Source organism: Acinonyx jubatus, chromosome C1 (assembly GCF_027475565.1).
Source record: "Acinonyx jubatus isolate Ajub_Pintada_27869175 chromosome C1, VMU_Ajub_asm_v1.0, whole genome shotgun sequence".
NCBI lineage: Eukaryota > Metazoa > Chordata > Mammalia > Carnivora > Felidae > Acinonyx > Acinonyx jubatus.
In genome coordinates, this window is record NC_069381.1 from 18,326,287 (window position 1) to 18,395,952 (window position 69,666).

A 69,666-nucleotide genomic window follows, 5' to 3' on the forward strand; every position below is an offset into this window, starting at 1 on the left:
CCTGTCTCTGCCCCTAGCAGGGCTTGGCTATCAGGAAGGGCTAGTAATCCAGAGTGGGGCTACAAAGTGCTGGGCGCTGGGAACCCAAGGGTGCCTCCCCCCGCGGGCCTGGGGGCCGGTCTGTAACCACAGAGGACAGGAGTGAGCAAGGTCCAAAGGTGATGGGTCTGTAGCTGCTTCCTGAGAAGGGGTGGAGAGCCCCCCTGGGTGTAGGGAGTCAGCAGGACAGCCCCCGCAGCCATCGTCAAGAGATGGAGACTGCTTTTTCCAGTGAGGACAGGACGAAAGAAACTGCAGCAGGGGAGGTCTGAGTAAGGTTACCAGAAGGACTTCCTAACTTGCCGGAGTGTGTATCCGGTGTGCATCATCTGGCTGCTGTTACAGGTCGGGGGCGGTACGGCAGGCCGAGAGCTATTACAGAGACGACAGCTAAGGAGGGGAGATTGTCACATCCACAGAGGATGTGGCTGAAACTGACGAGAAACCACATGCTGTCTAGCCCTTAAGGGTTTTCTTGTCCTTTTCCATTTACGCCTTTTTAGAATTAAACTCAGACATGAGACTCTATGCAGCCTGAACCCCGAGGCTTCCCCATTTGCAAGCTAAAGGGGCAATACTTCACCTCTGAGCCCAGGGGGTGCTGGGCTGAGGCTGCTGGGCCCTTTATGGCTCTTCTGTTCCGCCATCACGCGGCCACGGCTCTCCACCCCTACAAATGTCTACGAGCCACGGACGTGAATTCCAGCATCACCTGGGTTTTCCTCTGGTCCCCACCAACGTGGGCCTTTGGTGGAAGTCGGTGGGACGCTTGCTGGAGGAGCATGGCCTCTGGGGGAGGTGTGGAGGGCTTAACAGTTCCACACTCTCAGAAGGCAGAGGGGATGTTGTTCGCTACGATAGGGCTTTACCTGTGACAGACAGTGTGTCTGAAAACATTCGAGGCTTCTTTTTCTAAAATCAGCTTTCGAAGCTGGTTTTTGTTCCAGACCGCTTTTGGAGCACAGACTAGTTAAAGACGGAGAGCTGTCAGAGGCTCTGGCCGGGCCTGCCCACAAGGTTGGGGGTTGGGGGCGCACAGCTTGGCTGGACCTACGTGGGACAGGACGCTGAAATCCGGCCCCACGACCTCTCACCCGATGTCTTCTGCTAGGACCTTTCTGGTCCCTGCGCTCTCTCCAAAAATGGCAATTTCGAGACCAGCCTAGAGGGAAGGGAGGATCCCTGGCCCTCCACCAAGAGAACAGAGGGTGAATGCCTTGGGCTGGTAAAGTGCATGGAGGACCTGCCTGCAGGTGTCTTTCCTGGTTTTAGGGACCTGCTGCCATTGGCTAGTCTACTCTGGGGCCTGGGACCCACAGACAGCTGGGGCGGCGGGGGGTGGCTTTGGGCTGCTGGGAACTGTAGGGAAGCAGAGCTGGGTGGGGAGCTGGCTCGGGGGTCTTATCATCTCATCTCTGCCAGCGATTTCCTGGGCCGCTCGGTGGGTCCCTTCCCCGTCTATACAACGAGGAGAAACCCTCTGAGGGGTGGGGAGGCCTTCCAATTCTGACTCAGTTTGTATGAACGTGGAGGGAGGGCTGGGCCCGTGGGGTGGGGGTGGGGGTCTCTGAGGAAGGTGGGGTGGGGCGGGGAGGTCTTTCCAGGGCCCCGTGCGTAAGAGGCCAAGCCATGCGGGCAAACGTCACCTCTGTCTGGAACAGAGATGGTCTCCGCCCCAGGGGACCTGGGCCCTGTGACAGCACCGGGCGTAGCTGGGGACAGCTAGGTCATTCCGGGGGAGGCGGCAGGAGACTTTCCCCACGTGGGGTGAGATGATGAGGATCTGGGCCGGGGGCGGTGACCTGAGGGAGGTCCCCGCCTGTCTGTACAACGACGTGGCTGGACTACATGCTCTCGGAGCCACCTGCCGGCTCTGGAGCCCAGGATTCGCGGACCCCGGGCCCGTGACCGGCCCGGAGCGTTAAGTCTCATTCCCGTCCGGGGCCTCAGAGCTGCGCCGGCCACTTGTCGGGAAGGTTCGTGGGGCCCCCGCCTCCGTTGGGAGCAGTGGGCCCTGACCCCGGGCCGGTCAGTAGGGCCGCCACACGGCCTCGTCCACGCGGCCCGGTGTGCTCAGGGCGGTGGGGGAGTTGCTGTGGCTGCCGTCCGCCTCCACGCTGTCGCTCTGGCCGCCCAGGCTGGGGTTCATGAGGTTGCCGGCGGCGACGGAGGCGCCGCTGGGGCAGGAGGCCAGCATGCGGGTGGGGGAGCGGTCGCCCCCGCTGCCGGCCACCATGGAGAACTGGTAGGAGCCCGAGGACGCGCCGTAGTAGAGGTGGTAGGGGGACGGGTTGGCCTGGAAAGGCCCGCTCTGGTTCTGCGGGGCCCCCGGGTAGGGCGGCGGGAGGTAGGTGTGGTGGAAGCGGCTGGTGGCCGGCACGCTGGCCACGCTGAGGCTGCCCGAGGGTGTGGCGCTGTAGGGGAAGGCGGCCGACATGGCCCCCGGGTAATGCATCCTGGGGTCGGGGAAGCGGCTCTCGGTGAAGGTCTGCAGCGCTGGGAAGGAGCGGTCGAACTGGCGGGGGTCGGAGAAAGGGTTCAGGTCCGAGGTGCCTGGGGGACAGCAAGGGGGACAGTCAGTCGCAGCCTGACACCACCCCGGAGGCTTCCGGCGCACGGGCCCTTCGCGGAGCCCCTGCTTCTAGATCTGCCTCTGCTCTCACTGCCCTGGGCTGCTCGTGGGCCGGCCCCAGCAGGGAGGCGGGCGCGAGCAGGTGCCCGGGCCACAGGCGGCCCCGGGGGCCCCCCTGGGCGGGCGGAGAGCGGGGAGGGCTTTTCTTTCTCCTCACGGAGTTCTCTTCACAGCCCAGCTGCAGAAGCCTGCCGAGCGGGTGAAGGTGGCCCCCACCTGGGGAAGCGGCTTCTGCCTTCCTCCCTCCCTGTCAATAGCTGGTAAGACCGTGGGTGTGCAGACAGTCTCCAGTGTCGCTCTGAGCTTGGGAGCTGGGGCTTGCTTTTACAGATAAGGAAACTGAGACAGAGAGAGAGAGAGAGAGAGAGAGAGATTGATTTTCCTGACGTGGCGCAGAAAGGACTAGAACTCATCGCGAGGCCGCTGCTTCCCGCTCTCTGCTGCTGGGTGTGCGCACCTCTCCTGCCCAGGTGGGGCTGGTTAGCTTACCTGAGCTCCCACTGGTGTGTGTGTGGGGGGGGGGGGGGGAGAGGGGCGGGGCTGGGTCCCCAGCAGCTGTCTGTCCCCCACCCTCACATCCCTCACCCCGGGCCTGTGTCCGCGGGGCTGTCCTGTAGGCCGGAGCGGACTGAAGGCCAGACAATGATGAGATGCCACCCTCCCTGCCTCAGCAGCAAAGCGAAATGGCAGCCAGAGGGGCTTAGCGGCCTGGACCCTGTCTTAACCTGGAGAGACCCAGAGTCCAGCCCAGGCGCTGCGCTAGCTCCCCCGAGGATGGCTCCCCGCTAGACTCCGAGACAAGGGCATCTCAGCCTCTGCCCCCTACTCTTATAGTCACAGACCCGCCAAACCTCAGCATTCAAAGGGGCTTCAGGACGGAGTCTAATCCCTTCAGTAGGAAAACTCAGGCTCAGAGAGGGTGAGGCACTTGCCCAAGGGTCACACAGCACATCAGACCTGGCACGGAATCCTAGAGTTCGGGTTCTGAGCCCTGACAGGTGTCTGACAGGCAGGCAGCTGTCCCATCTCTGAGGCAGCACAGCACCTGTCCTGGGTCTGACACTTAGTAGCTGTGTGTCCTTGGGCAGGACACTTAACTTCCCTGTGCATCAGTCTTCCTACATGAAAAATAGAGACAATAATAGGTCCTGGAGTTAATGCATGTAAAGTGCACAGACCGGACGCAGAACAGAGGCCCGAGGAGGGTTGCTGCAGTAGCTGTGACCCTCTGTGGCTCTGAGTACCCAGGAGAACTGGCCACTCCAGGGGCTGCAGAGATAAGGCCCTCCCCCTGGTCCTTCCTTGTACCCTGGCCAAGGGGGTAACTCTGGACAGCAGCAGAGAGGTGGGTGAGCCCCTGGCAGTGGTCCTGAGGGCAAGCCTGTCTGGTCCCCACCCCTCTATGCCACCCACCAACTAGGACTCAGGAGGAGACCAGTCGCTGTCACCCGGCCAGCTCTAGGCAGGCACTGCCTGCTCTGAGGACGGAGAGCTGCGGGTACCCTCGCGCCTCTTGATTCCCCAGATCTGCCCGACATGCCGTGTGATGTCAGGTGAGGCCCATAACTTCTCAGGGCTTTGGGGTCTTCCTGACTCCACTGGGGAGAGCTGCCTTAGCAGCGGGCTCTAGTTCTGGTCCTGGCTGTGAATCAGAAGGGAACAATGCTCCCAGGCTCGAGGTGGGTGGATGTGGGGACAAGGGTCCGGATGACTGCAGCCTTCTGGAACATTCTAACAGGTCCCTTGGCTGGTCAGTGCTGCCTTGAAATGTAAGGGGCCAGAGGTGCCTGGGTCCCCACCCTCGTCCCAGAATGCCAGTGCAGAAGGCCCTGTCGGCAGTGCCTGGCACCCTGAGCAGAGCCAAGTGTGGGGTTGACAACTCGACTCTGAGCCCAGGAAGTGAGTGGTGCCCACCGGATGGGAGCCGCATTCTCCAAACAAAGGAAACCCGAGCAGGGGCCCCAGGATGTGACAGTAGGGCTGCAGCCCAGGACACACAAGGCTGTGCAAGGTGGCCCCGGGTCCGGTGCGTGTGGCCTGTGGAGACCACGTGGCCCTCGGAGTTGCCTGGCCTGCCACTGTCCTCTCCTGCGTCCCTCCCGGAGCAGTGGGGGAAGCGTCTGCCCTCAGCACCCCTGTGGCTGCTGCCCCCCACCCCACCCCCAGCCCAGTAGCCCCAGGAAACCAGAGCTGGCCAGCTGTGGAACAGCCAATCCCAACACTGGAAGGAAATGTTTATTTTCTTCTCCAAATTGCCCCAGCTGCTGCATGGTGGCTGAATGAGCCCTTTGAGCTGTGAGAAGCCCCCACTGTGGGCCCACAGCTGAGGGGGCCGGGGGCTGGGGTATGGAGGGCTGGGGGCCTTGGCACTGCTTGCTAGTGACCAAAGCCAGGGGGGTCAAAGGGCACAAGGGGCATCAAGAGAAGCGGTTGGGGGGGGGGGGTCCTGAAAATGATCCCAGGATAGATTCTGAAGGCAGAGGCTCATCCCACCAGAGGGGGAACACCAATGAAGGGGCCCCAAATCTAGCCCTGCTGACACCCCTCTGCGGCCAGTACTTTCTTCCTCCCACATTACAGATGAGAATACCCGAGGTTCAGAGAGGTGAAGGACTTTGCCTAAGATCACGACCAAAGCCTGGCACAGCCCCTAGCCAGGTCCACCTGACTGCAAAGTTCATGCTCCTTTCCTGGTCCCGGTCATCAAGGGCCCTTCCTTCCAATCCAGAGAGGACAAGCCCGTGGATGGGAAGAGCTGGCTGGGGCAGACGGCCACAAAAGGCTGCTGTGGATGATTAGGGAGGGGCTGGGGGCCCTGCTTCAGGATGCAGTAGAAGGGGAAGGACCGGGTCAGCCCTGCCCCCAGAGTGCAGGTAGGGGTTCTGGCCTGGCCCTCAGGCTCCTGTAGCCACATCCACACAACTGTGGCAGCGCGGAGGGAGGCTTTCCTTCCACAGGAGCTGCTGGACAGGAAGCCACTGTTTACTCTCACCTTCTAGATTCTGGGGCTCCCTGGGCCCAGCTCTGCCTGTAGCAGGGAAAGGCCTAGAGTGTTAGGCTACTGTACCTTGACAAGTGCTGGCCTATGGGAAATGGAAGCATGCACAGCTTTGGGCAGGGGTGGGCCATGAGCCCAGAGAGCAGAGTACCTCCCACTGGTTCCTGAGGTCAGACCCTTGTGCAGGAGCCCCCTGGGCTCAAGAACTACTGAGTGTCTCAAACTCACCAGCCCATGGGTCTTTCCCCACCCTGGGGGCTCAGTAGGGCCAAGAGTGGAAGCTTCCCACACCAGAATAGAAGGGATCATCTCTTCACCCCGAGGGACTATCGTAAGCCCCTGCCACTGCATCATGCCTGGCGGCAAGGTCTCTCTTAGTGGAGAGCCCCAGGAAGCCCTCATATCAGCCTGGAGCATGGAGAAGGCAGTCAGTTGGTGCCCCTACCCGGGCTCTTCCTGCTTGGGGCCCCCTTGTCTGTGCCCTCAGAAGTGCAGGAAGCTCCTGGGGGTAGGTGCAGTGGGGCCCTTGGACCTGGTCAAAGGTCCAAAGTTTTGGGCTCTGTGACCCAAGAGTGGCCCTTAATCTCTTAAGCCTCAACTCGCTCATCTGCCAGATGGGTTCTAAGCAGGCCGAGAAAGAACAGTCACATCAAGCAGCAGCAGCTGGCCCTCCCGCCTCTGTCCAGCACTGCTGACCAGGGCTCTCGGCCTCTGCCTGGCCAGGGGCCAGCCTCGCACGGTCCTCTGTGCCCCGACCCGCTGGCTGAGAGGGCCCGGAGTGCAGAGTAAATACTCACCACCCAGCCACTTAGTGGGCACCTGCCATGTGCCAGGCATCCTGTCTGCTCTGCAAGGCCCCATCGTGCCTGCTGCGTCCACCCAGGCAATGGGGACAGACACACGGTCTGGGGCTTTGGCCTAGATGCCTCCCTCCTCTTCCGTTTGGAGAAACTCCCTGGGGCGGGGAGGGGGTTGGGGGAAGGGAGGGCTTTCCCCAGGGGGTGCTGTGTGTTTCGGGGGCTGCCACATCACTTTGCTGTTTACGAAGGTTGTCTGAGTGCAGCCCTGGCATTTGAACATCTGACGCCCCGGGGCTGAGGCAGCCACCACTGCCCCTCTTTCAGACGACACAACAGAGGCTCTGGCGGGGGCCACTGGGACTGGTCTGTCACAGGCTCCTTAGACAAGTCGTGCCCCAATTTTAATGGGTACACACACGGTGGGATTAATGCCCATCTCCCTCAAGGGACAGGGAGTTCCTGGAGGGCAGGGACCGTGTCTATTCATGCTGACCCTCCAGGCACGGCACATGACCCGTGGTGGGTGTCAGTAAGCGTCTGCTGAGTGAATGAACGAAGGGCCCAGCCCAGGTCGGGGCACATCCCTAGGAAACACCTGTAGGAGCAAATGAGCACCAGCAACCTCCTCCAAAAAACAAGGCGGTGCAGCGAATGACCTTCAAATGAGCCTTCGGTCCGGAGGCGCAGGACCACGCCCCGGCCCCCCGTCCGCCTCCCCACTGCCCTTCCCGCCCGTGTCGCACCTTGGATGGGGGTCTGGGCCTGGCTGCTGAAGTGGCTGGCGGTGCTGATGGAACCGCGGGGACTGGGCGCGCTGGGCGTCACGCGCATGCGCAGTCGTTCCAGGTCCCCGAAGCGATCGGGGAACGCCTTGGTCTGGTCCTCCAGCTTCTGCCGGTGCCCTGCAGAGAATTGGGGCGGGGGGGGGGGGAGCCCGTCAGCAGCTGGTTCCTGAGAATCTCAGGGGGACGGAAATGCCTCACTCTGCTTGGGGGGGGGGGGGGAGGTTCTCCCTGACACCTCTGCAGGGACAATCCTCAGGTTACTACCGACCTCTTTTCTGAGGTTCCCCAGAGACCTCGTGCACAGAGAACGGTCATTATGGGCTGCCCTGATGGCCCGCCTCACCCCTACCTGCTGGAGCAGGCATATGTGCTCTTCTACCTGGCCTGCCTCACCCCTACCTGCTGGAGTAGGCATACGTGTTCTTCTACTTGAACCTCAACAGCCCACTGCGCAGCACAAGCGTAAACTGAAGTAGCAGCCGTGTGAAATGGCTCAGGTGGGCTCCCGTGGGCGTGAGGGAGAGAGCCCCGGGGGCAAGGGGTGCTGCCACCCTTTACCTCCCCCCCCCCCCCCGCAAGAATAATTGGCCCTGGCCTGGGACAGCTGGCTGCTCTAGCCCTCAGCCGTCCCGAGACCCCCCAGCACAGCCCTTGTCCTCGCCGGGCCCCAGACAGAAGGGAAAATTCACCGGGATGTGTGGAGGAGGCATGGGGAGGGCCCAAACTCCCACCTCTGAATGGGAGCTGGGGACAGGGGACCGGGGCACCTGGCTTGGGGCATTACACGCGGAGAGACTGCTAGCATCTGCCACCACTTCTCTGCCACAGCCCACCCGGGGAAGGGCCCCAGAGGTGCGGGCAGGGCTGGGGTGGCCATGTGCCTGCCTCTGTGCAGCTGGCTGAGGGCTCCCCGCATGGCTTTTTGAATGACATCGGGTTTGTGGGGACCACCCCTCCCCTGCCACACCACATTTTCAACTATTCATTTTCCATTTCATAAGCAACACATGAATCTCTACAAAAACAAACGCACTGCAGAATTACAGATAAGGCTAATGACTCCTTCGACCCACCCTGAACCCCTCCCCAGAAATCTCCATGTGATCAGTTTGGGGGTCTTTCTTTCCAGCCTCTTTTTGGTTTCACATGCATGGAAAACACAGAGCAAGTTTCTCCCGAAAACCTCTGGAGTGGTCTCAGGCTGGTTTATCATTCTGTAACTCGCTCTTCCAGCCAGGTGGACCACCTGTCTCCTGACCTGCAAAATGGGGGGAGCAACCCAGCCCCACAGAAACAACAGAGCTCCTGCTGAACCTTGGGGGGCCTCCTTGGGGCTCGGTGGGGGCTCAGCAAGTACGAGGAGGGCTGATCACTATGGCAGCAGATGTCCCTTGTTCCCGCTGGTCACAGCCCCTGGTGGCTGCCACTCGCTCAGCCAGTCCTCTAGGATGCTTAGGTCGTTTTGAAATTTTCTCCACTCCCCTTCACATGCAATGTCCCTGTCACAGCCCAGAAACATCCCTATTCACACCTCTTTGTGTCTGGGGATCTCTCCAGCACACAGACACTGGCATGGGCTGATCAGTCAGACACTAGCCGTGAGCCTAACACCCGAGGCTGGCCTATTCCACTCCAATCAACCCTGAGGGAGGAGGCCAGGCCAGGCAGGGAGGCTAGGTTCTCTTTTTTACCAAGAGAATTGCAGCTCAGAGAGGCGAAGAGGCTTGTCTGCAGTCACACAGTGAGGAAGAGGGAACGATGTTTTGGATCCGGGACCCCTTGGAGAAGAAGCATGGGGAGGGGCTGAGGGAGAGGGAAGGCTTGCCTGAGTCCTCGGGTCTGCAGGGGCATGCCGAGTTTTCTAGATTGACAAGGAGAGAAGAAGAGGGAAGTAGGTAGGGAGTGAAACAGAGCTCCTCACCATCCTTCCTGAGGCCCGGAAAATGGCATCCTGGGGGCCTGAAAAAGCATGAAATGACTGTTGACCTCCCTTGGGAATGAGGGGACAGAGTTGGAGGCCTCAGAACAGGTTTGACTTCTGATTTTCAAAATGGGGATGCAACGGATTCTGGCACCACAGACGCCCAGGCTCCCTGCACACCCCTGCCTCGCACGGGCATCTGAGGGCTCTTGGGCAAGAACTTGGAGTCCTGGGAGCCACGGTGGGCTCGGCAAGTCACCAAGGAGCCGGGAACCCCCCTTCTCCTCCCAGGAGGCCCCAGGCCTGGAGCCCAAGGGACATTTGTCTGCCGCGGCCTCCCAGGACCTTTGGCAAGGGGGGAAATGTAGGCTGGGTAAGTTCAGCTGGAGCCAGGGCTACGGACTCTGAGGCCTCTGGGGGCCGGCAGGCCATGAATGAGGCACTCGGGGTGGGTGGGGAGTGAGGCGGACTGGAAGAGGGAGTCCTTTGCAGGAGGGGCAGTTGTCCCCCGGTCCAGCCGATGGGTGCCCTCGTGGGGGTGGACCCAGTGTTGCCAGACCCACCAGTTTGGCAGGAGAACAATAAACTTGCTTTTATGTGAAATCTCCCATGCTTTCTATGCTGGCAATTCACTCCAATACCGAGAAACAAAACAAAACAAAACAAAGAAAAGGAAAGAAACATCCCAAACCAAGTCGTAGGATGTGTCCTGCTCAGGGGCTGCCAGTTTATAGCCTCCAAGTTCGAGATTTCAGCGTCCGGTTGGTTGTGTAACCTTAGCCCCTGAGGACTGCTTCATGGCTACCCCTCAGGAGGTGGTCTCGAGGGGGGTGCCGCAGGGCTCGGCCCTGATAAGCCTCGGAAGAAATGTTGTTGCCGTTGCTGCTGCTGCGGCCACCGAAGAACCAGCAGGGTGCTGTGGACAAGCTGGAGGACAAACGAATTCAGAACGATCTCAACAGGCAGGAAGTCGGCCGGATAGACGTGGAGACTGCAGACTGACCTGACAGCAGCTTGGGTGCGAAGATTCTGGGTGTCTTAGTCGACCACAAGCTTGAAGTGAGACAACGGGGGCTGCACAAAAACTCGTGCGATACGTCCGGCCTCCTGATGATCGCCATTGTGGAACGAAGCCCCGTTTCTGAGTCACGCTGTGTACGCGGCATTTGCGGCCCAGCGGAAGGAGGGCAGGGTTCACAGCCAGCCTGGGTTCGAGGTTGGGCCCAGCCACTTGTGCAGCTTGGTGGCCTCACTCAAGTCACACGCCCTTTCCCCCACCCCAAGCCGCAGTGTCCCCATTGTGGCCACACAAGGTCTATAAATGCCCTCCAGCTACATGGGTTACTTCTATACCCCAGCTCCTGCCAAGGGAGGGTGAGATTATCACCCTCACGTCAGAGATCAGGACACCGAGGCCACGACGGTAAGTGTGGGACAGAAAACGGGGACAGCAGAGCCAGCACTGGCGTGCAGACCCCTGAGACCAAGTCCCTTGACGCTTTCCTTTTTGCTCCCACTGTACAGATGGGGCTACTGAGGCTTCCAGAGGAGATCTCTGCTATGTGGTCGGTTTGGGCTAGAAGTCAGGTAATCTGGCCCCGAAGCATATACTCCACCACGCGCTGTGCTGCCGCCGTCACAAAGGGCCCGCCCCCTGGAGTGTGGGAGTTCTCACAGGGCTTTGGGAATTGCTTCCTTGTTGCTGGGGAACAAGGGAGGGGCAGGGGGAAGCTGAGGTGGCTCCGCGTGGCCCGGGCGCCGGAGAGTCTCAGAGCCACAGGGCCCCGGCCTTCACACTTGGAGCAGAACGGAACTTCCTGTGCCCGAGGAAAGATGGGCCCACAGAATAGACCTCTTTCATTTGGCCACCCACAGTGGGAGCCGGTGGTGGTGGTGGGCGGGGGGGGGGAGGGGCTTGGCCTCGCTCACTCGGTCATCTGGGGCTCAGCCCTTTCACACCGTGCCTCAGTTTCCCCTCTGCACAGCTTGCTCACTGGGGCCCCTCTAAGCTTTGAGAGTCCCTGGCTTAAGATGACCACTACCAGTGGGAGCCACCGGCCATACTCGGGCCTCCAGAAGAAAAGGAGGCAGGGTTGCTTGCTCCATGGGTCACCCACCCCCCACGCCCCCACCCCACCTCTCTCCTCTTGCTGCTGCTGTTCTTAGAGTTTCTCAAGTATGCTCTGCCTCTCACACTTCAGAGCCACAGCTCAGGCACAGTCCCCACCAGGAATGCTTTCCTGTCCTTTGGGGCTCACCCCAAGAGCCCCTCCCTGGCAGAAAGACCCCTTGTCCCAGCACTGAGCCTCTGCAGCACCCCGTAGGCTGAGAGCAGCAGCTAGCGGTGCCGGAAATAAAAACAGCAGCCCCTGCTTGCTGAACGCTCCCTCCACTCCGGCGTCTAAGGTGTTGACATGCGTTGCCTTGTTTCACCCTGCATCTTCTCACTGTCCCTACTTTACAGGTGAGAAAACTGAGGCTCAGTGAGGGGCGGTGACATGTCTGAGGTCACACAGATGGCTTCAGTCCACCTTCTCTCCCTGGAGTCCATCCTGAAAGCAAGGAGCCTGGGTTTTGACAATCATGGGCTCCAGATAACGGGTGTTAGGGCCGAGCCCAGGCCCAGGGCCCAGGGCAACTCTCTGCGGGCCCAGGAGGATGGGCCTGGGAAGAAGAGGAGAGGGTCTCAGTGGACTCCACCAGGAGCCCCGCCCTGCTCTGCAGCTCAGTGCTGAGCGTCCAGCTCTCTAACCACACTTTGCTCTGACCCACCAAGTCTCTCTCCTCCTCTGGGCCTTAACCACCACAACGGTCAAGTGGTTTTCATACTACCTAACCCCCAAGGTGAGGATAAGCTGCAGGACAGACCCTAAGTGTTTAAAAGTAAAACACTTTGCAGGGAGGATGGGGGCCACCTGGGTAAGGCCCCACCTTGGCCCACCACACCTGTCAGCCTCCAGTAGCTGAGCTGAAGTCACTGCCGGTCCCTGCAGCATGCCTCGATTAGTGCTGTGACCCTCATTTATAGGAGGCCAAGGTCCCAGTGGCCCAGGCCTGGATGAGGCAGTTCTCACCCACTGGGGATCTTGGGCAGGTCACCTTCTCCCTCTGGGCCTCAGCTGTCTCATCTGTAAAATGGAGATCACATTGGAACTCCGAAGGGTGTGGACAGGCTGCAGGAATTAAACAGGTGGTCTGGCCTAGGCCCTCAAGGAAGGCGTTCTGGGCGCCATAGTTCTTCCTTAACGTGTCTATACGGTAGGCATGCCCAGCCTCGCAGGTGTAGGAGAAGGGCCAGAAGCGGGGGAAAGGAATACTGTGGACCAGCCACGCTGAGTGATTCACCCAGGGTCACACGGTGCTGGAGGAAGAGAACGAGGGCTGGATTCTGGGCTGGGGGCTCCCTTCCCACCAGTCCCTAGGCATCCTTCATCACCACCAGCTGGGCCGGCACGGGGTCCCTGCACCTGCCAAGTACCTGGTGCTTCTTGGGGACCGTCAGGGCCATCCCCCTGCCTTCGTGCTGCCCCAACACAAGTCCCCGTGATGAGAGCGGCAACCACTTTTGCAGGCACCTACGAGGGGCCAAGCACCGTGCTAGGTGAGCCATGCATATCGTTTATAAGGGCCATAACCCTCTGAGGGGCTGCTACCATCACCCCCATTTCACAGGTGGGAAAGTGGACGTGCGAGGTCAAGGTCAAACCTGGACGGGTCAGCACGTTGCACGAAGCTTGGCGGCTGAGGTCTCGGCTTCCCAAGCGCTCCGAGAGAGGAGAGCTGGGCTGACTGGCGGTGAGGTCTGACTGGCAAGCGACCAGCTCGGCGCTCGGCCTCAGCTGGGTGGGAGAGGGACGGGGAGGCAGGGGACAGGGGACAGGGAGAGGCAGAGCCGGGCACAGGAAGAGCGGCGGCTGCCGGGAACAATGTGGGCCCCAATTACGGGGCCCTTCACCCATCCGAAGCCACTCAGCTGCCTCCTCGGCTGCCTGGCCCGGCTCTGGTGCGGTCACAGCCCAGACACAGCAGCCACTGTCCGCCCAGCTGCGGGGTGGGGCCCCCAGGCCCCAGGCCCGCTCTGTGGCCTGTCAGGAGATTTACACCCGACTCTTAACAACCGCGGGGAATCGCAGGCGGGTGCTGGGCCCCGGGTGGTCTGCCTTGAATCGGCCCCCTGTGAGCAGATGAAAGCCGGTCGGTGGCTGGGCTGGGAAACCGGCTGGCCGGGGGCCAGCGGGCAGGGAGGCAAGCGGCTCCCTCCCAGGGCCGCAACTGGGGCTTCCAGCAGCCTGGGGTTGATTAGGGGAGCCCGGGAGGTCTGACGTTAACCCCTTCCCTCCTGCTGGGTGCACTCCCCTGGGGACCTAGGGGGTCCTGGGAGTACGGGCCTCTCCTCAGAGGAGTTGCCTCTCCTCAGCCCAGGCCTCCCTCTACCTCCCCACACCTGGAGCGGAGACCGAAGTTGTGGCAACTCTAGGACCCTGGAAGGCCCCGCTATGGGCTTAGGGTCACGCTTCCTGCCCGTGCCCTCCGGAGCCTGTTTGCTTACTTCCTTCAGGCCTCTCTGGTCAAATGTCACCTCCTCAAGAGGCTTCCCCGGTATCCCCTCCCTGCCCACATCCCATCCCTGTGCGCTCTACCCCTCCCCCCAGCTTTGTTTTTCCCCATAAGACTTCTCACAACCTGAGATTAAGTCGACTAATCATTTAGGTACTTCATTTATTCAACACATATTTACGGAGCACCTACTAAGCGCTCATGTCTGTATTCCAGGGTCTATGCCCGCACGTGGCAAAGCAGAGGAAAGAACTTCTGCCCCACGGAGCGTATGTAATAGGGAGCGGAGATGGGAAATAAATGACATAAATGAGTGAACTCTATTGCATCTTGGAAGGTGATCAGGGTTCTAGGTAAAAATCAAAGCTGGTAAGGGGTGGGTGCGTGTGCGTGATTTGAAACAGCATGACGGTGGTGGGGGTCTCACTGAGAAGTTTGAGTAAAGCCTTCATTCAGGGTGGGAAAGTACAAGCCACGCATCTGGGGGTGTCTGTGTTTCAGAGAGAGAGAACAGCAGTGCAAAGGCCCTGAGGCAGGGATGTGGCCGCCCAGTATGAAGACCAGCCAGGAGGCCAGGGTGGCCAGAGTGGGGTGAGCAAGGAGGATGTCAGAGAGGAAGTCAGGGGGTAACGAGCACAGATCACGTGGGGTGCTGTGGCCACAGGGACAATAGAACTATTTATACCATCTTTCCCCACCTCTAATGTAGAAGACCCAAGTGGGACGGAGCCTGTCTATTGGGCTCACTGTGGCATTCCCAGTTTCTAGAACAGTGCCAGACACATGAAAGGTGCCCAGGAAAATATCTGTTGAAATCATTCCATGTACATTTTTGGGAAGAAAGGGCCCACAGGCAAGATGCTCGAACTGTCCCCCTTTGCCTCCGGCCGGATTAAAAACTTGGGTCCTACCCTTTCAGGTGCCAGCACCTGCTAAACCCGGAAGATGGGGTGAGTGGTTCCATGCCAGAATCGCCAGGCACCGGACTGCCTCCTGCCTGAATCCTGGACCCTGCTCAGCCACCTGCTTTTTAACCAGCCCCCGGTGACTATGAGGGACACCAGCATTGAGAACCTCAGAAACCAAGGCCACACAGGCAGGAAGCCACCAAACTAGCCTTCAAACCCAGCCAGCCACCTGGCTGCATATCAGGCATGCTCTGCAGGGCACCAGAGGGGAACGACCCAGCCACAGAACCCACAGCTGGGCCTCAGGGATCTGCAGACTCCTATTCCTTGGCTCCCAGGACCAGCCCCTACTCCCACCCCCACCCCACACAAGGCTCAACCCTCACATGGGGTTGGGAGTCACAAAGCGGGAGAAAAGCCCAGAAAGGAAATCCTGTGATAATCCGTGAGGGTTTGGGTAATTCCTGCGGGCTGTGCAGCTGCAAGCTCCTTTAACGCTCAGGACAACTCCCCAGAGCAGATGCTACTATCCTCCCCATTTTACAGATGAGGCACAGTGAGGCAGGAAGGCCCTTCCAAGTGGCCCTCACTTCCCTGAGCCCCAGACTGGAGCCCATGGGGTGCACTGAAACTCACCCTTGGGCAAGTGGCTCTGCCTCCTGGCCTGTCTCCTCCCGGGTGGTTGCAGACCTGTTAATGGAGACCTGGCACACGAGGAGTGCTTGGTGACCAGCAGCATTGATCGGGTCTCTCACCTCTTACAGGTGGGGAAACGGAGGCCCGGAAAGGAGGAGGTCACAGACAAGGCCAGGGTGGGGATGGCAGCCAGGGTGTGGGTGAGACCTGACCTGAAGGCCTGGTGGGCGGGGGCACAGGCAAGCAGGCCCTCAGGACGGGAGACCTGCCTCCTCCCACAGCTGCTCTTTTCTATAAATAAGCTTCTGCAAAGATTTTGTTTGAACAAGTCTCTTTAATGAGACTTAAAGGCCTAGAGAGGGGTGCCATTTGCCTCGGGTCACACAGCCAGCCTGGCCTCAGACTCCGGCCCATCTCCCGGGCTGGCTTCTCTTTCCTTCCTCTTGCTGTCTCCCCTCCCTCCGGCCTCGGGTGCCTTGTCCTGTGCAGTCCCCTGCCGACCCCCGCCTCCCACCGCCTTGCCCTATCAGCTCACCCCCAGAAGGGCTGTCTCAGGTCTGGGGACCCCAGGAGAGAAGAGCCGGCAGGGGATTTGAACTGGGGGCTCCCAAAGGCAGGGCCACACCCCTGCCCTTATCCAGGGCCCTCAAGGCGGGGCGGGGGTGGGGGGGTGGGCAGCTCTGGGCTGAGAACGGCTGGACATGGGGGGTTTTGAGGGATTCCAGGCATTGCTGGGCCCCTGGGAACCTTCCTAGCAAGCTCTAAGACCCCCTGCCACATGCCTCTATGGACTGGGTGCTCACTGCTTTGTGGAGTGGCTCCTAAGTGCTGCATCATCGCAGTGAAGCCGACTGTGGCTCCCGTCCGTCCCGATTCTGCCCCTGGAGACAGAGTGGTGTGCCACCTGTTTGATACCTTTAGGGCCATGGCTTGGGCTGCCCCCCTGCTGCGGACCAAGAGTCACCACCCACCGATGGTGCTCGTGGTGGAAATGCACGGTGGTGGCCAGGTGCTGGGGATAACCGAACACCATGGCTCCAGTGACTCACCAGGACCCTCCCCCTGCCACAGCCAGATGCTATCCACATGCCATCACTGGTCTCTAGGCCTGTGGTGTGGGTGGTAGCACCCCACTTCCTGGAGGCGGGGGGGCTGAGGCTGAAAGAGGCCAGCAGTTTCCCCAACATCCCCAACCAGGCAGGCTGTCTTCCGCATCCTGGTGGCTTATGGCTCACAAGGGTTTCCCAGACATCACCACCTCGAGACTCTTAGGGTCACTGACTCAGTTCACAGGTGACAAGACTGAGGCCCAAAAGACAACACGACTTGTCCAGGGTCATGGATCCCAAGGCCAAGGGCATGGACCCATCCACATCCAGTCCCAGCAAGAATCTGGCCAGAGCAGATGCCTGCCTTTGGGTCTGAAGACCATATGAGGGAGCTAAGGGAGGCTGGAGGAGGGGGCCCTGAGGGCCTTCAGGGAGAGTCATCCGGGGACACCAAGCCCAGCTTTAAGCCTTCCCCAAGTGGCCAGACACCGGAGTGGGCCCCGGAATTGGACAGATGGGGAGCTAGGTCAGTCTGATTCCCCAGGAGGAGGGGCCAGCCCTGGGTGGCCCTCACTGACGACACCCTGGCAGAGCCCCATCTGTTCTGAGCCTCCTGGGCTCTGGTCCCCACTCTGTCTTCCTGCCCCAAGTCCACCCAGCTTGGAATGGAAATCGACGACGACTTTCTCTGGGAAGACAGGGCCCCTCCCAGCACCAAAGGCCATGGGAGGCCCTGGCAGGTTCTCAACGTCCCCTGGCCTGGACTCTCTCCCCACTGGAACTGGGGTGACCCTTTGGCTCTGCTGTCGTAAGGATCCCAATGGACAATAAATGTGAGAGGGTTCTCTAAACTCTAAAGGGCCACGAGTAGGAAGGGAAAGGCAGGGTAGCTCCCGATACCCCACACTGAGCATGTTACAAGTTGGGGGGTGGGGTGGTCCAGAATGAGCACTCTGGTCAGGGCTCAGAAAGCAGCCAGTCCAGAAGTGGCCAGCTGGCCAGCTGGTTCTCTGTTTCTTTCATTCATTCATTCGTGCATTCATTGATTCATTCATTCCTTCACTCATTTAGTGAACACAGACCTCTGGCCCATTCTGTGGCAGCTGCCCCTCAAGTGCCCATAATGTAAACCTGCAAACAGCATTATCCTTCAGCAGGCAGAAGCAATGAAACACAAACTCTCTTTGATGCTAAAAGGCACACATCAGGACTCCCTGCGCATAGTAGGTGCTCAGTAAATAGCTGCAGAATCAAGTTCGCATTCTCGAGTGTGGGTTTTGGGGTCAGAGTGCCCAGGCTGCATGTGACTTAAGTCACATACTGAGTCCCAAAGAAAGTTTCCAAGGAGGGGATGTGGCCTCACAGCCAGACCAACTCCTGTTTTTGATGGCTCCCTCCCTCAGCCACTGGCAGAGGAAGCTGGGACGGAGTAGAGCAAACCTGGCCCGACCTCCCCCCACCCCCAACACTCACAAATACCCTATTGGAAGACTTTTCCATCTAGTTCCTTTCCCTAACAGATGCCAATCACAAATCCATACTCTCTCAGCTGGCTGTCAGCGGGCAGTCCTGGGGGGGGGGGGGTCAAGCTGATTCTGCCATTACCCCTTCCTATGGTCCTTGCTGGCCTCCAGCAGTCCAGGGATAAGCACAGAGGGTTTGGGTTTATTGGCAGGCACCCGGAGTGTGCAGGGATGTAGAGCCCAGGAGTGCAGTCCCCTGCTGAGAGCGTTTCAGGGGACCACTGCCATCTGTCTGACCTCGGCTGCTGCCCTTCCCCCTGCTGGACCCTCCTCCCCACTGCCCAGCGGGCTCAGTGGCTCGGGCACTTACGTCTGGGTTCCCGGGGTCCATCCACGGTCACCTTGATGGCTCGGTGGTAGGTGGCCACTTGGGTGGGGTTGGTGAACACGGTGATGGTCAGTGTGAAACTCTTCCCTGGGTGGGGGGAGTGGAGAATAAAGGCAGGAGGTTGGCACCTGGAGCGGTTAACAACACCCCGTCTCCCTCCCAGAAGGGGCAGATCTCTCTCCTTCGAACCTGGGCAGAAGATGGGGCTCTGGGTGAAGTTCCATCTGCTGGCCTTGGCATTCGGGGCCCCAGGAGGTCTGGCACCAACTTTATCACCTTCCCCCTCCCCATGCTCTGGCCACCCTGCTAATTTTCTCCCTGCTTCCTGGCTTTTGTGCTGTTCCTTCTGTCCAGCGACCCTTGCGATTTGGGGGTGGGGAGCACCCCACGTATAACTACAAAAATATGTATAAAAACGCACATATTTTTTCCTAAAGGTAATGAGTGATCTTTATAGAAAATTTGGGGAACACGGAAAAATCACCCACGGTTCAACTAGCCAGGAATAAACACTATTAACATTTGGGTGTTTTCTCCTCTAATCCTTTTTTGTGTGGGTTACGTGTATTTACAGAGTTGCAATGATACCAAAATACATATTTTCATACCCTGGTTTTGTTTTCTTTCATTTAACCTCACATCATAAGCACTTTCTCATGTCGTTAAAAATTCTTCATAAACTTCATTTTTAATGGCTGCAAAATATTTCAACTCACAGAAGCCTCATCTTTTATTTATCTGTCTTACTCTCTGACGCCCCTGCTGACTTCTCACTGGTGCGTGCAGCTGGGGCTGAAAAGGGGCTGATTTGGGAGCTGCCGACATTTCATTTGTACACGCAACTGTTATTTCCAGGACTCTGTTCTATTTTTAGACAGACATTTGGCTCCAAAGTCTCCATTCAAAATTCCTAAGAGAGGAAAAACTTTTAAAATGATAATTTTTTTTTAACCAGTTAGAATAAAATGAAAACGACCTTTCGTTTATAAAAATCTTTGTCTCCATCTCTGCTTATTTCCTCAGAAAAGATTCCAAGAAGTGGTGAGTGATTTCATCGCAGTCAGAGGGTTGGGACGTATTCAGGGGCATTGATCTCTCTGGCGAGATGGTGCTCCAGAGAGTCACCGTGACTGTGACAGCTGTCAGCGCGGTGCCATCGGCAGCATGGCCGCCTGTCAAGGTGGAAGGAAGATCTTACTGCCCCTGACTCCGTTTGCCTTTTGGCCATGCCCAGTGAGACTGAAAGTTTTGACACGTTCATCCTCTGTCCCAACCCAACGCCAACTATCGCCTCGATGTTCCTTTATGCTTTCCTATTGGCATTTCGGCGCCTTTGAGAGATCGCTCTGCAGTAGCCTCTGAGCACTTTCCCCGCCCTTTGTGGGGCCATCAGTTTCTCAGCTCAGTGGCCTTTCTGTCTTGAGATTTGCTTTTTGCCTTCTGACCCCGAGCTGGTTTGCATTTCCAGTGCTTCCTCTCGCTGGTGCTTTCTCCTACTGTCTTATGTTGAGGCGGGTTTCCCCGTGTAACAAGCGAATCAAGGCTTCCCCTCGATAAACAGCCTTCTTCTCTACCTTCTACCTCTAATTCTTTGGCTCTTCTGGGGGTATAAGTGGTGGGTGGGGTATGAGGTCAAGATTCTCCTCAAAGGGCAACCCAATTCTCCTCTCACCTTCGCTGAAGTAGGCCTCTCCTCTCCTGCCCTCTTCTCTAGAAAGCATCGAAGCCTCCACATGGTCTCAGACTGGGGAGTGTGCGAGGGGAGCCTCGCTGATCCCCTAATGCCGGCCTCCTCCTTCTCTGCCCCTGAGCATCCCTATCTCTGCACCCCAGTTGCAGACCCAGGGGCTCCCTAAGGGCAGGGGCCTGTGGGCCGCGGGCGGGCACCGAGGGAGGCAGCCTGAGTAGACCCCTCTGCAGCCCCTGTACTCCCGGCAACTCTCCAAGGCGGGCGGGCAGCCAGCCAGTCTTGATGTCCCCGCTTCACAGGTGGGAGAGGAGCTCTCAGGGCAGGGAACGCTGCTTAGTGGTTCTCTTTGCACGGCTGCGTCCAGTGATCCATGAAAACTCTAGCCCCCGAAACAGGAGATCCAGAGCAGAAGGAAATCAGGCTTCCAGGGCCCCGGCACGGAACCCTCGGGCTTCTGAGACATGAGGGGGTGGGTTACATTGAGGTGCAGCTCAAACTGGGGAAGAGTGGGGCCTCTCTGGAAGAATTTTCCTGAGCCAGTCCGCTGGAGGCAGGGACGGAAATGCAAACAGCGCCTGCTCCTGGACTCCAGGGTCCGCAGAAATCTAACCCCTCACGCTCAGACCACAGGGGCACTTTCCAGGGTTTCTGGAGACTGGAAGTGCAGAAGGTCTAGGGAAATGCCAGGCCGCAGGCTCCCTGCCTACCCCCTCCTGGGACCTGCCTTCCCTCACTCTTTGGTCCCTTTTCTCCTGGACTCCTCCCCCTCCCCAACCATCTGGGCACTTTCTGGGGAGGGGGGTCCCCAGGCCTCTGCCACTTCCAATGCCTCCTTGAACTGCCGGGTGCCTGGCTGGATGGACCCCAATTATTAAAGTGCTCCTGCAACTCTCTCTGGACTCCACTGAAAAGTCACCTCCTCCGTGAGGCCCTCTCTGGTCACTTTATCAAAAGCAGGCATCTTAAACCTGGCCTCCGAGGCTCCCTCTCAGAATTAAGTGGGCCCGTGAGCAGGGACAGGAAAACAAAAATGACAATTGTATTGTCCCTAACCTCTGGCTGCAATTTAGCATCTCCCTCAAGTATGACCGTCGGCAGCAAACCACAGAGGTATTACAGAAGTTCCTGTGACCTTGTCACCAACAGACGTCACAGGTATTTACATATCACATTACTGACGTTGCAAATTTCTCTAAATATCTTTTGTGCTCGTCACGACCTCAGAATCGTGGTCGTCATCAGACCCATTGCCACATCTTACCATTTAATACGCTAATAAAGCAGCACATTTATCTCAATTTGAAAAGACATTTTGCTAACTATGTTTTATTGTCATTGGTTTCCATTGCAATCCTTTGTGTTTTATTTGATTCGGTAAAACACATTATTCTGAAACTGTCAGGCAGGCCATAGGGTAAAAAAAAAAAAAGGAAAAAAAAAAGGTTAAAGACCTCAATCTGAAGCATCAGAGACCCTCTTGCTCCCACCCTACCTTGGGAGGGAGCTGCTTGTCCCTTCTTCACTGCTGCGTCCCCAGCCCCAAGGACAGCATCTGGCACAATAGGAGATGCTCAGTAGATGTTGGTTAAATTAAGGGAGAGACGACCGTTCCCATTTTGCAGATGAGAAAACTGAGGCTGATAGAGGGGCAACGAGTCATCCACGTCACACAGTATTTGGGCAGGGCCCAAAAGGTTAGAATGTGCTGGGGCCTGTGCCCCCACCGCATACTAAGGACCCACTCCTGGGGAGCGAGAAGCCCCCACTCTCACCAGGCACTAAACGGTAAGCCATCCCTGAGGTCATTGGCCCTCCTCAACAGTTTCCCCCCACCTTTCCAGGCTTGGCACCATCGTCCCAGGTACCCAAAGAGAGGAGGGAGGGAGGAGTAGCTGCCCTGTGGGGCCCTGAGTGACCCCAGACATTCCCGTAGGACCGGGGGTGGGGGTGGAGGGGGGCCCTGGACCAATCAGCACAAACAGCCAGGTCTGGGAGTGTGGCTTTAGGCAAGTCCCTGTCCCTCTTAGACGGGTTCTTGGGTCATAACCCCTACCACAGGGGGATTCATGGACAGCAGGAGGGGACAAGTCTCAGGGGACCTCGGGGTTTTCTCAGTGTTGGCCAACAGGCCCTCTGTCTCCTCTCCCAGCGGCAGCCGGTAAGCCACACCCTCATCTCTCAACCCAAACCTCTCTCCACAAGCTCTGGCTGCTTTTTAATCTGCCGGTGATAGTTTAGGAGCTCATGCTTTCTTCATTTTCACCTAGGCCGGTGGCTGCCTCCTAGAGGACATTTAGGGAATTTGTGGCATCTGGTCCTCCAGAGGGGGGATGTGGGGGGCGGAGGATGTAGATGTCCAGCACTGCCCAGGGCACGGAGGCAGTCATTCTTCCTGTGTGTGGAGAACTTGTTACAAGGAGTCTCTGAGCCACGAGCCTAACTCCATTTGACATAAAGCGAAGGCTTTTTTTCCATGCTTTTAATATCTACTGAATTGTCCAGGATGGGAGACGGGTTTTTTGTTTTTTTTTTTTAACTCTGCCAAGAATTGCTCACAACTTCAGAAAACTATGTCATCGACAGCGATGCTGCGTTCAGACCTCGGGTCCCGTGTGCCTGGGCTGGCGGCGTGCCCTCGCGGGCACAGGGTGTTGTGGCAGGCACGCAAGTGCCCACTCAACCCACAGTGTAGTCTTGCCCAACATTTACGTGTTCAAATGGATATTTTATCATAAATCACTTTCCCCTTTCTTCCCCATTATAGTTATGGAATTGTATAGGTTTTGAAACTGCGCGTAAGTAGGTAAGTTACATCGTCTACGCGTTTCACTGTAGGCTGGTGAAGGGGGCGGAACAGAACATTCGTTGTAAGAAGGGCACTGTGTCTGGTGGGGTGGGAACCTCGGCCCTACTGGCTGCAGGAGACACCGATGGCTTGGTTTCTTTCCCTCCCTTTTCTTGGGCCCCACGTTCAGGCTTATCGCGAGGGCTCTGTGGCGGTGGTGGTGGGTATGTGTCCTTCACGGAAAGCTATTTTCCTAGAATTAAGACACAATCAAGGAAACAGGCAGAAGTTTCCATCTGGCTTCTCGGTCTTGGCAGAAGTCAGAGGGCCAGGGAAAGGCTCGGGGTCCCGAACTCCAACCTGTCCCAGCTCCCAGAGTGACCCACTGTCTGTGTCAATCGCTGATGTGTCCTCTCAGTGGGAATTTCCCATTGGGCAACATGGGCACAGCAGATACGCCACTCCGTGCCACCGGACCCCGGCGCCCTCCTTCCCCGCTGCCAGCCGCCTCCACTTCTCCCACTCGACGATTCACACCTTCTGGGTTTCCCCCACCCCCGGCCAAACCGCACCACAATCACAGAATCAGTGACTACACCGCTCAAAGCGACTTCAAAGATCTCCAGTGGCAGGCATCTGAAGTAACAAAATCTGTAACATGTATCCCACTCTCGATGTGTGCCAAGTTGATACGCTTGTGCAGATTTCCTTAATCCTCACAAAGTCTCAACAGGGAGGGATCATCGCTGTCCCCGTTACCCAGATGGGGAAACCGAGGCACAGAGAGGTGGAGCCACGCACCCCATGTCATCCAGCAGAGATGGGACTGAAATCCAGGGGGCTGGTTGTTGAGCCCAGGCCGTTCAACACCATGAGCCTCTGAGGTCTGAAAGTCTCGTCAGGTTCCCTAAGTACTGGATCTCCCATTCAGGCCCCCTGCCTGTCCCCCGAGTCCCACGAGACTGACGGGAAAAGGGCGGTGAGAATGGCTTACAAACTCAGCCCCCTGCGTCTCCCAGACGCACAACTTCAGCCTCCAAGAGCAGACGCCTGAACACTAAACAACGTTTGGGGAACCCGACTCTCTCCCCCAGGCTCTGCAGGGTAAGCGCAGGTCTGTGCGCACAAACGGCATAGAGAAATCATCTTCCGTGGCCGAGTGGCCAGCTGGCCGGCCATGCCCTCGGTAACTCTGGGAATCACAGGGTCCCCTCTTCCTCCCAGGACAGGGAGCAAGGTGCCACGTTCCTGATGCCTTGCTGGCTCCCGGGACCGACCTCTCCTTCTGCCGGCCTCACCAGGGGCCACAGCTTCGGTGGGCCTCCCTCGGCCTTCCCTACACATCCTCGCCCCACCTGGGCCTGCACACCTGGCCACCGCCCCCAAGTCAAGCTGCATCCCGGCGGGCCACCACCGACGGGTGGCGAGTGACTCTCCACTCAGGGCTGCGGCTGGGATTAAGTTGCAAAAGGCCTGAGAGATTGGGGATGACAAAAGGGGCTCGGAGACTAATTAGGAGCAGCAATGAAAGCTTAATTCATAAAAGCAAACATTTTCCATCCATCAACCTGCAACCAGTTAAGGGCAACGTTTGAAAGAAATCTGTGCATGGGGAAGGGAGCCAACAGGAACAGGAAATGTTTGAAAGAATGTAAACTATTTCAGTTTCATAAAAAGTAACAAGTAAACAGTTATTACATGCAAATAATGCCCTGGTTTTAATTAATGCTGAAAAGTCAAAATATGTTTGACATTTGTATGTATACATTGAACGGTTGGAGAGGAAAAAATGGTGCCCAGATGCCCGTTTCTGAGCAGGGCTGGCGGCTCAGAGGGAACTAAAACCTTGAGAAGGTCTTGTTTATTGGTGATGAAAAGTACAATTCTGCCTCAGCCTCTGTTGAGACTGGCGGCAGAGGAAACCTAGCCTACTTTCTTAGCGAAGCTGGAGGGGCAGGCTGGGTCTTGGGAAGGGCACTCCCCACTTTTCAGCAGGCTGGTCTTAAAGGGCCAGCGAGCCCTCAAGCCACCATTTCGCTGGGGCAGGGTTTCTAGGACTTCTCCACCCACAAGTGATGATGGGTTTCGGGTCCCAGAAGCCTCCCACTCAACAGCCCCGGGCGGCAGCCACAGTGGCCGCGGCTGGTCCTGCCTTCCTCCTGCGTCCAGAGGTAGATCACATAGGCAGGGTGGTGGACCGGCCTTGATTCTGGGGTGGGGGATGGCGGCTTTCCAGCTGCGCTTTCCAGCATTCGGCATCCTGCACTGCATTCACCTCTGTCTAAACCACCCTAAGGCTCACGGGGCTGGGGAAACTGTGGCTTGGGGAGACCACAGCTGGGGAGAGGCAGCCTCAAAGCTCGAAGCTCTGGGAGATCCCACCCCCGTGGGGAGGGTGGCTGGGGTGCTTGCCACCCCCCGCCCCCGTCCCGCAGACCAGCCATTTGTCTAAGCCAGCTGCTAAACCCGCCTGCCACAAAAGACCTACGAGGCTGTTAATCCACGATCTGCTCCCAGCATCTTTTATGAGACCAGAAGACTCGAAAAAGGGGTGATGTGGATGGTTTTGAGAGTCAGTAAATCCCAGAAACTGGGAGAGAATTGTGTCTTTCTCTGGCAAAGGACCCTAACTTTCTTCACATCCTCAAAGGGGTCTGTAACACCCCCATGGGGTTCCAACCCACTGTTCTAGACCAAGTCGGGCCTGGAGACTTGTTTCTGGGGCTCCCATTGGGACCCCAAGGGATTGCTCTCAGCTGCCTTTCCCCCCCACCTCTGCCATTGCCAATGTCAGGGTGCGCAGTCTCCCTTCGGCTCACCTCGCCCACTGCGGCCCACGAAGCGAAGGTCGTTGAATCTGGCCACCTGGTTCTTCATGACTGCCGAGGCATTGCGCAGTTCAGCAGAGTAATTCTCGTCATTGCCTGCCATCACAGTCACCACCGTCCCATCAGGCACATCCCCCAGCGCCACCACCTGAGGGCACAGGGGCAGAGGAGCAGCTTAGAGAGGTACGGGGGAACGCAAGGGAGAGGTGGGGAGGGGCCGGGCAGCTCCCCTAGGTCCCAGGCGCACTGCAGGATTTCTCAAAGGCAGAGCGGACAAGAGGCTTAAACACAATGGACACCTTCCCCCCCAGATAACAAAAGCAAGAAGCCCAAAGCTCTGCCTTCCACACCCAAATCCTAGATCGACTGGTTAAGCCGTGTCCTGAGAAATTATTCTTTCCATTAAATCCGAGCGAGAGCTGAGAATGAGCTCCATCCCTACAGCGTGGGGTGCAGTTCCCTCTTGCCTTCGGCTTGAGCAAAAGAGGAATCGACATACTCCTAGCAACAAAGTCCCTAAATAAAAATAATGTCAACAACGGTAATGACGGGGCTCCTTCCCAAGCTCAATTAATGCAAGAGCCGTTTGGGGTATGAAATTTGGTCCTGAAATGTGGGCCAGGCCCAGGTTATCGGCCTCTGCAGAGCCTGAATTCGTTATGCAGGGAAAATGCACAATGTAAAACAAACCGGTGTTTAGAGGGGGGTTGTACAGAAAACCCCTTTAAAATGAGACCTTTAAAATGAGGGGTTTCTGATAGCAGGAGGATGCACCTGCTGGGAACTGCAAGATGGGGCTGGAGATGCCTTCCTGATTCGTCTCCCCCAGCCCTCACCCCAAGCAGCGGGGAAAGGCAGATGCCTTTTGAAAAGGAACCAGACTGCAAATACAGTCACAGCCATTTAAACGTGGCCACCGCGTGCAGGGACTAAGGGATCCAGATGGTAAAAATTTCAAGGAGAAAATGTTTGGGGTCTGATTAAAAAGGCCAGATTTCCTGTCAACATCCTGTCTTCTTTTAATTTCAAAGATTCCTTTTAAGCTCCAAGTGACAGTAAAACCTCCGATCTGGGGATTAAAGTCACACGGGCCTCCCCCTCCCCTCCTCCCCGGGAGATTTTCCCCACTGGCATTTTAAGATGTCACCCGGGAGACCTCCAAGAGCCACTCATCCTTTTTTTTTTTTTTTTTTTTTTTTCAATTTGGAATCGTCTTAATGGGAGCAAGGACGGCCTCAGCTGACAGAAGCCGCGGTTTCCAGCCACCTCGGGCACCCACCACCCCCAGCGCTGGCCCTTCCTGCCCTGCCCTTTCTCACGGCAGCTGTGAGAGGTTTAGGGGAAAACCAAGGCGTTTTCGTTTCATCTCGCTGCCCCCTTAAAAAAATGAAAATGAAACAGTCGCCTACTCCCTAGCAAAGGGAAAAAAAAGATCCTCTGAATGGCTGGGGTCTGCCAGGGGTGGGAGCGCCCCCCTCCCCATTTCGGCCTGACATTCGGGATTCCCGCCCGCAACGGTTAAGGGTTCGGTGCCCCCTTCTCAGCCCTAGAGTCGCCCGGTGTAAAATTTCAGAAGCCAGAGTTTGAGGGTGTGAGCAGGAAGTGTTTCTGAAGCGGTGCAGGAGGAGGGGTGCTGGCGGTGAAGGGTAGGCCCTATCCACCCTCTGCACCCCACCTCCGGTGTCCTCGCCCCGGTTCCGGGGCTCTTCGTCCCCTTTGCCCGCAAGGCTGTGTCCGCGGGGGTCCGGACCGGAGAGGAGCGAGGCCCCTTCCGCCCGTTTCCGCATCAACGTCTTTCAGCAGGGCTCCCCGAAGGTGGAAGGGGCAACCCTCCCAAGAGTCGTCCGTGCCGGGTGCCTCTGAGAGGCAACGCCAAGGTCCCCAGGCGGAGCGCGCGGCGAGACCGAAAGCGCCCTGGGCCCGGCTGCTGGGCTCTCGCCGCGGGGTGGCGGGCACGTCCCCTCCCTTCCCTTGCCTTCCCGGGGCCCTGGCTCCTGCAGCCGAGACGCCCGGATCCCCAGGACCAGGGGCCGCCCGCCCCGGGCCCGGCACTCACCTTGAACGCGACGGGCAGCGTCTTGTTGCAGCGCCAGTGCGAGGGCAGCACGGAGCAGAGGAAGTTGGGGCTGTCGGTGCGCACGAGCTCGCCCGCGTGGTCCGCCAGCACGTCCACCATCGAGCGCACCTCCGGCCGGGCGCGCCCGCCGGGCCCCACGGGCGCCTGCGCGCTCAGCGCGCCGCTGTTCTCGCCCATCTTGCCGCCGCCGCCGCCGCCGCCGCCGCCGCCGCCGCAGGGGAAGGCCGTGGAGGGAGGTGTGAAGCGGCGGCTGGTGCTCGGGTCTACAGGAATACGCATAACAGCGGCCGTCAGGGCGCCGGGCGGGCGGCGGCGGCGCGGCTCCCCCGGGGGCGGCCGGCGCGGGCGCCTCCTCGGCCGCCGCTGCCGCGAGAAGCGGGAAAGCAGAAGCAGCCGGGCCGCGGCCTCAGGGCGCAGGGGGCGGCGCCCGGGGACGCCCCGCCGGGGCCCGCCCGCAGCGAGGCCTCGCTGCCCCGACGGCCGCGCGCAGCCTGCCGGCTAGCCCCGCATCCTGGGCTCCCGGCCCGCGTGCGGCCGCCCCTCGCGGCGGGACGTCTGCCTCGGCCCCGGCGGGGCCCGCGCGGGCTGTCGCCGCCGCCGCCGCCCGCCCCCGCAGCCCGCTCGCGGCCGCCCCACCGACCGCGCGGCCGCAGCCCCAGGACAAATCCTCGAGAATCAAGTGGCGGCGCCGCGCGGGCCCGCGCGGGGTTACTATCCCGGGGCCCGCGGGGGCGGGGCCGGCCCGAGCGACGCGTCGCTCAGCCAATCGGAGCCCCCATCGCCGGCACCTCGGCCGCGCTCGGGGGGGAGGAACGGGGACCGCCGAAGGCCGCCCAGCGGGGAGGGGCGGAAGGCCCCGCCCCAGGGAGGACGCCCGGGTCGGGGGCCTGGCGCGTGAGCCCAGGGCTCCTCGAGAGTTCTGGGGCGCCGGGGCCAATGCTAAAAATTTGGTGAAAACGCCCGGGACTCTGCAGGGGGCTCCTTTGCCGTTGTCTGCAGGGCCGCGGCTCCCTGATGCGCGGGTCGCAGGTCCCCTTCTCGCGCCCTTTCCCCGCCGCCAGTGGCGGGCACGTTCCCAGCTCCAGCTGCTTTCGGCCTGTGATGCCTGCACTCTCAGCTGGGGGACGCGGGGGGCTCCCAAGGCCGGTGACATCGAGCGGGGAGCTGCCCCAAAGAGGTTTTTCACCCTTCCCTGGCCCCTTCCCGCAAATTATTTTGACCCATGAGCTTGCACCGCGCACGAGATTCCGCGACCACCAGCGGCCTCTGCAGCTCCCAGCCTAGTGCGGCTTTGGGCCCGGCCTCTTTGGCCCCGTTGCCAGCCGGGGACAGACGGAAGGGTGTCCCCTGCGGGCCCGTATCTGGCTTGGGGGTGACTAACCCCGTTCCCTTCCTCTCTGCCCTCAATGCAACTTTCAGCACCGTGCAGGCCCCTTGCCTCGTCGTTCTTCGTTGTGGCGGCCTTCGGCCTTCGCCACATTCTTTGAAAAATACGATGGGGGCTGAAAAACGCGAGTGTTTCCCCCTGATTTTTGCCCGGCGCATATGGCCACTGTTCTGCATGGTGCAAGAGGACCGAGTCACGGACAGAAGAAAACTGTGGAGAACGCGGGAATGGCTGCCAAGCTAAGGGCGCCGGCTTCCAGAGGAGGCAATTTTCTTCCTCTCTGTGGATGCAAACTGGCCCCCGCGGGCCCATGGCCTCGTCTTCCCCGGCTGTGTGCTGGGGCCGCGCCGCAGGGACGCAGACCGCTCTGCCGAAGCACTGTCGCTTCAGTCCCGGCCGCGCGGCCCAGCGACTCCCAGGGCATCACAGCAGTCAATCCTGTCCTCCTCTCCCGCCTCCTAGGCCAAACGAGCGGGCCTAGGGAGAAGCTACAGCGGGGGGAGGAACTGGAAAGATCGAGCCCCCATTCATTCTGGATTATCGCCCCAGATGCGCTCCCTGGAGTCTAGGGAGCGAACGAACGCGTGCGGAATCTCCCCGCCGTCTTGGAGATTGGGCTGAATATTCGTTGTTCCCGGGCTTGACAGGTGCAAAACGACGAATTCCAAGCTTCGGATACCAAGAAGCATAGGATCCGAAGGTGGCCGCAGGATCGCGCCCCAGATCTGAACCCGGCCCAGTACGTGCCATTTCGTTCTCTCCAAACGAATTCAAGGCCCTCGTGTGCCCCAGGGGGGACAGGCCGTGGCCCAACCTCGACCACCTGGAGAGCCGGTCCCTGCCCCCGTCATAGCCTCACATCAGCCCCTCGGGCCATTTCGAAGGTGGGAACACCACCGAAGGACCCTTGCGGGATCCTTTTATGGAGCCTACATCTCGGAGTTACAGATCGCGAGGGCCAAGGCCCTTGCAGTCTCGGGAGCGCTGGCAGTAGCTGCGGAACCAGAAGCAAGCGAGGGACCGGGGCCGTGGCACGTCCGACCTCTGGGAGCTTCCCGCCTGAAGGCCCACCACGTCGTGGCCAGGTACGGCCCAGGGCCAGCGAGGGCGGGCGACGCGTGTGGCCCTGGAGTGGCTGAGGGGGCCAGGACCCGCTGCGTCTCGGGTTTGTAAATTTGATTCGTCTAATGGTTTCGGTTTGCACCCCGTGCCCTTGCTTGTCCCTCCGCCTGATTTCTCCCTCATCCTACGGCGGCGGGTTTACAAACGGATATCCGGAAAACGCGGTTCCTGTGGGTATCGGCACCGGGCACAGGATCCGGCGTGCTTCCAGCCCTCGGGAGGGTGCTCACTGCGGATGGGGATGGGCGCGGAAACCAGGGGAAGCTTGGGTCTCCAGCCTGAGGTCGGCGGGGGGCCGCCGGGCCGGGAGCAGTTTCGGGAGCCACCGCTAGTTGGCGCCTGCACTCTGCCCGCCGCGGAGTGGCCCGGCCGGCCCTGCCCACAGATGTGCGCCAGCTGCAGTCCCGTGTCTAGAGGCTTGCCTCCTATGTACTGCCCTTTCTGGACAGACGTGCGGTACGATTCCTCACCATCTGTGCGACCAGGACAAACCAATGGCTTTGTGTCAGACGGAAGGCTCCCCTACCTGCCCCTGATGGGCACCCCTGGCACCCCAGGGTCCCTGTGCCCTCCGACGCACAGAACATTCTCCCTGCCAGAAATGCACAGTTGCTTCCGGTCCCATTCCGGGGGGGCCAGTGGGTGAGGAGGACAGCTTCTTCCCAATTTCTGCCAATGGCCAGCCTACATCCTTTCCATCCCTGACTGACAGCCTCAGGGTCACTTCTCTCTCTCTTTCTCTCCTTTTGATGTTTCCAGAGGCAGTTGGACAGCTCCCACTCCCTTATGTGGGAAACGTGGATACCCTCTCCCTTCCCCATCTTGTATGGACAGACATCTCCTTTGCCTCTCCCAACGGGCCGCTGTACAAATCTGCTTTTTCTTAAATGGCTCTCACCTAAGAGCACCCTAAATTGTCCGCAGCAGGGCTAAGAAGCTGGGAGGTCTGGGCCTACCTTGGCCCAGAGCTGGGTGAATAGCTGGACCTAACCTGGGGTCCGCAGAACTCAGGATCTGGGGGCCACTCCTCCCACCAGCATCCTTTGCCCTGGGAGTGGGAGCCATGGGGTCAAAATAACCCTGTGTCAGGGCGCCCTCCTCGGGCAGCCCGAGGGTGTCTAGGAGTGTGCTCTAGGTGGGATGGTGGTAGTGAGGTGCTTGCTTGTGTCTCCCCACAGGCCAGAGAGCTCACAAGGGCAGGTCTGATTCCCTGAGAGTCCAGTGCCCGGGGAGGGGTGAAGATCCCCCCAAGCATGCCGGACACTGGACATATGGGACATGGAGAGTCTTCTGAGCAGCTCACTGGTTGTGGACGGAGCCTGGCGGTTTGTCCAACTGCCTCAGTTTGTCTTCTCCCACCATCAACCGTGACCCAGGGAGAATTACTTAAAACCTGTCTGACTCTTGTCTATTTCTTCTGTGAACTGGGGGTAAATGAGCCGTCTCCTCACAGAGACGCGTGAAAGGTGCTTAACACAGGCCTGGCACATAGGGGGTGCTCCATCCATGCGAGCTATCGCTGTTGTGAGAAATAAGGCCCGGTCACCCCTTGTCTGGGGCCTTTGGCAAGTCTCTTCCTCTTTGTGGGCCTCACACTTCCCATTTGTGAAACATCCAACTTTCATGTTCAAAGCTTGCCAGGTCTCAGAGCCTAGTCCATTGCCCTGTCCCCCTCGGTTTGCCTAGAGGCTGCCTGGGGCAGGTGAGGACCATCTGTGACCTGCCTCCAGGCAGAGGCCACTTGTGGGAGGGTTTTCCAGCAACCATCACCGGGCGGCCTGAGCCTGGATCTTGACAAGACTCACCTTCTTTCCCCGAGGCTCTCAGACCCTCACTCTGGAAACCCATTGGTCCCCACCTCCCACCCCCCTACAGGCAGACAGAACTCTCTCCGCTAGGACCTGGGCTTAGCTGATGCTGTTAGCCTCCTCCCCCTCCCCAAGGACACTTGTGCTCCCTTTATCCTGAGTCCTGGGGGAGCCAGTCCAGTTACTAGCAGAGGACTGTCTTCTAGAAGTTAATCATTTCTCACAGTCTGGCTTCCACACCCTCACTCTGGAGGCACCTATGGTGAAACCCTCCTGCTTCGGTGGCCTGGAGCTTAAGGTGGGACATTTCTGTCCTTCACTGAGCCTCAGTTCCCTTTTCTGTGAATGGAGTGGTTCTAATCGCTCCATTTCGTAATCCAGAGGATTTAAACGCTCCCTCTAGAAAGGCGGGGGGCGGGGGGGGGGGCGGCATTGCGTTTCACCACATCTAAAATGTCATCAGTTGTTCCATGTGAAAGAAAAAGGAAGAAAATCCTGCTAATTAAACCAAGACTTGCCTGCATCCCGATTTCAAATATGTGTGTTTATGCGTATATGTTATTACACACACACATATGTGAGTTAGTGACAAAGGGTCATGAAAAACAACAATAATACGGTCAAGAGATTGTCGCTGATGGGGTTGGGAGCCCTTATCCCCAGACAATTTCCTTCTGGGCAGCCTCTCTGGAAGGCTCCTGAATGTGCAGAAGAAGGACCAGTGTGCTTCTCAAATTACAGGGTGCCTTTTTCTTTTTTGGAAAGGGCCAGCCTCTGAGGGAAGGGAGGGGGGAGCTGGAGAGAGCACTGTGGTTAGGACACCACTACTGGCTCTGCCACTGACTGGCTGTGTGACTTTTGCACCTCACGGAGCCTTGGTCCCCTGGCGGGTAAAATGGAAAGAACAGCACGAGCGACGAGATCGCCCAGGTGTCCTGGTGCCCAGGCACTGCGTTTGTGCTTTAAGCACATCATTTCAGGGGTGCCTGGGGGGCTCAGTCAGCTGCGCATCTGACTTCGGCTCAGGTCATGATCTCACAGTTGGTGAGTTTGAGCCCTGGAGCCCACTTGGGTCCTCTGTCTCCCTCTCTCTCCGCCCGTCCCCAACGTGCTCTCTCTGTCTCTCTCGAAAGTAAACATTAAAAAAAAAAAAATAAGTACATCATTTCATTCCATTCCAGCAATTGTGTGTGGGAGCTGTTATGCCCATTTAAACCAAGAGTAATGGTGCTCCAGGTTTTCTGGGCTAGGGAGAACCAGAGTGGGGTTAAAATCCTGATCAGACTCAAAACTTGGGGCTCAGAGGCACTCCCTGATTGTGCCCCCCTGCACCGGTTGAACAAAATACTGGGAAGAGCCGGGGTACAGAGAGCGAAAGTGCACAGTACACGTCAGCTCCCACGATGGTGGTGGAGCCGGAGGCACAAAGGCGTGGGTCAACAGCCACAGGCGTGGGAATCGGCAGACCTTTGAACCCAGGCTGGGAGGCAGCAAGGGGCTGCATGGGTCATCTGCTGAGGCTTCCCCACCTTGTGCTCTCCTCCGGCCTCCGAACCTGCCGGTGAGGAGACAGACTCGGCTGTAGTCCCCAATGTACAGACAGGAACACTGAGGCCCAGAAAGTGGGAGAGACTGGGCCTGTTTCACCGAGGAAGAGGCAAGACTTGGGACTCAGCTCTGGCAAGGCCAGGGGCGGCGTGGTGCGACCGAAAGCAGGGTGGGCTGACAGCCACCCCTGACCTCTGCCCACTCTGCCTCGGCCAAGTAGGTGAGCCAGGCCAGGACCCGCATGATGGTCTCCTGGTGCCACCTCACAGCCTGATGAGACCTTGGGCACCCGTTGCTCCAGGGGAGATATCAGAGTCTGTGAGTCTTCTCAGGTCCTCAGTGTCCCCATCTGAACAAGGAGAGTGCCCTATCATGGTCCCTGTAGGTGCCAGGCTGGCTCCCCTCGGGCCTCCAGGTAAGTTTCACTGTGACTTTGAGGCCAAGCGCACGGGGCTCCTTTCCCTACCTCTGCCTCCTCAGCACTGGTCCTCCTCCGGTGGCACTGGTCCCCTCTTCCCCACCCCCTCCTCACAGGTCCTCCTGAGAGGGCACTCAGCTTGGGGAATTGCAGAGACGAGAGGGAAGGATGGAAGAGAGCGGTGGTCTCAGTGTGAGCTTGGCCGGGGGAGAGGACCGAGGCCCCATCAGCGGTAGGGGTAGGGGGCCCTCATTCTGGCTCCCATCAAGGGGTCTGGTCTTCCTACTGCCTTCCCTGCTCCTCACTTTGGTCATCTATGAAATGAGGAAATAGTTCTGGTAGAGCCTTTTGGTCTATGACTAATAATTGCCCTCATTTGGGCCTCAGAATGTGAGGGCCCTTCTTGCAACGCAATTCCTTGATCCAGGTTCTGTCTCTGCTCTGCTGACTGGTCAGAGTGCCTTAGACTCTCCATCCACATCAGCGGGTAGGTGCAGAGCTAGCTGCTGGCAGTCATCAAATCAGAGAATTCTTCATCGGGAGGGGGAACAGAGAGTGGTGAGAGGGACCTGGGTAGCTGGGAGCCCAAGAGGGTTCCGGGAAGGGCGTCCTCTTTCCCCGGCCCAGGATGGGGCTTCGGCTCTGGCAGTCAGGGAGAGAAAGGGCTCCTCTCAGTGGCTGTCACCTCTTGCACTCCCTAGAGTGGAGGTTTTTCAGGTTTAAAACGCCTCCAAACCTTAATCAGATGGCAAGGAGAGGAGCCAGTCAGAAACCAAGTTTTGGAATTGAATCGGAACCACGGGATTAGAATCTTGAGCCCTGTTAACCATTACTGACAACAGTTAAGGTCTTCTGGTGTGCCAGGCATGAGCCCACACTTTATGCTCATTTGTGCCTCACGGTGCTCTTACTGGGGAGGTACAGTCACCCCCATTTTACAGGTGAGGGAACTGAAGACGTAAACTCGCCCAAGGTCACGCAGCTGGATCCCAACCAGGCAGCCTGGCCCCACGCTCTGTTCTCATGGACCAGAATCAGATGCCTGAAGTTACAGTCATGGAAGAGAATTAGAGTCAGAATTTTATAATGTCAGCCTCAACAGGGCTCTGAGCTACCCTGTCCAAGTCTCCCGTTTGTCCAGTGGCAGAACCGAGGCCCCGGGGAGGGAGAGGGTCTCGCTCAAAGTCACAGCCTAGGCCAGGGGCAGAGTCTGGAACCCCCTCCCAGTCCCCCACCCCCCAGGTACTCTGGTCCAGGGGGCCTCCCTCTCCATGGCGGGCCCTCCTCGCCCCACCGCCCACCCAGCGGCTCCCTGGCCCAGTCGGTCCCATTAGGGATTTTCCACCTCCCCAAAAAGGTCCTAATGACTGTCAGTCCTTGTGAAGCCTTAATTAATCTCAGAGGCTGATGGCTCTGAGGAGACCGGGGGCTTTGGCCTTACGCAGATGAAGATTACGGCTCCATTTCATGTGGTAGAGAAGGAACGCCTCAGACATTCCTGCCAGCAATAAAAGCCACATGGCTTTCCAGCGTCGCCCTTGGAAAAGAAAAAAAGCGCAGCCCTTTGCGGAAAGAAATCAACTATGTGCTGTATGCATGGCATGAGATAAAAACGGTGGAGAACAGTTGGCCTTTTATGCTGCTTCTAGTGGCCACCGAGAGCGGCAGGGCCCAGCGGCCATGATCCCAGCTGCAGCCCTGGGGAGAGGCGGTGGCCCTCGGCACAGCGATGGCAGCCGCGGTGGCAGGGCCTCAGCCCCTCCACCTGAACTGGGTTTGAGCTGCCCTAGACGTCCCACAGGCAGGGCTGGCTTCCTGGGCCTGCGCCCCGTGGGGTTGGACAGCGGCCTGCTTGCAGAAGGGTCCTATGCTTGCTCTCATGCTCTGCCGTCACCGCCCCTACATTCTCGATACTTTTTGAACAAAGGGCCTGCATTTTCATTTTGCACTGACCGCCACCCCCCTCCCCCCCCCCAATTATGTAACCGGTCCTGCCCACGAGTCACCCCGACGGCCAATGACAACATCTCCCCTATCACGGGCCTGGGCCTGGGCCCGGGGAGCAGTGTTTTTTTAACACCTACTTTGCTGACATTATCTGAGACGAACTTCCAACCAATCTTGTGAACCTGGCAGATGTGGAAACTGAGGCTCAGAGAGGCTGCCCCACGGCAAAGGAAGCCCGGGTGTGGAATCTGGTTCCTCTCGTGCCAAAGCAAGTGTCTTCCCCACCCCGCGTTCCACAATATTTTATCTTTACCACGCTCCGCGGGGGAGGGTGACACACTCAGTCAAGCTTTTTTTGTTTCCAAATAGCAGAAAGGGTAACGGAGGCCAGAGAAGCGAAGGTACTCACGGCACACGGGGTGGCTAACGGAGCACCCAGTACCACGCTGCGCGACAGTGACAGGGGCCTGGATCCACTGGGCTGGGGCTGGGGAGGGGGCGGTGTGCCCCAGTTTTATAGTTGTTTGTTCCCCTTGTGAATTTATTAGCGCTCTCTGTGGGTCGCTGCCTCGAGTCTGGCCTGGGACGTGTAGCAGGAGTCCCGGACTCCCACTACCCCTCACCGGTTAGAAGTTCTCCTTCTAACTTTCTCCACTCTTTCGTGTTCCGGTTTTCCTCTGCCACCCTCATTGGCTGGGGAAGGAGTTGCACCTTGTATCTTGATAAACTCAAAGGCGTCCCCGTCTTCAACGAATCCTAGAAAACTGGAGCTGCAGGAGGCCTAAAGGCGGTCGTGACCTATAACTTGGGCTAAGCCCAAGACTCATGGACCTGGCTGCTGGCTCCAGGGGAGCCATCCCCTTATTTCTTGGTGGGTGACCCAGACATGTCCCTTCCCCCTCTGGGCATCCGGGAGATAAGGGCACTGGACCGCACTTGATCCTCAGGAAGACTGTCCATCTTCAATGTTCTAGAATTCCTTATTAATCTATGACAGTTCTGGGGATACCGCGGTCCAGGAGAGGTCAGAGACTTGCTCAAGGTCACTTAGGATGCTCACTGGCAGCTGGAGCTGATCTGAAGCCCCTGCCTGCTGGCCCAGCCCTCCCCTGCACCAGCCTTTGGAGGGCCCAGCCTTTGTCTCATCCTTCTCAACCTCTCAGGCGCCTTAAGTGCCCAGGTCCGGAAGCCACAGCTAAGGGTACCTGGATGCCTGTTTCATTATTATTCTTTAAACAATATTTATATTTTATATACTCTTCTGTTACTATATTTTACAATAAAATATTTTAAAAGAAAAGCAAGAGATAGAAAAATAGAAAAAGGTCCCCCCTCCCCCTGCCCAGAGCTCTAAAATGAAAACGGACAGAAATGCTTAAATTTGTATACCGTTGCAAAACTGCCCACAGTACATCGAAGCTGGGGAGTATTTATTATTGGCAAGATCACTGTTTCAAGCAGATCGTCCTGTCTACCAGCTCAGTCTCAGCCGAATGATCTGGTGGCCCTTAAAGGCATCCTCATTATGGCAACACCCCCATGTGGGGCATTTCTGGGTACCCAGACCCTGCTGAGCATGCTCCCTACTGAGCTCCTTAAATCTTATCAGTAGTCCTTCAGATATGTGTCGTTGGGCCTCCTTTATGGGCGGGGAACTGAATTTCACCGAGTGACTCTCCTGGATCCAGTCAGGAAGGGGCAGAGCTGGGATTCGAACCAAGATCTCTTGATGCTGAAACTGCACTTTGCTCACCCCAGGAGCTTCACCCCAGGGCTCGGTTCCCTCAATTATAATAACAATGCTGTCTACACTTGTCATGTATTATTTCATTTGATTCTCATGACCACCTTATGTGTGAGGCCCCCTGTCATCATCCTCGTTATAACGCTAGAAAAACTGAGGCACAGGAAATTTGGGAACTTGCTCCAGTTCACAATGTGGGTAAAGGGGAGAGCTGAACGTTGCACCCAGGCAGCTTTGCTGCCCGTGTGGCTGCGTGGAGACCACAGACGCCATGAAAGCAAGACAGAGCTGTGGCCCAGGGTCCACAGATGACCCCCAGAGGCCAAAGGCCAGCAGGGCTGGATGGCTGGGGTTGGGGGTGCGGCCAGGGAGATCTGCCCTTGCGGAGGTGTTGAGGATGTGGGCAGAGCCAAACAGAGGCCCGAGCAGGCTCATAAATCCCTGCCTGGCATGTCTAGGCCACAGGCTCAGACACTGGGCACTCTTTGTCATTTGCTGTTGGCATGCATTTGTCACTGGCAAGAGTGTGATGTTCATCACCTGTGTGTCTCTGGCCGTACCTGAGGGGGCTTCTGGAAGGGGATCATAGAAGGTGCTCAGACCTAAGGTGGGGGCTGGGCCCTCTTACTGCCCCATCTTTGAGGCTCAGTTCAATCAGGGATGGGCTCGATGATGTGAAGTTCCTTTAGGTCACAGAGGCCTGGCCCCATCCCTAGGAACACAGGCGAAAATGTTGCCAGTCCTATCCTCGGGGAGCCCTGCACTCGATGGGGGGTGGCTGGGATGGAAAAGAAGCAGAGGAATAAGAAACAGATGGGGAGAAGGCACTAGATTCGTTTGGTCAGCAAACACTCGTTGAGCATCTATAGTCCATGTGCCAGTGGTTCGTTTAGGTGCCAGGGACACTGCTACGGACGAGACAGGGGACTCCATGCAGCTTTGATTCCAGCTGGGAGGGCAGAAGATAAACAAGGAGGTAAATAAACAGACATGCCATATTTGATAGTGTCTTGCGATGTTGGAGGAAACAGACGAGGACAAAGGAACAGAGAGTGACTGGGGGGGGGGGTGGTAGGGCAAGGAGGTGGTCACCGATATTTAGACAGGGTGGTTAGCACAGGTGTCTCGGAGGAGGTGACCTCTGAGCCGAGACCTGGAGGCAGAGAGAAGGACCCAGACGGAGGAACCTGCTTTCTCACCCCTCCTCTCTACCGGGCATGTCCACAGTTTCTAAGACATTTTCTGCCTTCTGTCTCTGTTGCTTTTCCCACAATGGCCCCGAGAACCCAGATGGGGTGAATTTAAGTAGCCCTGTGTGCAGTTGAGGCAACTGAGGCTGGAGATGGGAGGGGTTTGTATGGATTGATTCCACCCCTGGCCGGTGCCCCTCCGTCTGCCCCACTGCCCAGCTTGCTCGTCAACGTCCAGGTCTGGGCGGGCCGCAGCCGGAGGGGAGTCAGGCCGTGGGCACCGTGTCTCAGGGGTCACGGGGCTAGAAACGTGGGCTGCTGGACAGGGCCCGGGAGGGGTGGCAGCTTGGGGCTGGGGGGGGGGGTCCGGAGCGGAAGGCGCCCAGCCCTGATTGGAACAAGGTGTCTGCACTGGGAGCCCGGCTTCATTGATCTTGCCCGGTGTTCTGGCCACCAGGCGGGGCCAGCGCCGGGCAGGCTGCCGGTTTTCCCAGGTGTGGGGACACCCTGGGGGAATGGCTTTTCATGTGGTTGTGGGGTAGGCATGCCACCCAGCACGTGGGGGAGGCCAGGGCGTCGGGGGCACGCTGGAAGTTTTGGGGGGGGTTGGTCTGGAGACTTGCAATCCCACAGCCAGCAAATCTCAGGCTCCTGGAGACGGGGTCGCAGACTTGAGGCTCTGAGACCGACAATGTTAGAATCCTTGTCACTGGAGCTCACGTTTGTTGGGCGCTCCCTGTGTGCTTAGCACAGTCCCCATCACCCCACCCTAGGAGGTGGGACCGGCGATCTTCCCCACTTCCGGCGTGGAGACTGGGGCTCAGCAGGGTTAGGTAACCTGTCTGCGGTCACACAGTTACAAGGTTTCTGTCCCAGAATATACGATCCCTAGAATCGGAGACTCCTAGGGTGTGGGAATCACAGCGGGTCCACACTGGAAGAGCCTTGAAGATGCTTAAGTCCAACTGCCCTGCATTGGAGAAACAGGTCTGGGGAGGGGACGTGGCTTCCTGAGGTCACAGGATGGCCAGTGGCCATCTCCTCTAGGTCATCTTGGGGGCTTGGCTGGCCCCTGAATGTGGGGTCTCTGGGGCACTGACCCCCCCGACCCTCAGTCAAGACCTAGTCTCTCACGTGTTACCAACCTTTCTGGTAGAAACTGATGATTTCCCACTAGCACACGGGAAGCTCTTTTAAACATCTAACCTGAATCCCTCATGTTGCAGGGAAACCTTCCTTCTAATCTTGCAACACCTCTGGGAGGAGTTTGGCCTTTGATGGGAGTACTCTTGGAGTGACCGTCAGCTCAGCAGAACAGGATGGCATTACAGACAGGGTTTGGGGAGTTGAGGGCCAGGAGAGGGGAGGGGCGTCACCAATTAGCTCTATGAGTTCTGCATGACCAGCCCCCGCTGCCCCTTCCATCTCTCTGTCTTCATCTCCTTTCGCTCTCTCCCTCCCCGTATCCAGCCACACTAGCTTCCTTGCTGCTCCTTAAATACCAGTCATACCCCCACTGTAGAGCCTTTGCACATATGTTTCCCTCTCCCAGAAGAGCCCTGAACATTCTGTCTGTATGGCTCCACTCGCCGCCTCATTCGGGTCCCTGCCCCACTCTGTGAACAGCCTTCTCTGAGCCCCTGTGTTTCAACAATGGCAGAATAATGACCCCCAAAGATGGCCACATCCCAACGCCTATCATCTATGAATATGCTCCCTTATGTGGCAAAAGGGACTTTGCAGACGTGATGAAGGTTAAGGGCTTTGAGATGGGGAGCCAGTTCTGGATTCCCTGGGTGAGCTCGATGTATCGATATATCTATATTGTGGAAGTAAAAGAAGGAAGCAGGAGAGGCCAGTCAGAGGATGATGTGATATGGACAATTGACAGGGGCTACCATCCAAGGAAAGTGAGTGGCCTGGAGAAGGTGAACACGGTGAGGAGATAGAGTCTCCCATAGCTTCCAGAAAGAAACACGGCCCTGCCAATACCTTGATTCCAACCCGGTGAGACTCACATAGGACTTCTGACCCCCGCCCCCCCCGAACCATAAGGTAATATATGCATGTCGTTTTAAGCTCTGAAATTTGTAGTAATTTGTCATAGCCTCACTAGGAAACCAATACATCCCTATTTCTTGATTTATACTTCTTCAGCACATTTATCATCACCTGATAAATTATACCTCTCCTCATGAATGGTCTCTTTTCCCCTGTAGAATGTCGAGTCCAGGAGGATAAGGTTTTTGTTTTTTAACTTGGTGTTGCATTCCCAGTTAGAGTTGCCAAGTTTAAGCAAATAAAAATATAGAACTTTCAGTTAAGTTGAATTTCAGATCAACGACACACACTTTTTTCTTTTTTAGTATAAAGTGGTCCCTGATATTGCGATTACTTATTTGTCTGAAAACTCAAATAATCTGGGTGTCCTGTATTTGGTCTGGCAGTTCTATCCCCACTGCCTAAAAAAGTGTTTGGATACATACGAGCGTCTCCATAAACATCTATCGAATGAATGAAGTACGTACATGAATGAATGAACATTAATTTCCAGCCTAAAACTCCTTTTGGTTTCCAGAACGCCTCCTGGATAAAGTGTGAATAATAGCAAATAATCAAAGCAAACCGTGTTATAGCCCTGCTTACACAGAGGGTGCTGTTCAGAGCGCATTGTAGTTGTTTCCTCGGTTGCTTCTTATAGTAACTCCCGTGAGGTCATTAGCTCATTTTCCAGGTGAGGAGACTGAGGTCCAGAAGGTTTGGCAACTTTCTCAGAGTCACATGACCGCTGAGTGGCACAGTCAGGCAATTCAAAACCCTTGAAGAACCTGGCTTGCAGAACATTCTAGCTTCGTCTCCGGACACACCTCCCTGCGCACAGTAGGTCCTCTCTAATAGCCCATGATGCCTTTTCAAGGGGTACCGTCCCCCGATCTGGGACCTCAGGACACTTGCTTATGCACCAAAGCCCTGTAGTAATTTCCCTTTGTTATGAGACCATCTCTGATGCTCCCAGGATGACTCAGCCTCTCTCTCTTCATTACTCTGTGGCCCCTTGTCTGAATGCATCGTAAGGACTTGCCATCGCGTCCTTTACTCCCCCAGACTGTGACCTCCCTGAGGTCAGAGCTTTCAGCTCTTTGGCTGTGGAGCTTAGAGTCTGGCTCTAGGGAGGCGTCTAGAAGCATTGAGCATGAATGAATGAATGAATGAATAAGTGAATAAGTATCTTTTTCACACTGGGCCTCAGTTTTAGAGTCTATGAAAGGACGACAACAATCTTTAATCCCCCACCCCGTCTCTTAAAACACATTTCTTTTTGATTATAAGAATAATACACATTCATTAAAGAAAAATTGGAAAATAATAAAATTATGAGGAAGAAAATTAAAACCACCCATAATCCTGCCACCCAGGACAATTGTTAGCATTTTGGTTTTTAGCCTTCTGGTACTCCTACTGTATGTATAGATTTAATTTCTTCTCTCTTCCCCTCCTCCTTCTTTTCCTTTTTAACACTGGGAACGTAGAGTGCATGCTGTTTTCAACCTGCTTTTGAAATGCACCAACATACTGTGCGAGTTTCCCGCGCCCCTCGTGAAGTCCTATCCCCGATGGCAGGGGACGCGTCTGTGCTGTCGGGCATGGGGACACGGGGTAGGAGTGTGAAGATTAGTGCCCCCCCCCCCCCACCGCCTTCCCCAGACGGACCACCATAGTGCTCCCTTGGGGCCGGCCCTTTAGGGTGTTTCTGCATTTGTCATGAAGACACTGCCAGGAACACCCTGGTATACGCGTCTCAGTCCGTCCCAGATTCCTCCCTTAGGACCAGTTCTGAGCCAGCCAGTCACACTGGGCTGAAAAATACCCATTTATCCAGCCATCTGTCCACATGATGGTTGAAGGCTTATGGTTTCCACCCCAGATCCTCGGTTCCAACCAGAATAGCCTCACAGATGACAAGAGGCTGAGGGTGCTCGTGACCTCAGGCCGGGGCAGACATCTTACTTGTGAATAATTTGCTACCTGAGCTCACCATCACCATGTCCCAGGCCTTGTGCATCTCCGTGTGTCCTCCCGATCACTGTCCGGGGCAGGGATGCTCCCATCTTACGGATCTCAGACTGAGGGTCTGAGAACTAAGTGGCTTGGCTGAGGTCCCAGAGCAGGGAAACAGGGCCCCTGGGAGCCACCTCAGGTCAGCCTGACCTCACGTGAGGCTGACTGTCCCACCCTCCAGGGGCCACACCCATGTAGACCACCAATCCTGCTCTAGGGAATTGTGGGCTTTGTAGTCTGGGGGTGCAAATATCCTGTCCCACCATACCAGCTGCCTGCTCTATAAGGGGGGGCACAGTCCGGCATCCCCGGGAAGCATGGACAGGGCTTTGGCCTAAAAGCTGGTGGCCAGATCCTGCCCTATGTCCTGACTCCTCTGTGCCTCAGCCTCTCCATCTGTAAAATGGGTAGGCAGAGACTCAGATGACAGCCCCCTGGGCTTTAGGCTGCTTCAGCAGAGTGGTAGTGATACTCGCTGCTGAGTCAGAGGGAGAAAAACTCTGTCAGATGGGTCACTTTGCCACAGACAGCCGAGCCTGGTCTTGGGCGGGGACAGGCGGCGGGCGGTGTTGGAGTGGGCCGGTCTGAGTACCAGGCTGGGCTAGGGGTACTTGACAGCCCCAGATGGAGCCTGGCTGCACCCCCCCCCTCCCCCAGCCCTGGCAGATGGGAGGCTATTTTTTAACTGACCCCACAGGAAGAAGAGGCCAGAAATGAGTTCAGGGGGTTAACCCAGGTCCCTAGGGCCCCTTCCTATTTGCATCCTCTTCCCCCACCACCCAGGGAGCTGTGTGGACTTCACCAGGAGCTCCCTGAAGCCTTCCAGAGCTCCCAGAAGATCAGACTGCTGGAGCTGGAGGGTCCCCACGTGGCCCCGGTGACATGTGGGGGGAGGGGGGGAAGCCGAAACCCAGAGCCTGTCTTCCTCACTGCCATCCCTGCTGTGGGCTTCCACTGGGCCAGGCCGTCTCCTCCACTGCCACCTTTCTGGGGACCCTGGGCAGCCCCTCCCTCTCCCGGCCTCAGCTTCCCCGCCTTGTCAGATGATGGGTGCCCTGTAGGCATCTCTGAGGCCTCTCCCAGCTGAGAAAATTTGTTCTGGGCTGGGGCCTGTACTCTGTCCCATCTGTCCTGGGTTCCTGGGAGGCCTCCTCCCTCAAGCTCCAGCCCAGTGGACAGGGGCCAGTGGCAGGTGCTGGGGACCCCCCAGGAAGAGGAGGGATTTCCAGGTCAGAGAAGCAGGACCAGCCTGGGTAGGGGGGTGAAGCAGCTTCCCCCTGCGGCCTCCGTCAGACCACATCACCAGGTGTCCCTCGGTCCCGGCAGGCAGGGGTTCCTGAAAAGTTCGGTGTCTGTTGCAATGGGTGTAGCCTCTGATGTGTGTTTGCCCGTGTGAGCATGTGCGTGTTCATATGCGCACGGTGGGGGTGGGGCGAGTGTGGGGGTCGCTGGCACACAGGCGTGGGGGCCTGAGGCGGAGGTGGGGCCTTGCCGAGCTGTGGCAGAGGCCGCACCACCCCGGCAGATCCTACCCAGAACCCCTCGCCGGGGCCGGTCTGACTTGAAGGCCGAGTGTATGTGGGGGAGGGGTGCACGCAGGGCAGGGGTGCATGCCCGGGAGGGCACAGGGCCCAGATGCTCTCAGGGCCTCCAGAGGCTGGGACCTCCGTGGGTGCTCGACAGATGCTGACTCTGACTTGCCTCCTTTCATTTACTGTCTACTTAAAACCACGCTGTTAATACACAGCATGAATTGAATCCCTCACCCAACCCACCCCTGGCCCTGTGACACAATTAGTTTTGGCCCCTTGAACCATGTGAGGGTTAAGGGGCGCTGACCCCGTGCAGTCAAAACTCTGCATATGGATTTTGATGCCCCCAACCCTTAGCTACTGTTGCCTGGAAGCCGCACCAATAACATAAGCCGTCAATGAACACGTTTCTTGTGTGTCACATGTATCCTATATACTCAAGTAAGCTAGAGAAAAGAAAATGTTATTACGAAAATCCTAAGGGAAAATGCTTTTACAGCACTGTATTTCTGGGGGGAAAAATCCATGTGGAAGTGGATCCTCGAAGTTCAAACCCGAGTTGCATCAGTGTCAACCATACTCCAAGGGCACTGGAACAAATTGGAAAATATAGAAAACCATTCAAAAAATGTTGAAGCCTGAAATCTTAGAGCCAGAGTGAATCCTCCGGGCATCTTTGAGGAGGTAGACGTCTGCGGGCTTCTTGATATAATCATATTCATTCTCCCAGCTGAGCGTTTCACATGGGCTGCTGGTGGAGCTGAGCACTTTAAATACTGTCTTAGTAAGTTCTCTGAACTGTCATTTCTCCCCATTGTGCGGATGAAGAAACTGAGCAGAAGGGAGGGTAACTAGCTTTAGGGAGTGAGGGCAGAGCTAAGATTCCAGGCCTGGCTAACTAAAAAGAAAAACTTTTTTTTAATGTTTATTTATTTTTGAGAGAGAGAGAGGGGACAGACAGAGCATGAGCGGGGGCGGGGCAGAGAAAGAGAGAGGCACAGAATTCGACACAGGCTCCAAGCTCTGAGCTGTCAGCACAGAGCTCGACGCGGGGCTCGAACTCACGAGCTGCGAGATCATGACCTGGCTGGCTAATTTGAAAAGTGCAGATCTTCTCAGGGTCCAGGGCTCGGCTCTCTGAGCAGACTGTGTTTCCCCATTCATCCTTCCAGCTGTATTTCCTGAGCACATCCTATGAACTAGACCTAACTCAGCTGTGAACAAGACAGATAAGGCCGTAATCTGAGCCCCCTAAATGGTCACAGACTGAGCTCCAATCTTGACCACAGCTTGATTGCAAGCTCTGGTTGTCGCTGGCTGAGCCATAGTCCTGCCTCCCCCAGGCAACAGGGGCTTCTATGAGCTTTTCATCAGCCATGATATATTTAAAAGCCCAGGTCAGGTGCCTGTCTGATCAACTCATTGTTCACGTGGGCAGGGAGGCCATCAGGAGCCCACCCTCCACTTCCGGCCCACTATTCTGGGCCAAGCTTCCCTGGGGCAAGGTGCTGGGTGTTGGCATGGGGCCTGGTCTGGCAAGGGAGGGCGTAGAAGCCCAGGTCCCCTCTTGCGCTTGACTGATTGCCACGGTACCCAATTTGTGCACTCAGTGCAAAACAAAGATACAGAGCCCCTGTTTAAAAAGCAGGAAAACAAAGCTTTTAGCTTTCTTTCGTGATCTCTCTTAACTTGTCGTGGCATTGGTATTTGGTATTTAACATTGTACCCCTTGGACACGGGGCCACCGTGGGGTGCGTGCAGACCCTCATAGATATCCGGGCCCCCACCCCAAACCTTGGTGTATGGGTCATGTGCACCTGTCCTCCCCATGCCCGCAATCATGCCCAGCCCCGCCTGTGGCAGGGGCGGGGGGCAGGACTGAGCCCACCTCTGTCCCCGCATTCTCCTCTGTCTCTTCCGACTTCACTTGCAAAGCATAAAGGCAAAGATAAAATTAAGAATTTCAAGATGGCGGCTGCAGGGCAGTAACCCAAGTGTGGGGTCCCCTACTGAACTTGGAGCTTTGTGCCACCCCATAGGTTACAGTCTAAGAAGCTGGCCCTGCCTGAGGGAGGGACCCAGCTCAGATGTGAGGGTCAACCACCCAACTCCCACCCCAGCAACAGAGCCCCTGACATGCAGGGGTGCAGAGAAGGTGTGGGGTGTGTAGGTGAGCAAATGTATTCAGGAACCGCCTCTCATGCACTGGGCTGTGCCTGCGGGAGGGGTGGGCAGAGGCTGGGTTTGAACCCCAGCTCTACCGCTTATAAACTATGTGACTCGAGCCAGTGACTTCATTTCTCTAGGCCTCAGTTTCCTCCCCTGCAAAACGCAGATGAAAATGTTCACCTCGCAAGGTTGTGAACATTAACAGTGATGTATATAAAGTGTGGAGCCCAGCCCTGGCACAGTCAATTTCAGAGGTGACTCAGGGCAGAGAGATGTATCACCAGGCAAACCCGGGGGTCCCTAACCAGGGGCAGAGGCATGTCTGTGTATCCCGCACCCCACATGGGGCACCCGAGAGGGGAATTCCAGGGGACTTCTGCAAGATGCCCAGGCCAGTAGGCTTGGGCATGACGCTGGGCCAAACAGAATCCGCACTCGGTGGGAGAGACCGCTTAGGAGAGGAACCCAGAGGGAGGCGCCCTCACCAAAGTGCTCACGGTGCTGTTATGAGAAGGATAGCACGGGCCCCGGCCAGAGAAGAAAGAAGCCCTTTGTTTGTACCACATGTGGACCTGGGCCAGCCATGGGATTTTGGCCTGGCTTTCTGGAGTGTTTGCAAGCTCCTCTTTGGCCGTGTCCTTCCTTGACCTCCCTGGGCCTCAGTTTCCCCATCTGTGCACTGGTGGGAGAGAGGGCCACCGTGCATCAAGTGCCTTCTGAGTGGACCGTGCACGGTGCCTTACCAACCTCCCCTCTTTGGTCCTCAAATGTCAACTGGACCATCTCTCAGATGAGAGAGCTGAAGCCCAGGGAAGGCGATGACTCACCCAGCAAAAAAGGGACGGAGCTGGCTCGCATCGGCCAGGCCTGGTGCTGGCAGCTCTTCCCAGGAAGGGGACCAGTGCAAGCGAAGGAATGTTCCTCAGCCCGAGAAGACCTCGATTAACTCAGAGCTGCTGTGCCGTGGTAAGGTGCACAGGCTCTCCAGACGCAGGCTGCCTGGGGTGGAACCCCAGCTGGGTGGCCTTGGGCAGGTGGTTTAACCTCTCTGGACTTCAGTTTCCTCATCTATAAAACTGACTTAATAGCATTTGTCTAATAAGGTTGTGAGGATTCACAGAGGCATTAGTGAGAGCTGTATGTTAAGAGTTTGCTGCTAAAGTATAACTACTTAAGAGTTGAGTTGTTATAATTAGGTTTCCTAGACAATTACGCCTTTATCAATGTCAATTTTGTACTTTTCCTTTTTGTATTGAGCACCCAGGTAATTGCTCTTTCAAGTCTTCGACAATTTCCTCTCTCCTTGAAAAAAAGAATTCCCTGACCCCACCCCCCCCCCAACCAGCGCCTATAGACATGGTAGGTTTAAAGGCTCTTGCTAGAGCAGCTTTTCCCAAAGTGGGTTCCTCAGCACACCAGCCCCAGGAGGAGCCTAGGTTCATTAGCATATTAAAGGCTCTGAAAAGTCCTTCAGCAAAATACTCGGCTGGACCTTGTTTGATACAGCCTTCCCCAGTCTGGTTTGGTCACAGAGCCCCTTTATTTCTGCTCGACACCTGACAACATCTGCCGAACACACACACGATGGGAGATACCCCCCTCATTTCCTGGTTTCTAGGAAATGGCAGACAGAGCGGAGCGAGACGGATGAGTAATGCCCCTCACAGAGATGCGTGGTTACCCGACCCCTGCAGAAATCGTCTGCACCGAAGCTCTTCCCTCGCTTCGCTGGTCCCCTGTGCACTCACCTGCACTGTCTGATTCAGTCCCCACAGCAGCCTGGGGAGGTCAGTAGCGTCAATATCCCCATCTTACAGATGAGGAAATTGAGGTTCAGGGAGGTTAAGTGGCCACACAGACAGTAAGTGGCAGATCCGGGAGACAGACCCACAGGTTCTGATTCTAAACCCCACATTCTTTTTTATGAGCATTGATAGGAAAAACAAAAATAGATCTCATTCTGCCAGGATCAATCTTCCCCAGTGACATGCTTTTAAAAATCTAAAGTGTTTTTTCCCCCTATACACTGAACTTAAAATCTTTAGCGGTTTTTTTTTTTCTGATTACAAAAGCAACCCGTGCTGGCTGTGTGTAAGACTTTTTAAACACTTTGAGTTGGAAAAAGAGAAAGTCCACATATTCCCATGCAGCGAGGGGCTACAGCATTGAGCAGCACAGACATAGAACATTTCCGTCATCACAGAAAGTTCTGTTGGACGGAGCCACTCTAGCCTTTTCCTAGAATCCCGACGTATATGCATAATGATTCTTAACATTCTTGATGAGGTTCCCGGATACATTTATGTCTCTGTATGGCCTCACCCATAAAAGGAAGAGAGACTCCAGAGGCAAATACTAAAAATGGGGGAAAATAGTCTGAAAGGAAATAGATCGAATGATAGTGGTTTTCTCTGGGTGTTGAGATTATAGTTTCTTTTTAAATTTCCTAGATCCTTTAGGAGATCTACAATATAAAATACAGGGTTTCTGGTGGATTTGTAGTTTCCCTAATGTTCTCGATGCTTCTAAAATCTTTAAGCTCTGATCTTACCCTAGGCTTAATTTATCATTATTATTTTTTAAATTATGCACTCATGCGGGCACCTGAGTGGCTCAGTGGGTTAATGTCTGACTTGGGCTCAGGTCGTGATCTTGCGGTTCATGGGTTCGAGCCCTGCGTCGGGCTCTGTGCTGACAGCTCGGAGCCTGGAGCCTGCTTCGGATTCTGTGTCTCCCTCGCTCTCTGCCCCTCCCCTACTCGTGCTCTGTCTGTCTCTCTCTTTCTCAAAAATAAACGTTAAAAAAATAATAATAAAAATAAATTATGGACTTTATGAAGAATGGAAGCCTGCACAAGTCAAGGGAAGGAGACAGAGGTTTCTTCTCGGGCCCTGGGCCCCTCCGGCCCGGGGCTGTTCTAGGCAGAGCTGGCATTACCACATGCCATCCGTGCAGCCTCTCAGGATGCTTTGCTCAGAAGAGCCCCACACTTGGTGTAATGTCCCGCGGTTGCCATCCTGAAACTCCTAGTGATTTTTTGTACAAGGGGCCCTGTATGCCTTTTGCACTGAGCCCTGCAAACTGTGTCGCTGCCTTGGGTGCCAAGATTCTCCCTGGGATGGGTTGCTTTTTGACTGCTCTGCGCCGTCGCCCTTGTCCTCATCAGACCAGAGATGTGCACATCCATGGAGCGCTCTACGTGCCTGAGAACAAGAACGTTTCAGTGGCTCGGATGTATGTCTAGGGAGTGATAAAAATAGGGTTTGCAAGTGGGTGCGGGAGGGCCCCTGTGGTCTCTGTTCACACGCGTACACGCGCTCAAGGTGCACGTTTGCACTGGCCTATTTCAGAGGCGGCCTGGTGCATCATGGGATGCCTTGTCCCACATCACTGCCCAACTTGGATCCTGCCTGGACTCCCCGCCTTGAAGGCCATGCCCAACCTCTAGGCCCGTCTCCCCTCCAGCCTTTTCTCCCTCAGCCTCTCCTCAGGACCCCCAAGCTCTCCCATCTCTAAGAAACCCTTTGTATGTAGTCTTTCTCCGTCCCTTAGCCAGCACTGTTAATTCTGCCTGGACCACTGATGTTCCTTCCTTTCCAGACCTACCCACCTCAGACTCTACCCTTTCTGTGAAGCCTTCTGGAAGTATTTGAGAAAGAATTGCACTGGTTGCGTAGAGGAGAATATGAATCACTTTGCCTGGAGGTGTCAGGGAGGGCTCCATGGAGGTGGTGAGGCCAGGCCTTAAAGAGGAAGAGACGTCTGCCAGGTAGAAGGAAGAGCTTTGTTGGGCTGGCTTTGATGTCAGACAGATGATGACACGTATCTGGGCTTCACCCGCTACTAGCTGCGTGACCTTGGGTGAGTCCTGTCTCTTTGCTGAGCCCCAGTTTCCCCATCTGTAAAGTGGGGATAATAACAATAACCCCCTGCTACATGGATTGTGGTAGAGATGAAGTGAAATGAGGTATTCTTGGAAAGGAACCGCGCACAGAGCCTGGCACACCATAAGTCATCAAGAAGTGTGGTTTCTGTGTCCCTTCCTCACTGCCTTCCTCCTCCTAAATATTACTTTCCGCAGGTCACACCATCACCGAGTCTGTTTGTTTATTCATTTCCGCCACGGGGGTGAAGATCCTGTGATGAATATCTAATGGAGTCATGGGAGCATTTATGGAAGTCCTGGAAGGCTGAGGCTCCACATAGATAAGAAGGGCACAGGCCGAGGGGTGCTGGCCTATCTCCCCGGGGCATTTTCCAGAGGTGAACTCTTTCCACTCGTCACTAAAACATCGGCTCCGGGAGGGTGGGTATCTTTGCCTTTTGTCTGCTCCTGTATCCCCATTTCCCAGTACAGTGTGTGGTGTGCATGCAGTTGGTGTTTAATAAATGTCCACCGGAAGGTTAACAGCACCAACTGGTCCCCATTACTTCCCAAGTCCTGGGCGTTCCGGGAAAACGGTCTCCCCATGAGGGCCACAACACAGGCCACAAGCGTTTCCTGAGCACCTGCTGTATGCGTGGCTCTGCCCGGCCCAGGGCAGACCCTTCCTTCACAGCCTGACAGGGCTGGGTCCTGGAGGAGGATGACAGATGCGGTGATTTGGCAAGAAGAAGAGAGAGGAGGGGTGGCCAGCGGGGCCCAGGCTGGGCAGGAGCAGGCTGGCCCCACACTGTGGTGTGTAGGCTGGCAGGAGGCCCAGCTCAGTGTTTAAAGGTTTAGAAAACGCTCAGTCACCCAAAGGGTTAGTAACAAAGGCTCCCCGCCATAAGTGCACCATGTAGCATTGACTATGACATTGTAGTGTTTTCCTTCCAGTCTTTTTTCTAAAGTCTTATTCTCAGGGGTGGCTTCCCTTCCCCTTCGGGAAGGTATACGGCGGCTTTTTAGGGGGGAAACAGGCTCTCCTTTGGGTCCCCCACCACCGCTAACAAGGGGCTCCTCATTCCCACCATCGTGGCTCTGACACATCTTCCTGAGACATGAGAGTGTCCGGAGCTGTGTGAGGGGCTTCAGCGGGTCTAACCTCCTGCCCCTGCTTCTTCCGTGGGCAGGGGCAGGACTCAGGTCTGCTGAGGGATGACTCAGGGGAAGCCTCAGAGTGGGGGGCACTTCCCAGGGCTATGGGGGTGTTGGTGCTTAGCCATGGAGCACTCAGGTGAGGGCATGGAGGAAATGGACCTTTCCTCTCCTCCTCACCCCCTTCCCTTTTGCTCTCTTTTCCATTGGAACGCCCCCAAGTTTCCTCTTCCTTTAATACCTTCTGCTGCCTCTGCACCCAGCCACCTTTTCCTCTGAGCAGAGATGAGCAGACCAGTTGGATTCAGTGATGCTAAAGGGTCATGGCTACGGGGTCCCGGATGGGCACCCCAGAGGGGCTGAGTGGGATTTCAGTCACCATGTCATGCCGTGCAGGACGTTTTAAGGGGGGGAGAGACTTTGGTCACCTCTGCAAATCATAAGTTATGGGCATCCACCCTTTCCGCCCACATGTAAGTCTGAACCTTTTGCCAAAAACACTTTTCCCAGACGCGAAAGAAAACCCCAAAGAGGAACCTAAACCATCACGCTGCGGTGCCGATCGGACGGGAGTGCCCAGGCTCCCACCAACAAGCGTTTCAAAGAATGAGCCAGACGGTAAAGGGGGAAGTGAGGGGGCCACTGGAAACCTCCCAGGCTGGTCAGTCTTGGTTCATTCAGTCCCTGGTCCATCCATTCGCCCTTCTCTCCACCTATTTAGCAAGAAACGCTGGGTGGTCCTTCTCGACAAGTGGGGGGTGGGGTGGGTAAGAGTGGGACAGGACACTCCCAAGGCCTGGAGAGGACAGGGGAAGGCCTGGAAAGGCACCCCAGGGGGAGGCCAGAGGAGAGAGAGGCAACTTTCTCACTTTGCCTATCCCGCTCAGAATCAGACAGGAACTTCCCCCGGGAGGAGGGAAACATTAAATAGCCATAATTTCCAGCATTTATGGAGGGCTTGACTCTGCACTAGCCGTCTGCACTTGACCCTGCGTTAAGCACGTAATATATATCCTTGTTGAACCCATCCAACAAGCTTTGAATTGGCTACTGTTTGTTCTCCCCATTCTAAAGATGGGGAAACTGGGCTCAGAGAGGAGCAACGCTTTGTCTAAGGGAAGCCTCGAGAGGCTGCAGCCTGGGCTGGTAACCACAGTGTATGTTGCCTTGTCCCCATAGAACGCCTTCTTCTCTGCCACCCTCCCAGAGGGCCGTTGGCAAGGGGTCTCATGGTCCCCCTACAGCCTCTTCCGTGCTTACCCCTTTCTGGCACTGAGAAAACCAGACGCGGGGATATCTGCTGTGGCAAATGATGGAATTGGAGGCCCAGCCGAGTGGCCCACGCCCAGCAGGAGACAGACCGCTGAGTGAGCCGTTGCTGCACGCGGGCCAGCACAGGGCTGCGGGACAGGCCCCATTCGCTCTTGGAAAGCACCCTTGGACGGCAGTGCTCCCAGACCCATCTCACAGAGGAGGAAACTGAGACTCAAACAGGTGAATCAACATGTTGGTTACAAAACCGCTTAAACCCGGTCGGCCTGACTCCTAAACTATGTGCAGGGCGGAAGGTTTGTCGCTGGGTGGGCAAGAAAACTTGGTTTCTTGTTGCTGAATTGGACCTTACCCAGGCCAGACCCCTCTTTGGACCTCAGTTTCCCCTTCTGTATAATCAGGAGGTGGCACTCTCCGTCTGCCAGCTCCAACGTATCCTGCACGGGCTCACTGTTTTGGGTTCTCTCGACTTCCCAAGGTATGACGGGGTCTTACTCCCATGCTAGTCCCACAATTCCCAGAGCCCCTCCTTGCTTGGGGCTGGGGGGTGGGGCTGCCTTTGGGAGGTGCTCTTTCAAGGCCAATGACAGAGGGCCTGGGCTCCATGGAGGGGCTAAAGCTCTTCCTTCCACCTCCCTCCTCCCTTCTTATTTCTACCAGGTAGGCGGATACTCAGCACCAAGCTGGGCACCAGGGCTGGCCCTGGGAGGCCAGGGCTCCTGGGTGGTTGCAGGTGGTTCCGGGGAAGACTCCTGGCAGAGGGGGTGTTTGAGCTCAGTTTTGAAGATTGGGTGAGACTCCCCAGCTCCCGGGGCGGGGGGGCGGGGGGCACACGCTGGGTGGTGAATTTGAGAAAGGGTCTGCCGATGAGGCATCTCAGGGGACGGGAGTAAGGACGGGTGTATCTGCTGCCCGTTCCTTCCGCCCAGCCAAACCCTGAGCCCAGGCCTCAGTTTCCCCACCTATCGAGCAGTCTGGACTGGCTCAGAGGCAAGGCTGGGATCCGTGGAGGCTGCTCTCCCCTGCCTCTCAGAACCTTCTGGAGGGTCAGGTTTTCAGGCCCTGTTGCTCAGGGGCATCCTTCTCCCAGCTCCGCTCCCCTCCGTAAACTCCCCTACTCGCTCAGGTAACCAAGCAAGCCTCGGCTTTGATGCGGCCACCTCAAGGCCGAGGCGTCAATGGGCCCTCTATGTGACCAGTGGGGCCGCTGGGGGCCGCCAGCTGCCGTAGAGGGCGTGGGTGAGGCCTGGACACACAGTCCCACTGTGTGGGGCTGGCTCATGCCCGCCCAGACCCTGTGGCTGGTGGGGGGCTCCCAGGAATGTCTCCCCGGGGGGCACTTGGGACAGACAGGGTGGTCTGGGGAGACGGGTGTGTTCAGGGCAGCCCCGGGAGCCACCGTCAAAGGGGCCCAGCAGACGTGGCGCCAGCTAAGCACCATAGTGGACGCAGGATGGCTGGCGGTCAGTCTGGTCAGTCCGTTCATCTCCCAGGGCTGGGGAGGGAGGGGGAGGCTGCCATGGGCACACCGCTGAGGGTGACCAACTGTCTTGAGGTGCCTGGGATTTGGGACTTTCAGGGCAAAACCCAGGAGAGTCCCCTGCTGTTGGCCACTGCCCAGAGCTTAGGAAAGGACAGTGACTGACCTCTCTGGTCTGGGCAGCTTCCTCCCTGTCCGGTGACCTCTGAGTCAGACCATCCGGGCTAGATCTGCCCAGTGCCATCTTGTCCACCCTCCGCCTCCACGCAGCCCTGCCTCATGCCCAAGAGGCCGTTTTCCATTTCTCCCGGGTGTCTTCGGGGGGAGGAGCTGCAAGTCAACTGCCCACCCAACCGCGGCTTCGAGAACCTTGGCCAGACTGGAGGCCCGACAGACCTGCCGTCCATCCACTTCAATGCTTCCTCTGGCTCCAGCCATCCCGGGGGTGGGGGCGCCCAGAGTCATCTCAGTCCTGTCTCCACACCTTTGCCCCAGGCTGTTGTCTCTCTGCGGGATGCCTTTTCCCCCCTTGTCACCTCTTCACCCCGCAAGACCCAGCCAGACCCAGCCTGAATGTCTGAAGTTCTCCAGAGGAATTGCTCTCTCTTCCCCCAGCTGGGTTAGTACCCCTCTGTAAACTTCTAGACTTCCGTTCTTTCCCCCTTATAACATTGATCACCCACACCCCAGTGCAATTTTCAGCTTACTCATCTCTTTCCACACCGGACCTTGAGCTCTTCAAGGACAGAGAATCCGACCTAGTCACCCTTGTGTCCAAGATCCCAGCGCAAGGCCAGGCTCGTGGACATTATAAGAACGAAGATGTTTGTGGGGCATGTCGCCCGGGCTAGGCGCCCTGTTCATCTAATACTCTCCAGAGCCCCGTGAGGTTGGTATAATCATCACCCCCATTTTACTGACGGGGAGACAGGTACAGAGAGGTGAGGGGACTTGTCCCCGGCTGCGGAGTTAGCGAAGGAAGGGCAGAGTCAGGGTCCACAGCCTGAGCTTGAATCTGGGCTGGGCCCTCTACTCCCTGATAGGCTTTTGCAGAATTACTGGGTAAACGAGAACCCCTGCCTCCCCAGGGTCTCCTAAATCCCGCATGTGGCAATTCAGGCTCATCTCCTCCAGTTTCCTCCCCAGAAGGCTCCCCTCCTTCAGTGTCCTGAGGGGAGCGCTTTTGCCTGTGTGGGTGCCGTTTAGGGGTGTGCTGTCAGGGGGGTGCCCCAGAGAAGGGCCTCACGCGCCGTTTAGCTCAAGGGCCCTGGCCTTCAGTGGAGCTGCGGATGGGCCCTTGGGCATCCTCAGAGCCATCGCCTGCGTTTGTCAGATGGGGAAACCGAGGCCCGAAGAGAGGAAGGGACTTGCCCATAGATGCACGGTACGTCTGAGTCAGAGTTAGGTCTCAGGGTCTCCGTTTGCCAAAGAGAAGAATAAATACCCTGTGTCCGGGTCTAGTCCCGGCAGATGAGGAGGGAGAAGGACGGAGACCTGTGGAGGGTTCAGGGGCCGCCCCAGGAGGCCTCTCACGCCTTCTGTCCTGGTGCCTGGAATTCAGCCAGCAGCCTGCCAGCCTTTTGAGTTGAGCATTGCCCTCTGCTTTCCTCCTCCCCCGCTACTTCAGGGTGGGAACCAAGCATCTCTCCACCCTCTTCCCCAGCCTCTTCTCCAGAGTGACCTGAGGTGAGTTTGGGAACTGGGAATCCACGTGTTTCAAGGCTCCCCAGGGGCGGAGACGTCCTGGGAGCCGCTGAGGGACCGGGGCCCGAGGCCTGGAGTTCTGCTTTTGCACGGAATTCAGGACATCTGTGGACTGGGGTGGGAAACACGTGACATCCTTCCTTTCATGAATCTCTAACTAAAATTCAGCCTCCATTTCCACCGCGATTTTGTCGCCAGTGGAAATCCTAGGTGTGCTTCTGTCTCCTCGGGGCCCGTCCCAGATTATCCAGAAATAATGTTTCCGCTCATCCACTGGGTTGCGGCCGCTCCTGGGCCTCCTGAGGTCTTTTCACTCAGCGTGTCACGACAGAGACCTCACCCCTTGCTTTTTTGTCGTTTGATAACCGTATTTCCACAGGTTTGGTTTCCTGCACTTAAAAAGTGTGATTCTGAGAAGGAGTCTATAGGCTTCCTGGGACCCCAGAAAGATCTGTGACTCAGGATAGGTTAAGGACCCCACGTGGGGCAGTATGGAGCCCGGGACTTTATGGCCCAGAGGTTGGATGTCTCTGGGGACAGAAGTGGCAGATTGGGGGAGACAGATCCCCCAAAGTAAGCGTGCCGTAAACGGAATGTGGGAAATGGAGCTGGGCAGGAGAGAAGGGGTCGGTCAGAGAGTGTGGACGGACGCCGCGGGCCCCAGACCTTGAGCCCTCCCCGCGGACCCTGTCTTACAAAGCACATCTGTGTCCCTGTCCGTCAGGAATCCTGTCTGTGGGCGCACGTGGGGCCCAAAGCCGCCAGCTTTCCTCTCCCTCCCGCTCCTTGCTGTTGGCTGCCCTCTCTCTCTCGGGCTCCATGGGGTCAGGAGCCCATCTTCGGTGGCAGGTCCCTTCATCTCGTCTCCCCAGATTGCTTTGTTTTAAACTCTGCAGCCCTCCATCTTGCTCATGGAGGGAGAAACACTGATTACAAAGACCCAGCAAATGGTTTTTATAAACTCTTATTTTCTTGCCACAGACTGCCTTTAATTAGCTCCGAGGACTACAAAGGGGAATTGCGTTATAATAGGAGCAGCTTGAAGGAAGGCTGTCAGCTCCCAGACCTGAGGCTGCTGCTTGTCACCAGCCACAACCAGGTTTGGCGGGAGTGTATCCGCCTCAGAGGTGGCGGCCCCTCCTCCCCCCGCCACGACTCCGTCCCCATCTGCAGCCATGCAGCCGGCCTCAGCCTCTCTCTAGGGAGGAGGAAGGGGTCCCACCTCAGACAAGCCCTTGCAGAAACCTTTAAACAATAAGCACCCAAATGTGCCTCGGTCCCTGCCCGGAGCTGGCCGCCCAGGGACGGTCTCTGAGTCACTCCGATAGCCAGCAGTGGGACAGGCCGATGGGCAGAAAGGCAGACGGACAGTCAGACCAACTTCGGTATCTCAGTTGACCACCTCAGCTGAGAAAAGGCAACCCCAGCTCCCTGAACCTTGGAGTTGCAGACCCCACGCAGCTCCTCTCTCTATTCTGGAGGAGAACCCGTCTCCGTGAGTCACCCAGAGGCACTGCCCTCCTGCACGGCCCATCCACAGCCTCAGACGATCGGAATGTCCCAACCGGAGGGGTCACAACGGAGAGGTTAAGTTACTTGCCTAAGGCCACTAGGCAAGGTAGCCACTGACCTGGGACGCAGGCTCAGGGCCGCTGGACCCCCAGTCTCAGGTGCCACAGCCCCATCTGGACTCCTGCTGGGGGTTGGCGGGGGGTGGGGGAAGGCAGCAGGGGGTTGCCTGAGACCATGGCGCATCAGCCTTACGAGCCGGACAGAGGCAAGAAAAGTCTCCCCCTGAACCCTAGCCTCCATCAGCGGCCCCAAGTGGGGGATCCTGGAACCCTATCTTTTTTGAAGGACACAGCCCAAACCTCTGGGTCACTCACTCTAGGCCACGAATAGAGGCAAATCCAGCCAGAAACACTTTCTTCTCCTCTGTGACCAAGGTTATAAACCTTCCCCAGACCTGCTCCCCCCGCCCCCCCGAACACTTAGCCAGTTTCAGTGCGCCCCAGAGCTATGCAAGCTCTCGACAAAAGCCTGTAGCCATCTCTTCCCTCTGCTTCCCTCAGTCCGGGACGACTTGGAAAGCACTGGAGAAGTCCTCAGAAAGATCTTTAGATCCATGGCTCTTGACAGAAGCTGGTCTGGCTCTGGGAGGACTGAGTGTGCCCCAGAGCCCGCGTCTGCCTGAGCTCAGGGGGAGGGTCCAAGCTCTCCGGGTGGGCCAGGGGCCCCGTCAGTGAGGCAAGAAGCCTCAGGTCACAGGGACTCCCTCCATGTCCTCTCCACCCCAGGACCCTTCGAGGTCGGCCTTTGAGGTCTTGTGGTATCCATTTCCCCTACCACTTGCTGTCCCCACCAGCTGAGGATAAAAGTCCCACAAAAGTCCACTCCAGGAGACCACGGAGGCCACCAACCCCTCTTCCCACCTCAGGCTTTCAAGAGTCCGCGGATTTAGGTAGGCAGGCCGTGCCCTTGAAGGCAGCCAGGGTGCTCGGTGGAGGGACGCGGTCCGGGGCCTGGCCACAGCTCCCCACCCGAAAGGCTCAGCCCAGGGCCCTGGGCAATCGTTACTCACCGCGGATGAAGGTTGGCGAGTAGGTCGGGAAGGAATCGAAGATGCTGTTCGAAGCCATGCCCCTCTCTGAGGAAGGCGAGAAATCAGACCTTCAGGGGGTCGGGTTGGGATTGACTTGGTTGGTTGTTGTTTTATTTTTTCCTGGCTACTTTTGAAAATAAAAGGGGGGGGTGGTGTCGCTTTTTGTTTGTTTTTTTGTTTTGTTTTGTTTTGTCTCTTCCCCCCCCCTATTGCTACGAAAAAGAAAAAAGGAAAGAACGCGAGAGTGTGTGTGTGAGCGAGAGAGAGAGAGAGAGAGAGAGAGAGAAATCCCCAAGGAAAGTAAGTTTCTGTTTGTACCCAAGAATTTGGATTCCCAGTCCCACAGGAATGTCTAGCCACAAATTTTCAACAGAAGCGTATGCAGAGTGTATCATTAGATGGCGGGAAGGGGCCTTCGGCAGCCAGGGCGGAGAAGCATGTAGGGCAGGGAGAGCAGAGCCAGGCCCAGCATCAGCGCCACGGGGAATGAATGAATGAGGCTCACCCCCGACGGAGCCCAGGCTCCAGTGGGTGCGAGGGCGGCCCGGGGGTGGGGAGGACCGGGAGCCAACCAGCTCCCGCGCAGGGCCCTGAAGGCGGCTGAGGGCCTGGCCTTGTGGTTCTGTGGTTGAGGGACCAGGCCTTCACAGTGTCAACCCAACCTCAGCTCACAGGATACAAGAAGCCAGCTCGCGGCCTTGGCCCATTGGCTGGGCTGTGGTCACCTGGGCTGTGATGTCACGGCCTCTTAGGAGATCTTGTGGTTGCCTCTCTCTCTTTTTGGAAAAAAGAAAAAAAAAAAAAGAGGGAGAGAAAGAGAAAGAGAGAGAGAGAGAAAAAAAAAAAGTGATGGCTTTTATTTGTGGGGCTGGCCTCAGCACGCGGCCCAGGAGCAGAACCGAAAGCAGTTGGAGGGGGTGGCCGGGCGGTGGTTTGGATCCTGCAGGAGACTCATTTTTAATTAAGGCCAGTGTTGGCCTGGGCGGGCCCGGAGGCCCGAGGGCCCTCCCCAGACCCACCGGCGGGTGGCAGGGCTCTCCTCCGCGCCACCCAGCCCCTGGGCTGCGGCTGACACCCTGCCACAGTCCACCGCCACCGTTGCCGGGGAGAAGCGTCCACATGTGTGGCACTGGAGGGGGATTTTATGGGACGTGGGATTAATACACAGGGAAATTCGTGGAGTGGCCTCACCAGGGCTCACACCCCAGTGCAGCCTGCACGCTGAGGCCTCCCTTGTGAAAGCTGGCGGCGGGGGGCCCGTCCAGGCCAAGGAGCCCTCAGCAGGGCTCGGGTTCTGAGCCCCTGAGCTTGGCATTCAAAGCCCTTTGCTCATTTTGCCCGATGTCACGTCCTCGGGGTTCTCTGTTGCAGCCTAATGTGCCTGGGCTTTCCGGCCTCCAGGGCTGGCCCCGCCCCGCCCTGCCCCGCCCCATGGCCCTTAATCAGGGCACTTTTTGAATCCTTTGTGGCCCAGGAAGTTCAAGGGATTCTGAAGTAGAAAAGACATGGGAAATGATTCACTTCTACACTTCTGTGTCCCCAGGGGTGTGTGTGTGGGGGGGGGGGGGCGGGGGAGAGGGTGGTGGCTTTCACCATTTCCCTTGCAAGCTGTACTCGCCCATTGCATAGGTCAGACACTGAGGCGTAGGATGTTGAAGTCAGCTCGTGCAAGGCCACAGAGTATTGTAGTGGGATTAGAACCCAGCGTCCGGTTTATGAGCCTGGGCCTCAGCCATAGTAGCATACAGCAGCCTGCAGCGCCCTCTAAGCTCCGTCCTGAGACTCAGAAGCCCGGGCACTGGCCCCTGGTCCCTCTCAGGGAGCCTGAGCGTGGAGCTGGGCCCCAGCAACCATCCTCGGACTCACGGTGGTGTCTAGGCCGACGCAGACCAGGGCGGGCATCTAGAGAGAGGAGAGGCTTGTCCAAGGTCCCACGGAGACCTGTTTCCGCCCACAGCCAGGCTGGTCACTAGGGAGCAGGCCGCCCTCGGAGACTCGCTGCCTGTGCCTCATTTGGAACCCCGTGAAGGCTCAGTCTTCTGTTCCTCAATGGCGAGTTGGCGGTGGTAGAGTCGGTGATGGGTTGTCATTTCTCCAGGGAGGAAGAAGGTTTATGGTGAAAGCCACAGGGCCCTCGAGTCAGATTTGAGTTCCACCCTCAGCTCTGCTGAATCCCAGCTGCAAGGCCTGGGGCAAGTCATCTCCCCGCTCTGGGCCTCAGTTTCCTTCCCTATCAAATGGGGATAACACATTTCTCGGAGGGACAGGCGACCGGGTGAGGACAGCGTAAACATTTCCTTGCCAGAGTCTCCGTGACGTAATTTGGGGTCTGTTATGAGTAGGCCCAGGTAAAGAGGCCTCAGTCACATCGGAGGGCAGACTGCCCCCACTGGAAACCCACCAGCTGGCCTGGCCTGGGCAGGGCTACTTGAGTCAGGAGCACACACGGGGCCCCGGCCTCCTGGTTACATTTGGAGCGTTTTGGAGTCTGCCGCATTGTGAAATAGATCAGAGACAGACACGGCAGGAAAGACCCTCTTTAACCGAAGTGGAAACTGAGGTCCCCGGAGGGGCAGAGACTCAGCCAAGCTCACCCAGTGAGTCAGTGGAACCCTGGCCCCCTGCTTCCCAGCCCGGGAGCTGTTTCTGACATACCAGCACCACCTCCAGTTTCTGTCATCCCACCCTACATGCTTTGCTGTTTTTTCCACGTGTCAAAGTGAGTCCCCCTATAATACCTGTAACTTGGTCACCCCGAGGGACTTCCCCTTCCCCGGAAAGCTGAGCCCGGGCCCAGGAATGGGAGGAGGCCCAGGAGGCTGTGTCGGCCCCAGGGGCACCTCCGCACAGGGGGTGGTTTAACGCGTCCCTGCGACAATGCAGCAAGCACACGCCGGGTACCACGCTTGCTCCTGCCCTCGAGAGGCTTAGAATCTCCACGTGGCCCTCAGAAGCATGTGCCAGACTGAACGAACCTCTGGAGGCCGCTGGGGAAGCAGAAAGAACATTCCTGGAACCTGACTTTGGAATATTCCTGACGCCGCGAGATTGTGGGCGAGAGGCTTTATTTTTCCGAGCCTGCTTCCTGGCCTGTGACACGGGGCCAACTGCAGTACCTACTTGCAATGGCAGAGAAGATTAAATGAGAAAATACTGTGAGTGTGCCTGGCACACAGTTTCTCAGTTTCTGGAGTTCCCTCCTTTTAGCTCAGACTGCACACTCCCTTGGCGTGCAGCGGACAGCTGGGTTTCCTCCGCGCGTTCGACGGTCTTCTTCCTGTTCTGGCTGACGCCAGCCCAGAAGGCATCTCCTACAATTTCTTCTTTAAAGAATGGGGATGTAGAGATGCATACGAAGCCATCAACACCCAGGAGCATCTAGATTTTGCTATTTCCGCCCCCAATCTTTCACAGTGTCCCACCCATACCAAATTCAATGTATTCTTTAAAAAAACTTTTTTTCTATTTTTAATGCCTGCTTATTTTTTGAGAGGCACAGAGAGACAAAGCCCAAGTTGGGGAGGGGCAGAGAGAGAAGGAGACACAGAATCCGAAGCAGGCTCCAGGCTCCGAGCCGTCAGCACAGAGCCCAACGCGGGGCTCGAACTCACGATCTGTGAGATCCTGACCTGAGCTGAGGTCAGATGCTTAACCGACTGAGCCACCCAGGCGCCCCCGAATTTGATGTATTCTTAGCACCTTGCCTTCACCAAGTCTTTCCGAGGTATTCAGCCTAGTTTCCTAGAAAGAGATGCTCCTGCTTTGCGTCGTATCGTCGATGACTTCGCATTGCTGCCAGTGAGGGTCCCATCGGAAAAACAGAAGCCACTTTGAGTACTGGAAACAGAGGAAAGTTAATTCGGGGGTCGCTGGCGACACAGGTGATGGAAGAGCTGAGGAGCCAAACACTGACGGTGAGGGGCCCCAAGATCAGCCACGGCAGGAAGCCGCTGCCACCCTTTGGCGAGAGAGACGCGCAAGGGAAGGTGTTGCCAGCACGCCCTCCCCCACCTGCAGAAGCAGAACGGAATGGCATTTGCTGGAGCCACAGAGGAGACTCAGCCGCCACGGCAATGCCCCCGAGACAAGGGGGCTCTCTCTTCCTCCCATCCTTCAGTGTCCTCCCAGTGCCTCCCATTGGTGGAGCGGAGCTGGAACCAGCTGACTTGGTGGAACCAGAGCCTTGCATCGTGCAGCCAAATGGGGGAAGAGGAGAGAATGGATCTGAGGGCAAAATGGCCCCTGGACCGGCCTAGTAGCCAATGAGATTTTGTAACCATGAAAACCCAACTGGCAAGAAAGGGTTTGAGAACAAACCTGACTGCTGTTTGGCAAGTTGATGGCTCAGTGGGTTGGTGGGAGCAGAAGGTGTGGATTCCAACCGGGGATCTGCTAGCCAAGGGGATCGATGGGCATGTAACACCAGAGACGCTAGGAAACCCCAGGAGCTGGTGACATGGAGAATAGTTAAGAAAGCACCTACTATGAGTGGTGATGAAATCTGTTTTCTCAACCCGTGTGAACAGCTGGTACTTCCACAGTAACCTTGGGCTGCTGTGACGGTCGATTATGCCATCAGTCACGGGCCCTGGCCGCAGGGCCCGTCCAGGAACTTTGCAAAGATGGCACCCTCCCTGTACCCATTGGGCCTTCCCAACAACCCGGAGGATAGGGGCAGCTCCCTTCACTTTTCTGATGAGGAAAAGACTAATCCCAGGCATTGACCCCCAAGTTCTAGCCTTTCGAAGTCAACACAGCCAGCTTGGACGAAACGGGCAGCGGAATGGAGGCCGGCACTGGTCTTAGAGTTCCGATTCCGGCTTTCCACCAGTGAATCACAGTGCTGGGCTCACGGAAGGCGCTGGAGAGACATCTGTGCAGGCTGCCCGGGAGGGCAGGGGGAGTGGAGGGGGGCGGGCTCCACCTTCAGGCCCCCGCACGGAGACATCAAGAAAATGTTCCCCTCCCTCCCGGTTCTCCCCAATCTCTGCGGGGTCCACCCCCTGCCATAGTGTAGACCCACATTCAGGCTGGAGGACGAGGCCACCCAGTGGTCAGGATACCCAGGCCAAGTCAAAAGATCAGTAGCTAAGGACCTACCACTCGGCAGGCGCGTGCTGAAAGCTAGGTGAAGAGACCCACCCAGGGTCATCCACTCCGCGGGTGGAGGCAGGATTCAAACCAGCCTGCCCTCCACCTGCTCTCTGGGCTCCTTCTCCCCTCCCCACCCCCAGCCTCTCTCTTTCCTGTTGTTTGTTTCATAAAACTGCTCATGGTGCCCCCTCAGAACCAAACCCCTCCCGTCCCCTCCTCCCCCTTCCTGCATCAGCCCCCTTCTCCAGGGCCCCTCTGTGCTGAACCGCTCACTGCCACGTCCGTGTAGCTGCAGGGTATAGCCTAGGCCGTATGTTCAGCTGTCTTTATCCCCAGCACCTGCCTCACCAAGGACCCCCGCCGCTCTTCTCTTAGTGTTTCCTCCTGCCTGGAACTCTACCCTAGTGCACCTTTGGGTCGGGATACGTCGCAGTCGTGAGTCCTCTGTTACAAAGGCGGACGCGACCGGGTCGGGGAGCAATGGGGGGCCCGAGAGGGGTGAGCCGCCTGGGGCGGGGGCAGGATCGCAGGCTGAATTCCACCCCAAACGGGGCCGGGGCAGGCACCCCTCTCTCTGGTGAGAGCGTCCCCCGTGCCCAAACCATGCCATCGCTGCTGCTCCCCCACCCCACTGCCACCTACACACAAAGCCAACCAGGCAGACACAGCAGGGATGGTTCTCCCCATTTCACAGCCAGGAACACTGAGGCTCGCGGAAGGAAAGGTCTCACACACCGGCCGCTTGGCGAGAAGGGGATTCAACAGCAGGGGTGCCGCTGCCATGTCCCCCAGCCCCAGGGTCCCCCTTGACCTCCCCTCTCTCCCTCATGTCCCGTTTGGGGAGGTCCAGGTGCTGGGGACTTGGAGTCAGAAGGGGCAGGTTTGATCCCAGCTTTGGCAACTTCCCAGTCCCGTGGTGTCCGTTGATCCTGTGAGCACCTCACCGCCCTCACCTGTAAAATGGGGAAAATCAAAAGCCCCTCTTTCCCAAGGTGTGTGGATACAGGGGATCCCCGGGAAGGGTTCGCAGCAGGCACTGGGCAGGTAAGCTGCTGACACGGAGAGCCCTGGGCAGCCAGAGGGGTGGGAGGGGGGCCTGTGTGGAGAGGAGGAGGGGGGAGCTGGCGGTGGGAGGGCACCGGTGGCTGCCCCCAGCAGAGAGGGGCCCCAGGGTCCTGAACCTGGGTCCCAGGCTGCAGGACAGGGCACTGGAGAGGTCCCTCTGGCCACAACACATCCTCCCGGAGATGCTGGTCGGCCCAGAGGCCTCTTGTGTTCCTCTGAGACCTGGAAAATCTTGCCCATAAGACGCTGCCCTCCCTCAGCGTCCCGGGCCCCTCAAAGGAAGAAAGGAAACCCCAAACTGCAGCCCCTTTTGGCTCATAAAACCATCTTTCTCTGGGTCTTTCGGTGGAATAACCTATTTTTAACATCAAAGAGCTCTGCCAGGGGCCTAGACCTGCTGAGGGACCAGCTTTGTGTGACCACAAAGGGGCGGGAGGCGGGCACTCCTCACCGGCTGGGGCGGGCAGGAGGGTGGCAGGAAGGGTGCTCCCACCCAGGGGCTGGCAGAGGGGGGCCTCGGAGGGCCGCCAGCCGGGCTTCCTCCCTTCCCATTCAGTGAGCTTCTCTGGGCCCGGCCTGTGCCCCCCGCGCCTTCTCCCCCCTCCTTCTTGCACATTCTCCCCACAAACCTAATAATAACAACCATGACAATAATCATAAACTATTGCTCACCATGTGCCAGGCATTCTTCCAAGAACCTTATGTAAATTAATTCACTTAATTCTCATGGTAATCTGATCATTTCACAGATAAGCATCCTGAGACTCACAGAGGTTCATGGACTTGTTCAAGTTCAGCCCAGAGGGGTGGAACCAGGACTTGAACCCAGACAGTCCATTTCACCATTATTTAGTCTCACTTTACAGCTGAGGAAAAGAGGCTCAGAGAAAATGATGGCCTTGCTCCAAATAACCTGGATGAGAAATGGTGAGGTCAGGGGGCTCCCGGGTGGCTCAGTCGGTTAAGCGTCCAACTTCAGCTCAGGTCATGATCTCCCAGCTCGCGAGTTCAAGCCCTGTCAGATCTGTGCTGACAGCTCAGAGCCTGGAGCCTCCTTCGGCTTCTGTGTCTCCCTCTCTGTCTGCCTCTCCCCCTGATCGTTCTCTCAAAAATAAACATCAAAACATTTTTTAAAAAAAGAAATGGTGAGGTCAGGATTCACGACTGGGATCTCTGACCCCAGACCCCTGCCTCTGGGCTCCTAGAGCGTGGCACCCTGGACCTCGGTTAATCCTCTAACAGATGGGGTGTGTATGGGCGGGGTATTCCCATCGTACTAAGAAGGAAACTGAGACCCAGAGGAAAAGAGACTGCTCTGTGCTACAGAGCTGGGAAGTGGTGGAATTGGGATTCCTGAAGCCTTTTCAGCAGACTCCCCCATCCACCCTGCCCCGCCTTCTGCCCTGCCCCCAGCCCCTGCTGCCTTCCTTAAGGCGGCTGGGCCCCTGGGGAAGCCAGGATCGGTTGTAAATTTTAAAAACTGATTTGGTCTTAGTGTTATCCCCCCCCCCCCCCGCTTTATCTCGTTCCCTTTCTCTCTCTCTCTCTCTCTCTCTCTTGCAATCGTAATGACCCCGTTTGCAGGGGTGTGCCGGCCAGCAAATTTGCTGACCCAGGCAAAAGGAAGGGGGGGTGTCATTATGTGGTTGGGAAATGGTGGGGCATTTCATATGCCACCGATCTAGCATCCCAGGAATTTCAGAAACCCTCAAGGAAATTAGAGAATTAGCTACCATCCCGGGCTGTGGCTTCCTTGTCGCTGTGTGTGTGCATTTTCTTGACTTTAAACTAGGGCACTTGGAGCATCTGTACATAAGGGGCAGCGTCCCAGGCAGAGGGGCTTTCTGAGGTAAGGAGAAAGCCTCTCCAGCCAGTGAGGCTATCGGCCAAGGCTGACACTTGGGGGGACCAGGCTCAGAGAGGGGCGGGAACTTGCCCTGGGCTACACAGCTAAGGTTAAGATCTACTGCATCAAGTGACTCACAGCTTGAGTCACTTTCTGTGACGCCAGGCTCTACAAGCAACTTGCTGTGTGGAACCAGAGGAGTTTTCTTCCTTCCCTGGGTCATTTCTCCTCATCTGTGGAAGGAGGGAATGGGATTATGGTCTTAGTTTCAGCTCCCCCAAAGGCAGACCCTGAGTCTCAGGAATACGTGTAAGCGGTGTATCCGGGAAGTGATCCCAGGAAGCAGGGATGAGGGAGGGGAGAGTGACACAGGGAAGGGAAGACAGCCCATCCGTACAAGGTGCAAGGGCAAGCAGCCGCTCTGGGCACCTAGAGCTCTGCCCCACCGGGAATCCTCTAAGGAACTGGCTGGAATACCATGCAGAACTGCTACCCCAGGGGCGAGGGAGCTGGGGTATGAATCCACCAGCGCGCATCTCTCAAGCGTTGAGGGTCGTTCTAGGGATGATGAATCTCTAGCAATTCTTGCTTCTCCCCCGCGGGCAAAGCTCACTCAAGGCCGGAAAACATCCTCGGGCCAACCTGTTCTGGAGGGGAGCGATCTATTCAGACCAGTGGGTGATTATTAAGGCATCTCTTGGCTCTCATAGGCAAGGATTCATGGTTTCACGTGCACCTTCACCAGTATCCTCTCTTATCCCTCCTAAACTGCCATGACATCAGGGAAATGATGTGTTGGGACAGTTGGTGGGGTTCAAAATCGCTCCCTCACCACTTGTCCCAGGGCCTGAGATTCCCCTATCCGTGCTTCGGCTGTTAGCCACTGGTTTTTAAACCTACCAGAACCCCTGGTAGGCAATAGCTTGGGGTGGCCCTGAGGAGGGATGTGCCAAGGATTAGGCCGAACGGGGGAGAGGGGACTCTGTTGTGTCCACTGTTTCTACCAGAGAAGTCTGCTTTGTCTGTCTTTTTATTTTTATTTTGGCTTTTATTTTTTTCTTTAAAGTTATAAATGCTCATGTTTAAACAGCCAAATGTTTCTAAAAGACTTTCCTTCCCACTCCTTACAGAAACCACTTCCAACTCCTTTCACTGTTTCTTTTAGTATTTATTCCATTTCTCAAAAAAAACATGCTTACCAAGTTCATTGTGATTTTTTAGTCCTAGGCATTACCTGTTGACCTTCCACCATGGAAGAGGGTTTGGCTCCCTTCTGTCTGGCCGTTTTCATACCATGTACCCTTTCCATCCACCCAGGGTAGTTATTTTAGTTTTAGATTAATTATTTTATTAATTGTATATTTTTATTTTAGGTTAATGACTACTATTTATTACTATTTTATTTTAGATTAATTATTACTATTTGCCTTTTTACAACTGGATTTTTTTTTTTTCACAGCTGAGTTATATGTATGCTTTGATTACATTTCCTTGCTTGTACAGCTTTTTGTTTTCCCTGGAGTTGTAGTTTGTTTAACTTTTCATTTGCATAATTTTCTGTGTACTTACCACTGATTCATCCCCAAACTCTCCATGAGTAGTCCAAATCTCCTATTAGGAAATTCACTAACAACAGGTATTTTGTTTATTTTAGTTTTTGGAGTCCTCTTTCCTGGAACCCCCTACCTACTCCAGTCTGGACTGGTTGCTCTCTAGCCTGCTGCTCAGTTGTCAACCTGGGATCTTCGTTTACTGGAATTCTGTTTGCCCCTCTTACACTGAAGCCCTTGTTTTCTGGATTCTTTCTCTTTCTTGGTTTACTCCTTTTGGTGGAGGACATCTTCCAGTAGCTTCCTGAGAAAGGGTGCATGGGAGGTAGATTTTATTTGTGAGCTTGTTACATTTGATGATAACTTCAGTCATACTTTATGGATAGTTTGAAATAAAATTTCCTTTTCAAAGGTATTTTTCCATTCTCTTTTTGCTTTGTGTGCTGCTATTCATAAGTCTGATGACATTCTAATCTCTGAAAATAACCTATTTTCTCTCTCTCCCTGAAGGCTTTGAAGACATTCTCTTTGTCCCACGCATTCTGAAATTCCACAGTGCGATGCCTTTGTGTGGTTCTATTTTCATCCATTGTTCTGGACACTGAATCAGCCCTACGATCTGGACATTCACAGTGATCATTCCCAGGTAGTTTGCATGGATTATTTCTTTGATCATTTTCTCCCTTTCTTTTTGGCTGTTCCCCCTTTTTGTTGAGCTTTCTAAAATTCTAAATTATTTAAGAGTTTAATACCTTTTAAAATTCTCATTCTTTCTTATTTTCTATTTCTTTAGGTTGTGTGTTTTAGTCTTTGGGGGGAAGATATCTTTATCTTTTTCTTTCAGTGTTCCTATTGAGTTTCTCGTTTCTGTTATAGTAATTTGAATTTGTACTTTCTGGGTTCTAATTATTGCATTTCACAACTGCCTATTCTTATCGCATAGATGTGGTACCTTCTCTTATCTTTCTGAGGATATTAGTGATAGAATTTTTTAAAAGATTTAAACTCTCTGCCTAGTGGGCTTCCTTTAAGTTACTTATTTTATTTCATGTCATTTCATTTTATCTTTTATTTATTTTGCCTTGTCTTTCCCAGTAGAGACTTTCTTCATATGGCTGATGATCCTTCTCCATATGCTCTATTTAATCGTGGGGTACTAAACTCTGATGGGAGGCTCTGTATAATTGTGTGGGACTGCCCGACTCTGGATTTCATATAGAGGGAGGCTGGCTTCATCATTTCCTCATTTAGTATCTTTAGATCTTTCCCCTTAGTCTGCTGAGATTCCCTAGGGTAGATGCTTCTACTGTGCTTGGAGGTTATTGGAGTGGCTGCTAATGTTTTGGGGGAAAAGAGGGTTCTAAATTGACATATGTAATGTTCCCTTGATCCTTCATTTTCATTGTGGTGGCCTCTGCCTTTTACGTGGCTGGTGGTCACCTCCTGTCCAGAGTCCCTCTGCTTTTTTTCTCTCTCCTAAAAACAAGCCTCAAATATTCCACTGGGGTGAGGGAGAAGATCTGGGGGTCTAACTACTTCCTGCAGATTTTCAA

General features: G+C 56.4%; 1 protein-coding gene across 1 annotated transcript; it reads right to left on the reverse strand.

The window, feature by feature from the left end:
* Positions 1 to 1,565: 1,565 nt before the first annotated feature.
* Positions 1,566 to 59,145, reverse strand: RUNX3 (RUNX family transcription factor 3). Its single transcript, XM_053209174.1, has 6 exons — positions 58,538 to 59,145; positions 27,536 to 27,819; positions 25,471 to 25,627; positions 18,159 to 18,263; positions 7,213 to 7,371; positions 1,566 to 2,592 (listed from the first exon to the last, which is right to left on the reverse strand). Exons 1-6 carry the CDS (start codon positions 58,593 to 58,595, stop codon positions 2,069 to 2,071), a joined length of 1,287 nt encoding a protein of 428 aa, XP_053065149.1. The 5' UTR covers positions 58,596 to 59,145; the 3' UTR covers positions 1,566 to 2,068.
* Between the last annotated feature and the right edge of the window lie 10,521 nt (positions 59,146 to 69,666).

What these genes read in the sequence shown, in the direction of transcription:
- RUNX3 (XM_053209174.1), bottom strand. Translation starts at nt 58,595, where the DNA reads ATGGCTTCGAACAGCATCTTCGATTCCTTCCCGACCTACTCGCCAACC. An exon ending in CGCTGCCCGTCGCGTTCAAG is followed by an intron (nt 25,628 to 27,535) that starts GTGAGTGCCGGG and finishes CTGTGCCCTCAG; the next exon opens with GTGGTGGCGCTGGGGGATGT. An exon ending in CGTGGGCCGCAGTGGGCGAG is followed by an intron (nt 18,264 to 25,470) that starts GTGAGCCGAAGG and finishes CCCCCCACCCAG; the next exon opens with GGAAGAGTTTCACACTGACC.